Source organism: Oncorhynchus keta, chromosome 33 (genome assembly GCF_023373465.1).
Source record: "Oncorhynchus keta strain PuntledgeMale-10-30-2019 chromosome 33, Oket_V2, whole genome shotgun sequence".
Taxonomy (NCBI): Eukaryota; Metazoa; Chordata; class Actinopteri; order Salmoniformes; family Salmonidae; genus Oncorhynchus; species Oncorhynchus keta.
The window spans coordinates 5,050,570-5,122,658 of NC_068453.1; the positions used below are offsets into that span (position 1 = coordinate 5,050,570).

The 72,089-nt window shown below is 43.1% G+C and overlaps 2 protein-coding genes across 3 annotated transcripts in view; both read right to left on the bottom strand.

Moving 5' to 3' along the window:
- The window catches only part of acadvl (acyl-CoA dehydrogenase very long chain), a 39,519-nt gene extending 29,388 nt beyond the window's left edge, over positions 1–10,131 (bottom strand). Inside the window, exons 1-9 of the mRNA XM_052491722.1 lie at positions 9,830–10,131; positions 9,668–9,737; positions 6,586–6,660; positions 6,292–6,364; positions 6,126–6,190; positions 4,839–4,973; positions 2,398–2,542; positions 1,953–2,082; positions 620–745 (exon numbers count right to left, since the gene is read on the bottom strand). Coding sequence (XP_052347682.1) covers positions 620–745; positions 1,953–2,082; positions 2,398–2,542; positions 4,839–4,973; positions 6,126–6,190; positions 6,292–6,364; positions 6,586–6,660; positions 9,668–9,737; positions 9,830–9,900 — 890 coding nt within the window. The 5' untranslated portion in view covers positions 9,901–10,131. The remainder of the gene's footprint in view (positions 1–619; positions 746–1,952; positions 2,083–2,397; positions 2,543–4,838; positions 4,974–6,125; positions 6,191–6,291; positions 6,365–6,585; positions 6,661–9,667; positions 9,738–9,829) is intronic.
- A 9,159-nt stretch (positions 10,132–19,290) lies between these two features.
- Positions 19,291–57,019, bottom strand: LOC118366084 (segment polarity protein dishevelled homolog DVL-2-like). 2 transcript variants are annotated; one of them, XM_035748441.2, is made up of 15 exons: positions 56,464–57,019; positions 38,898–38,967; positions 38,457–38,602; positions 38,030–38,139; positions 37,152–37,278; positions 36,776–36,866; positions 34,420–34,489; positions 34,060–34,199; positions 33,901–33,977; positions 29,422–29,489; positions 28,998–29,165; positions 28,458–28,589; positions 25,676–25,852; positions 25,077–25,301; positions 19,291–23,527 (listed from the first exon to the last, which is right to left on the bottom strand). In XM_035748441.2, the coding sequence occupies exons 1-15, from the start codon at positions 56,622–56,624 to the stop codon at positions 22,974–22,976; spliced, it is 2,316 nt and encodes a 771-aa protein (XP_035604334.1). In that variant the 5' UTR covers positions 56,625–57,019; the 3' UTR covers positions 19,291–22,973. The 2 variants fall into 2 exon arrangements, with proteins under 2 accessions (XP_035604334.1, XP_035604333.1); XM_035748440.2 differs by having other exon boundaries at positions 28,998–29,189.
- Positions 57,020–72,089: the final 15,070 nt, after the last annotated feature.

The window sequence follows — 72,089 nt, forward strand, 5'->3', positions numbered from 1 at the left end:
CCGGGATGGATCCCGGGCTGTCACAACCGGCCATGACCTGGAGTCTCATAGGGCAGCGCACAATTGACCCCGCATCGTCCGGGTTAGGGGAAGGTTTGGCCGGGGTGGCTTCACTTGGCTCATCGTGCTCTTGCGACTCCTCGAGGCGGGTGTTTCCTCTGACACATTGGTGCACCTGGCTTCCGGGTTAAGCGAATGGGAGTTAAGGAGCGCGGTTTGGCAGGTCATGTTTCGGAGGACGCATGACTCGACCTTGGCCTCTCCCGAGCCCGTTGGGGAGTTGCAGCGATGAGACAAGATCGTAATTGAAAAATGGGGGGGTGTATACGAAAAGTGGTTGCTTAAAGCCCGAAATTAAAACGTTTTTGTTTTGTCTTTTAGTCTGCAACTTCTTTAAAATGTGGATGTGCATCTTCAGGACAAAAACGTCTTAAAATATTCACTAAAAACAAGACTATGGACAGACAGCAAATATAGAGACTGGGAAAACCGAGACAATCATGTGAAGCTTCTAACAAGAAACATACAGTACATACTCTTACATAAAATCCCCCATTTGAGACCTCCCTCTTCCAATCCCACCCTTTCTCCATCACCCATCCCTCCATCCACCACTCACTGTGTCACTCCTCCGAAGCTCCTCTCCACAATAAAGGCTGTGATTTTGTCTTTCATTTGTCCTGTCTTCTCATCCATCATGGGCATCTTGGCAAACACTGTGAAGATCTCAGCCAGACCACCATTACTGACAACACAGACACAGAGTCAGGATAAGTCAAAGAAAACAATAGCAATACTGTATACAACCACAACTCTATATTAGGACCCCCCCCCCCCTCCTCCCTCAGAACAGCCTTAATTCGTCAGGGCATGGGCTCCACAAGGTTTCGAAAGCATTCCACAGAGATGATGGCCCAATGTTCCAATGCTTCTACAGTCGTTGGCTGGATGTCTTTTGGAAAACTGTGGAGCATAAAAAAAAACCCAGCAGTGTTGCCGTTCTTTACACACTCAAACTGGTGCGCCTGGCACCTACTACCATACCCGTTCTAACGCACTTAAATATGTTGTTATCTTGCCCATTCACCCTCTGAATGGCACACATACACAATCCATGTCTCAATCGTCTCAGGTCTTGATCTTTTCTCGTCCTTCACCTAAACGGATTTAACAGGTGAAATCAACAAGGGACCATAGCTTTCAGTCTATGTCATGCAAAGAGCAACTGTTATAAAGCCAGAATGACTTACAAAACCATTTTTCCCCCTCCTATCACCCAAAGCTGACAAGAGACTACATGACTCCATTTTATCCCATCTAACTACTATCACATTTCCTTTTCTTTGTCTGTAGACTGCAATTCAGCATGTACAGTTCAATGACCCCAAGCATACTTCCAAAGTTGTGGCAAAATGGCTTAAGGACAACAAAGTCAAGGTATTGGAGTGGCCATCACAAAGCCCTGACCTCAATCCCATAGAGAATTTGTGGGATGAACTGAAAAGGCGTGTGCGAGCAAGGAGGCCTACAAACCTGACTCAGTTACACCAGCTCTGTCAGGAGGAATGGGCCAAAATTCACCCAACTTATTGTGGGAAGCTTGTGGAAGGCTACCCGAAACATTTGACCCAAGTTAAAAGGCAATGCTACCAAATACTAATTGAGTGCATGTAAACTTCTGAGCCACTGGGAATGTGATGAAAGAAATAAAATAATAAATGTTCTACTGTTATTCTGACATTTCACATTTGTAAAATAAAGTGGTGAGCCTAACGGACCTAAGACAGGGGACTTTTACTAGAATTAAATGTTATGAATTGTGAAAACTGAGTTTAAATGTATTTGGCTGTGTATGTAAACTCCCAATGTAGCTATGACTGTGTACAGGACATAAACCACACAGTGTTTGCGCCATACTAAATGATAGCACAATGTTGGTGGTCCTGCAGTACCTGATCCAGATCTTGCCCCCATTGAGGATGTAGTGTTTTCCACAGGGAGAGAGGGTAGCGAGGGTCTTTATGGACGCAGCGTCAGAGCCACTGGCGGGTTCAGTCAGACAGAAAGCAGCCAGGGTCTCACCTAGATAAAAGAAGAGGAAGAAAAAGAGAATTCAGGCCAACAGATTTGAAATGCCTTATACGTGGAATTACAGTCTAGGTATAACAATACATAGGCAGAACCAAATAAAATGACTGTAAGAGAGAGCAACAACAAAAGCCTCTTTATTTTACCTTTATTTAACTAGGAAAGTCGGTTAAGAACAAAATGTTATTTTCAATGACGGCCTACTGGGGATCAGTGGGTTAAGCGCCTTGTCAGGGGCAGGAGGTCAAATTTGTACCTTGTCAGCTCGGGGATTTGACCACTAGGCTGCCTGCCGCCTCTCTCACTCACCTGTGGCCAGCTTGGGCAGGTATTTCTCCTTCTGGGCGGGACTACCAACCAGCAGGATGCCCTTGAAACCGATGGACTGGTGGGCACCCAGAGTGATGCCAACCCCCAGGTCGTGCTGGCCCACGATCTCCACCAGCCTGGCATACTGTTCAATAAAAAAAAGGAGGTTAAAACATTAGTGTACTTAATTTACACAGTACTCTGACAGTCTGGTGTACTATTGTCAGAGGACACAAAGGTTAAAAAACAGCTGAGTCTTGAAGGTTATTTTGCTGCCATCCTTATCAAGAGCAACATACATAGCTCAGTTTATTGAGGACTTGTTTCGACATGGATATTCTACCACACAATACCAATAATGACAAAGCAAATACAGGCTTTTAGAAATGTGTACAAATGTATATATATATTTTTTTTAAGTAAATATCACATTGACATAAGTATTCAGACCATTTACTCAGTACTTTGTTGAAGAACCTTTAGCAGCAATTACAGCCTTGAGTCTTCTTCCGTATGACGCTACAAGCTTGGCACACCTGTATTTGGAGAGTTTCTCCCCATTCTTCTCTGCCAATCCTCTCAAGCTCGGTCATGTTGGATGGGGAGTATTGCTGTACAGCTATTTTCAGGTCAAGAGATGTTCGATCGGGTTCAAGTTCAGGCTAGGCCACTCAAGGACATCCAGAGACTTGTCCTGATGCCACTCCTGTGTCGTCTTGGCTGTGTGCTTATGGTTGGGGCGGTAGGGTAACCTAGTGGTTAGAGTGTTGGACTAGTAACCGGAAGGATGCAAGTTCAAATCCCCGAGCTGACAAGGTACAAATCTGTCGTTCTGCCCCTGAACAGGCAGTTAACCCACTGTCCCTAGGCATTTGAAAATAAGAATTTGTTCTTAACTGACTTGCCTAGTTAAATAAAGGTTATAGTTTTGTTTAAATGCCTAGTTAAATGAAGCTAAATAAATAAATAGGGTTGTTGTTCTGTTGGAAGGTGAAACTTTGCCCCAGTCTGTCCTGAGTGCTCTGGGGCAGGTTTTCATCAAGGATCTCTCTGTACTTCGTTCCTTTCATCTATCCCTCAATCCTGACTCGTCTCCCAGTCCCTGCCGCTGAAAAACATGCCCACAGCAAGATGCTGCCACCACCATGCTTCACCGTAGGGATGGTGCCAGGTTTCCTCCAGACGTGACGCTTGGCATTCAGGTCAGAAAGAGTTCAATCTTGGTTTCATCAGACCAGAGAATCTTGTTTCTCATGGTCTGAGAGTCTTCGGGTGCCTTTTGACAAACTCCAATCGGGCTGTCGTGCCTTTTACTGAGGAGGGGCTTCCATCTGGCCACTGTACCATAAAGGCACCTGAGAGTGGTGCAGAGATGGTTGTCCTTCTGGAAGGTTATCAGAGGAAATCCAGAGCTCTGTCAGAGTGACCATCGAGTTCGTGGTCACCTCCCTGACCAAGGTCTTTCGCTTTCTCAGTTTGGCCTGACGGCCAGCTCTATGGAGAATCTTGGTGGTTCCAAACCTCTTCCATTTAAGAATTATGGAGGCCACTGTGTTCTTGGGGACCTTCAATGCTGAAGACATGTTTTGGTACCCTTTCCCAGATCGGTGCCTCGACACAATTGGATTTTGCTCTGACATGCAACTATGGGACCCTATATAGACATACGTGTGCCTTTCCAAATCATGTCCAATCAATTGAATTTATCAGGTTGTAGAAAGATCTCAAGGATGATCAATGGACACAGGATGACCCTAAGCTTAATTTCGAGACTCAAAGCAAAAGGTCTGAATACTTACGGAAATAAGGTGTTTGTTTTTTTATTTAATAATTTAGCAAACATTTCTAAAACCCTGTTTTCGATTTGTCATTATGGGGTATTGTGTGTAGATTGCTGAGGATTAAAATATTTATTTAATCCATTTTAGAATAAGGCTGTAACATAACAAAATGTGTGGGGGGGGGGGGGATCAAGGGGTCTGAATACTTTCCAAAGGCACTGTATATGCATCATTGCACACGTGTGCTGGTATTTCTGCTGACCTGTGTATTATGTGTTGGTACAGTACTCTGAATAGACTGTGTTCTTGCTGTATAGAGGTAAAAGGGTATCCCTGCTTACCTGCGTCCTGGTTGGGGTATTGCTCTTAAGGTGTGTGTGTGTCTGTCTGTGTCCCTATGTGTTACTCCCCCAGGTAAGTGTGTGTTTTTAACTATGCTTGTTGGGAACCAGAATTCCCCACGTCAATAGTAAACAAACAACATTTTGACCAAATAGGGACATTTTGTTATCCCCACAAGGTCAAATGCTATTTCAATGGGGTTTAGTGTTAGAAACTAGGGTATGGGTTAGGGAAATATAATTTTGGGGAATTGTGTGTCCCCACAAGGTTAGTTGTACAAGACTGTGTGTGTATAGAGATAAAGGTGTATGTTCTCACCTGTGTGTTGGTAAGGCCCACGCCCCCAAGGTCCTGGGGGACCTGCAGACCAAAGGCCCCCATCTCTTTCAGGCTTTCCATGGTGCTGTCCTCCACCTTCTCCAGGGAGTCATTCTTTGCTGGGTCATTCACCTCCTACAGCATACCATATATACAGTTGAAGTCAGAAGTTTACCTACACTTTCATCTGTGAAGAGCACAGGGCGCCAGTGGCGAATTTGCCAATCTTGGTGTTCTCTGGCAAATGCCAAACGTCCTGCACGGTGTTGGGCTGTAAGCACAACCCCCACCTGTGGACGTCGGGCCCTCATACCACCCTCATGGAGTCTGTTTCTGACCGTTTGAGCAGACACGTGCACATTTGTGGCCTGCATGAGGTCATTTTGCAGGGCTCTGGCAGTGCTCCTCCTTGCCCTCCTACGGCCTCCTCCACGTCTCCTGATGTACTGGCCTGTCTCCTGGTAGCGCCTCCATGCTCTGGACACTACGCTGACAGACACAGCAAACCTTCTTGCCACAGCTCACATTGATGTTCCATCCTGGATGAGCTGCACTACCTGAGCCACTTGTGTGGGTTGTAGAATCCGTCTCATGCTACCACTAGAGTGAAAGCACTGCCAGCATTCAAAAGTGACCAAAACATCAGCCAGGAAGCATAGGAACTGAGAAGTGGTCTGTGGTCCCCACCTGCAGAACCACTCCTTTATTGGGGGTGTCTTGCTAAGTGCCTATAATTTCCACCTGTTGTCTATTCTATTTGCACAACAGCATGTGAAATGTATTGTCAATCAGTGTTGCTTCCTAAGTGGACAGTTTGATGTCACAGAAGTGTGATTGACTTGGAGTTACATTGTGTTGTTTAAGTGTTCCCTTTATTTCTTTTGAGCAAATATAAATAGGTTGTGTATATATATATATATATATATATATATATATATATATATTTATTTATTTATTTATTCTACAGCACCCACGAGCCAGCCCGAGAGACAGAGGTCAGTTACAACCTGGGCCACCTGGGCCATGTTCAGTAGTATTGAAATGGAGGAATACGGTCCAATACAGACAATAATATAACAGATCATCAAAACTATCTGAACTTGTCCAATAAGAAACATTTTGCTACGGTGTTCCCTAATGAAGGTGACCCTGATGACAAATCTAGTGGCAGTAAAGAAATTTAGCTTGAATAACTTAGAGGAAATATGTGTTGTGGTTTACTACTACTTTGTAAAATAAAATAAACATTTGGTCACAAAAACAAGAAAAAGGTGAATTGAAACTCACTTCAAAGAATTTGGAAACGGGTGGGACTAACTCCTGGAGGAACTGGGTCTGCTCCTCGTTCATCACTGGAAAACAGCAAAAAGCCCACGACCGTTAGATGTTCCAACATGTCTCCTTTACATCATCGCTAAGTGGCTGCATAACAATACATGACTAGTCCATTCACCTGAGGGGAAGGGAAAGACCTGCGAGGGGTTGATCTGGCCCTTGAACATGTTGACGGCGAAAGACTGGGACTCCTACAAGAGATACATGGGGTCATGTTGATATATCATCAACTGTCACACAAAAAAAAGCAGGAAATGCACACTGTACTTCCTAATGCATTTCAGAGGGATCAGTCATAATTGTTGATCTTGAACTTTAAAACATGGAGACCCAAACAGTAGCCACATCCAGTATGGACAACCTCAGTGAAGCAGTATTCTATAGGGAGGAAGGCTGATCTAAGAACACATACCACGCTCTGTGCCTTCTTGGCAGTGGCTGCCTTGGTTGCCGTGGTGGTGCCAACAGCCTGCTTGTCCAGTACTGCCTGTAGAGAGACAAACACAAACAAGCAATGTCATACAGAGAGAAGAGATTACAACCATAGAAATATAATCTCATCATAGTTCTATGGTTACAATATGTTAGAGAGATAGGGACTGAAAGAAGTGAATTTCCGAGGGATTATTGATAGTTAGGATCAGGATAATTGAATGGAGTGGTACAGTACTTTAGACAGGGGAAATGGGCAACAATCACGAAGGGGTTTGTGAAAGCTACAGTAGGAGACCCTGCTCCTATACACAATGATTAAATATGAAAGAAACAATATATTACTCTTAAGAATCTGAGTGTTCATTTAAAAACAAGGCAACATTAAACATGTCCCCCCACGAATGATGCCACGCCCCAGGGTGTCTTGGGTCCAATTAGTGACAACAATTTAAGCTCAAAATGGGACATATACTTGATACAAGTTCAGAATTTCAGTTGATTACTATAGTACCACCCTTGGGCCCATCAGTGTAATTTTGTAAATTACAGATATCTTATGGCAAGACACATCATTCACCCAAAAGTTGTCAAAATCAGGCCAGTGGTGTCTGGGATGTCGAGTGGGTTAGCACGACTCGTAGCTTTAAGTGTTTATCACAGAATTGTTCATGGCAGAAAATCCATCATGGTGGACCGTATGGGTCCATGAGGAAAATGTGTTCCTTGTGAGGAGAGGGACCTATTGTCGCATTCAAGACACCTGGGAACTCCGGAGAAGGAAAAAAGAAGAAACTCCAACTGGGATTTTTTTGTGAACGGTCATCCAACTCAAAATTCCAAGTCGGAAACTTGGGCCTCTTTCTAGAGCTCTGACTTTACGACCTGGAGATCACTGACATCATGATTTGACCTCTCTCCCAGTTGAAGTGAAAGCACCATATGTACCGAATTTCATGACTTTAGATCAAACGGGGTGAGGGGCGTGACCTTTTCATGTATGCATTTTCAATCACTTGTTATAGCGCCACCATCTGGTCTACCAGTGATATTTTGTAAGTGCCAGATATCTATGGCAACAATAGCCCATCACTTGTGAATGATGCCCAGCTTAAGGCAAAAACAGCCCAATGCCTTTTTTTTTTGTTGCAACTTTTACAAATCATCGCACACCTCATGTAGCCCAGCCCATAGGCCTATATGTTTTGATAAGGTTTGTATCACAACTCAAGTGGCCGAATAACTTCTTAAAATTAAGCACATTAATCCGCTTACAATGGGTGTAGAGTCTAACTGGCATACCTACCCAGAGCATGAGTTTCAAGTTAGGGGAAGATCATTTTCACCATGAGAATGCACCTTTATAATAAAAGCGTTACATGCATAATCGCAATTGGGTCACTTTTGATAATGGTGTTTTCAAGCTAATGGTACATTCACACTTCGAGCCTATCGCCGTGTGCGCATTGCTGTGCTTATAATGTGTAGAAATAGCCTAATAGCTGGTCAACTTTTTAAGCTAAGCGTTCTGATGTTGTGTCAGCCACATTGCGTAAAATATGTTTTTTGATGTTAGAATTGGTATTCATTTGGGATCTATCGCATCGAAACAACTGTCCCAGACTATGTTTGGAATATTTATTTCTCCCATAGAATAGAATAGTTGACCTTTGTACTATGGGGATAGTAGATTGACATAGGCTAGGGCTTTTGCTGTTCGTTAGGCCTACTCATCTTGTTGGCTGACGAAAAGTAAATGTGGACAGTTCTTTCAATATGCACCTGGGAATGGGATAAGGACATGTGCAGTTGCCGTCCCCGATATGTCAGTATTCACACGCTTAGCATGTGAGAAAGACCCAATCGTGTGACAGAGACCCATGTGAATGATAGGTGCTTTGGCACGCAGCCAGGAGAAGGGAATTATAATTTTTTTTTTTCAGCCCAAGGGCACAATGGCCACTAACCGCAAAAAGTATGGATTTTTTTAGGGGGCATTACGGCCACACATATAGATGATGCAGCTGGGAAATTTGAGGCATTATCAAGTGCTTGTCAAATTGTGAATGAGGGACTGATGAAGTGTGTACAGCCTGCACTAAAAACAACAACAAAGTAGAGCTCATGCCTTTGATGTGACTTTTTTCAAATCCTCATTACCTCTCATCATGCAGCCTTACAATGCATTAAAAATCAAAAGCATATAGCCCAGCATATGTATGACAACTAAAGTTACATAACTCTAAATGAAGCATATTGGAGTACTTGTTTCTTTGTTAACACTCAACACAGAAGTCACATCTGCGCACTTCCTCAAATAGTTTGGAGAAAATATCCTTTATGATAGCCACATTAGCAGCTAATTAGCGTTTCATTTTTGGGAGGTGAATACAGGGACATATATTGATTTTTTTAAAAAATCACATTGTCTGAGAGAGATTTACATGGTTATCATAACGTCACGCCAGGGTAAGCCTACAACCAACAGCCCTTATTTGAAGTGTTTCTACAATCCCCTATGGGAAAAATGTATGGTGGAAAAACAATTGGAACCATTTCCCTGTTTGACCACCAGGTTTTATGGTTATTATGACTCATACTGTGGTACTCTATTGACATGGTCATTGGTCAGACACATGTACTGTGTGACCTGGCTGTGTCCTGCTGTCCCCTGTCTATCATTGAATTGAAATAGAACTCAGCGCCACCTATAACCTAGATTTTAGTCACGTGAGTCCACGGTGAACTTTCCCCCACTTCTCGATGCTATTACATATCCTAATGGATATGGTAGGTTACCTCCACTGGAAGCAATGTCATCCTTTTATCAGTTACGCTTATCTCATTTGGATAACATTTTATTAATACAACATTATGACGCAGCATGGTTTGTTTCAACACCTGAACACATAACCCATGAGCTGTCAAGATGGCAACATAAACGCCCCTGTTTAGAATAATCACTGTTACAATGTTTGATCATTGATACAATGTGTTCAATTTTAGCACGAAAACGAGTGCGTGGCTGTGAGTGTTGTGTTTTATGACAGCGCACTGCCTACCTCCGCGGCCTGAGAAGAAGCATAGAGGCGGGCATTCTGCGTGGCTGCTGCTCCGATCTGCTTCTGAATCCTACACGAATACAAATACGAATTGAAAAAGATTGAATGTATATAAATACATCGTTTTAAAGCTGTTTTGTCAGTGAGAATGCATTTACTTACCCGGAAAAAGCAGGGGAGATACGAAGTGCTGTGCACAAAGCAGGAGTCAAACTCACTTTGCCCAAAAGCATATTGAACGACCGCCTTAACTATCTATAGAATTAGGTTAAAGAGATATGTTTGATATTGTGTCCCGAATCAGCGCTCCAAATGGACGAATTTGTCCTTCTGAGTCAAAATCTGTGACTTATTCAAGTAGGCTGCTGCCGTTGTGTAACCTAGAAAAAATTACACTGAAGAAAATGGCCAGAGCATAGAAAGAGTATTCTAGACACACCAGCTGCCTGTCTGACCGGGTCTAGACAGCGCATACGGAAGACTTGTCTAGATTCTTGGAATCTATGCACAGGACACAGCGGAAATACGGAAGTGTAGGCTGCATAGAGTGACGAGGTGGAGGAGGAGCTCCGTAGACTCTTCCTGTCCAGAGGTAATTTAGCAATTCATTGTAGCTCTGTAGAGTCTCTATTTTATCTACTTTTCTCGAGCCATTTAGCTTGTTCCATTCCTGGATTACTCATTAAACTAATACATTCCGATTTAAATCAACAAATGCGATAGTTTAAAAAAGGTTAAGGGGCATAGGCTGTGTTGGCAAAATCACTACATATCCCATCCAGTTGTCATAGTTCCAAGACCAGTCAGAAACGTCCAGGTACGCAAATGACTCCTGTGGAACTCAAAACTGAATTTGCATCCAGATTAACGCCTTGATCACGCCGACTGTGTTTCGCGCAAAATGGTACACAGCATCATCTGAATATGTGTGCAACAAAAGTTCATCATTCACCTTCTGCTACAATTTCTGCAAGGCTAATGCCGCATTCCATACTTCTGATTTACCAATATTCTGTTGGTGTAATCAAGGTGTAAACAGCAATATAATCATTGTTTTACCACAGGACAGATAAACTGAACCAGTCATGACTATTCACCAAAACAATAAATAATTGTCAAGTTTCTTTCCAGCGAATTTCTAAGTTACATGATTGTATAACTAGGAGTTTTGAAGATGAGGGTGCAGTATTTATGAGGCGTGGCAATGTGGATGAAAAATAGTTGTAGTTTTTATCCAATTAATATTTCCTATTACATGACAAGATACAACTCGAGTAAAGAGTCCTGCCTCTTTTATTTTATTTGAATCTGAAATCAAACAATTTTATTTTTGTCTAAGGAAACATTACATAACGACAAATTGAATAACCAATAATTTGAATAATCAATCATTTGATTATTAAAATATTGTGTTTTTAATTATCGGTTCTGGTTCAAGCCATACTCTTAAGTTTTGACCAATTAATAGTCGTGGCTTCCTGACAACACAGAACATGATAAATGGGTTGTTTTCATGTTTTTGATCTGATATTGTTACAGTTTTTTTTCTCATTTATGTTTTGAAGTTGGACTTTAGCACGTATAGCTAAAGTCCAACACGTATCTGCCCAAAGATACGCGTGTGAACAATAGTGATGTGCAGATCGCGAACGATTCGTTCTTTTTGAACCACTCATTTTACTGACTCAAGAGTCATTATTCTTTTTTTCTGAGTGACTGGTTCATTTTAGTCACTAATTCTTTTGACCTTCTTGCTGGCTGGAATGAATTCTACAGCAGGATTAAAGTGTATTGATGCTTGTTCCGAACATGTGGTCCAGAGGCTCTGTGTGGAGAATGTGACAATTGCAGAGCCTCCGAGGCTTGCGAAGGCCGAATCGAGCTCAGTATGGTGATGCCATGAGCCTCCCAGATTTTGTAACAATGTGGAGGGCTCCACATAGCTCTGTATTGACATGATTTGGTGATAGTAGATGGGGGCGTTACATCCTGTATAAAAGCAAATTAGCTTCCTTGACAACAGACATGGAGAACTTTACCGAAAAGGCTATTAGAACAAGTTCACAAAAAAATACATCTGAAGTTGTGTGGAAGGTGGGAGGACTGGGGGGGGATATACTTGTCCCAATGGCAACGAAACTCAAAAGGGGTGATGATATTCATTAACAATCATTTTGCTTCTAATGTGCAAATTGTCCTAACAGATCCAAGTAGATGGATTATTTTAAGTATGTTGTTGGACTATAACAGATTTGGCTCATTAATCTATACGGTCCAAATAATGATGGTCCACGCTTCTCTGAAAATACATATAATAATTTATCAACCCTACAAGCAATACAAGACTCTATTGTTATGGTGGGAGATTATAATACTGTTTTAAATACCTCAATGGACCGTAAATAATTCAATCTGGACCCTTTCTTTCTAAAATTATCTGCCGAAATTGTTGCCACCCCTATTACTAGCCTGTTCAACCTCTCTCGTGTCGTCTGAGATTCCCAAAGATTGGAAATCAGCTACGGTCATCCCCCTCTTCAAAGGAGAGGGACACTCTTGACCCAAATTGCTACAGACCTATATCTATCCTACCCTGTCTTTCTAAGGTCTTCGAAAGCCAAGTCAGACAAACAGATTACCGACTATTTCGAATCCCACCATACCTTCTCCGCTATGCAATCTGGTTTCAGAGCTGGTCATGGGTGCACCTCAGCCATGCTCAAGGTCCTAAACGATATCTTAACCGCCATCGATAAGAAACAATACTGTGCAGCCGTATTCATTGACCTGGCCAAGGCTTTCGACTCTGTCAATCACCACATCCTCATTGGCAGACTCGACAGCCTTGGTTTCTCAAATGATTGCCTCGCCTGGTCCACCAACTACTTCTCTGATAGAGTTCAGTGTGTCAAATCGGAGGGTCTGTTGTCCGGGCCTCTGGCAGTCTATGGGGGTGCCACAGGGTTCAATGCTTGGACCGTGTCATGGAAATTTCACACAAGTCAGAGCTATATCATAAAGTTCATATTTAATTATATGAGCTTCACCATAGCCCTGTGACTCTCAGATCAATTCAGTGTCTATAAATTAATTATCTGAGAGTGCTTACAAAACAATTCTTAGTATCATTTATAGCCAAGACACACCCCTCTCAACTCATGACAAATAACAGATCTTAGGAACATTACAAAGGAAGTCTTTACTTGAGAGAGGAGTATCCCATAGCCAGACAGCATTAGCTATAAATTATCGTTCAGTTTGGTCTCCTAAACGAAGTTCCTATCTCATTCTTGGTACCACTTAGGACCAAAACATTACCTCATCAAATGGCATATATCAATTGTCAATTCTAGATACTCCCATCTCAAATACACCCCCTCCTCTACAAGATCAGAAAAGACAGTGAGCCACCTAGGCCATATACTAAATCAAGATAAGGGCAACCTCAGATGGGACATGTAATAGTTACAGACACATTCCCATAAGAAGACAAGCCTGACCTCTCCCCTCTCTGGGGCCCAAGTAACTTTTTCCCACATAAGCATAGTTATGAAAATTGATAAAACATCTTATTTATCAATGTTACCTAAAGAATTCTGATTCTGCCACAACAACCGACTCTCTTCTCTGTATACATCAATGATGTTGCTCTTGCTGCTGGTGAGTCTCTGATCCACCTCTACGCAGACGACACCATTCTGTATACTTCTGGCCCTTCTTTGGACACTGTGTTAACAACCCTCCAGGCGAGCTTCAATGCCATACAACTCTCCTTCCGTGGCCTCCAATTGCTCCTAAATACAAGTAAAACTAAATGCATGCTCTTCAACCGATCGCTGCCTTAACCTGCCCAACATCACTACTCTGGACGGTTTTGACTTAGAATATGTGGACAACTACAAATACCTAGGTGTCTGGTTGGACTGTAAACTCTCCTTCCAGACTCACATAAAACATCTCCAATCCAAAGTTAAATCTAGAATTGGCTTCCTATTTTGCAACAAAGCATCCTTCACTCATGCTGCCAAACGTACCCTTGTAAAACTGACCATCCTACCAATCCTCGACTTAGGCAATGTCATTTACAAAATAGCCTCCAATACCCTACTCAATAAATTGGATGCAGTCTATCACAGTGCCATCCGTTTTGTCACCAAAGCCCCATATAATACCTACCACTGCGACCTGTACGCTCTCGTTGGCTGGCCCTCGCTACATACTCGTCGCCAAACCCACTGGCTCCAGGTCATCTACAAGACCCTGCTAGGTAAAGTCCCCCCTTATCTCAGCTCGCTGGTTACCATCGCAGCACCCAGCCATAGCATGCGCTCCAGTTGGTATATCTCTCTGGTCACCCCCAAAACCAATTTTTCCTTTGGCCGCCTCTCCTTCCAGTTCTCTGCTGCCAATGACTGGAATGAACTACAAAAATGTCTGAAACTGGAAACACTTATCTCCCTCACTAGCTTTAAATGGCTGCAATCCCGCTAACGGAATCGATATGACAACTACCAGTGAAAATAGAGGGTGCCAAATTCAAACCGCAGAAATCTCATAATTACAATTCCTAAAACATATGTGTTTTATATCATTTTAAAGGTAATCTTGTTGTTAATCCCACCAAAGTTTGCATTTCAGCAAAAGTACTACAAACGATTATGTTAGGTCTCCACCAAACCACAATAAGCACAGCCATTTTCCAGCGAAATATAGCATTCACAAAAAGCAGAAAGAGACAAAATTAATCACTAACCTTGAATTATCTTCATCGGATGACACTCATAGGACTTCATGTTACACAATACATGCATGTTTTGTTTGATAAAGTTCATATTTATATAAACAAATCTGAGTTTACATTGGCATATTAGATTCACTAGTTCAAAAACATCAAGAGATTTTGCATAGCCACATCGTTTCAACAGAAATACTCATCATAAATGTAGATGATAATACAAGTTCTGCACATGGAATTATAGATATACCTCTCCTTAATGCAACTGCTGTGTCAGATTTCAAAAAAGGTTTACAGAACAAGCAACCCATGCAATAATCTGAGACGGAGCTCAGAACATTAGCCAAATTAGCCGCCATGTTGGAGTCAACAGAAACCAGAAAATACATTCCTTACCTTTGATGAACTTCATCAGAATGCAGTCCTATGAATCCCAGGTCCACAATAAATGCTTGATTTGTTCAAAAAGTTTTAGAAACTTCAGAGTGTTTTCTATCCAATACTAAAAATAATATGCATATATTAGCAACTGAGACTGAGGAGCTGGCTGTTTACAACGGGCACCTTTTCATCCAAGCTACTACATACTGCCCCGGCAGTCATAAAACATTAAGCACCAGCTGTCAGAGCAGCTCACAGATTACTGCACCTGTACATAGCCCATCTATAATTTAGCCCAACTGTATTTATTTATTTTGCTCCTTTGCACCCCATTATTTATTTCTCTACTTTTCACATTCTTCCACTGCAAATCAACCATTGCCCTTTTTTGCCTTTACCTCCCTTATCTCACTTGCTCACATTGTATATATACTTATTTTTCAACTGTATTATTGACTGTATTGTATGTTTGTTTTATTCCATGTGTAACTCTGTGTTGTTGTATGTGTCGTGCTGCTTTGCTTTATCTTGGCCAGGTTGCAATTGTAAATGAGAACTTGTTCAACTAGCCTACCTAGTTAAATAAAGGTGAAAAAAAAATAAAAAGGAAATCACTACAAACTATCACCCTCATGCACTTAAGGAGATTATGAATATCATGGATATATTGGAACTAGTGGATATATGGAGGCTTTAATATGCTGACCTAGTGAGATATACACGGATATAATAGAACTAGTGGATATATGGAGGTTTAATATGCTGACCTAGTGAGATATACACGGTGGAGGCTTAATCAACCTTGATGTCTACTTTCTTATGTCATTGGAAATGCAATCAAAGCCTATTGGATGATAACTTGTTTTTAACTAGGACAGAATAATTTATAACTGATTTTTTTCTGACATAATATACAGTACCAGTCAAAAGTTTGGACACACCTACTTATTTAAGGGTTTTTCTTTATTTTTTACTATTTTCTTCATTGTAGAATAATAGTGAAAACATCAAAACTATGAAATAACACACATGGAATCATGTAGTAACCAAAAAAATGGTTAAACATAAAACATATATTTTATATTTGAGATTCTTTAAAGTAACCATCCTTTGCCTTGATGACACCATTGCACACTCTCTGCATTCTTTCAACCAGCTTTGTGAGGTAGTCACCTGGAATGCATTTCAATTAACAGATGTGCCTTGTTAAAAGTCAATTTGTGGAATTTCTTTCCTTCTAACTGCCTTTGAGCCAATCAGTTGTGTTGTGACAAGGTAGGGGCGGTATACAGAAGTCAGCCCTATTTGGTAAAAGACCAAGTCCATATTATGGCACGAACAGCTCAAGTAAGCAAAGGGAAATGACATGAAGGTCAGTCAATCCTGAAAATTTCAAGAACTTTGAACGTTTCTTCAAGTGCAGTTGCAAAAACCATCAAGCGCTATGATGAAACTGGCTCTGATGAGGACCACCACAGGAAAGGAAGACCCAGAGTTACCTCTGCTGCAGAGGTTATGTTCATTAGAGTTACCAGCCTCAGATATTGCAGCCCAAATAAATGCTCCACATGGTTCAAGTGACAGACACAGGCCTTCATGGTCAAATTGCTGCAAAGAAACCAGTACCAAAGGGCATCAATAATAATAAGAGACTTGCTTGAGCCAAGAAACACGAGCAATGGACATTAGACCTGTGGAAATCTGTCCTTTGGTCTGATGAGTCCAAATTTGAGATTTTGGTTCCAACCTTCGTCTCTTTGAGAGGTGTGATGGTGCTTTGCTGGTGACACTGTCAGTGATTTATTTAGACTTCAAGGCACACTTAACTAGCATGGCTACCACAGCATTCTGCAGCGATACACCATCCCATCTGGTTTGCGCTTACTGGAACTATTTTTTATTTTTCAACAGGACAATGACCTAACACACCTCCAGGCTGTGTAAGGGCTATTTGACCAAGAAGGAGAGTGATGAGTGCTGCATCAGATGACCTGGCCTCCACAATCACCCAATCTCAACCCAATTGAGATGGTTTGGGATGAGTTGGACCACAGAGTGAAGGAAAAGCAGCCAACAAGTGCTCAGCATATGTGGGAACTCCTTCAAGACTTGGAAAATCATTCCAGGTGAAGCTGGTTGAGAGAATGCCATGGGTGTGCAAAGCTGTCATCAAGGCAAAGGGTGGCTACTGAAATATATTTGGATTTGTTTAACACTTTTTTGGTAACATCAAATCAAATCAAATGTATAAGGGGATCTTCTTACATCAGCTGATATCTCAAAATGCTGTACAGAAATCCAGCCTAAAACCCCAAACAGCAAGCAATGCAGGTGTAGAAGCACGTTACTACATGATTCCATATGTGTTATTTCATAGTATTGATGTTGTCACTATTATTCTACAATGTAGAAAATAGTCAACATAAAGAAAAACCCTTGAATGAGTAGGTGTGTCCAAACTTTTAACTGATACTGTAGGTACAGCAGATCCCCTTATTGTATGGGACACTTTTAAATGTGCCTTTGGAAGTGTTAACTATTAAAATCGTATCCAACAATAATATCAAGGGGCTAGAAATTCAGGAAAAGCGAAGGTGTAACGTATATGCTTGGAGTCAGGTACAGAAGGTGAGTTTAATAATGAGCATGAGCCGATTAAAAACAGGAAAAACATACTGAACGTGAACAAAAAACAATATGCCTGAATACTGGGGGTTAAATAAAGGGAAATATTCAAGGTAAGGATGAAGTCCGTGTGTGCATAACGATGGGGAGCAGGTGGTTGCCAGGTATGCATAAATGTGGGTTGACGGGACCGGTGGTTCGTCGAGCAGCGACGTTGAGCGCCGGAGAGAGGGAACGGGAGTAGGCATGACAAAAGGTGTCATTGTACGCCAATGATTCATGTTTTCTTTTAAATCCACAGCTTCAGAGGATCTATAAACATTTTCTAACCTCTTTGGATTACAACCAAATGATGATCAGTGTATTACGTATTGGATTATTAAAATATACTACTTTTACATTACCGTGTAGTTTACCAATAAAATGGTCTGATGGTAATGTGGATATACTCGGTATACATATCACGAAATAAATCAATTATCTCACTCCAATACATTTTTCTAGAAAGTTACCAAAAATAGATAAGATCGTGCTAACATGGAAAGGTAAATTAAATACCTGTCTATTTGTGGAAATATCACTCTGATTAAAACTTTAGTCATATCTCAGTTGACATATTTTCTTTACCTAGCGACCTGTTTTTTTTAAATTATATGAGCAAATAAATATATTTTATTTGGAATGGCATGCCAAACAAAGTTAAACTGGCCTATTTATATAATGAATATGAATTCGGAGGGCAGAAATGAAGTATTAAAGCATTAGACCTCTCACTAAAGGCTTCAGTCATACAAAAGGTATACTTAAATCTGAGCTGGTTATCTAGCAGATTAGTCAGAATGTTCAAGAATAGCCTTTTCCCCTTTATTCAGATGACGACCTCTCACTGTCGGTTATTTGAAAATGAAATCCCCTCCAAAATATCACTATTGTTAAAACAAGCCATAGAAAGTTGATTGCATTCCACCAGAAAAGACAGAACAAATAATGCAAGAAATATTATGGTTAAACTCAAATATACTAATTGATAAAAAATATTTATTTGGGGAATACATTTTAACAGCCTACAAGGCAGACTTATCAGCCTCTGAGGCTGCTATTGAATCTGATCAGCCTGCCAGGAATGGAGCTCACCCACTGTAAATGTAAATATTATCCACAAAACATGAAGTGTCCCTTGCAATTATACATATCAGTTCTGCTCGATAACAACCAGCATAGATAACAAGCTAGCTTGCTAGCTAACAAGACTACTACCTAGTTAGCTCACAAGACAAGCTGCGTTGTTCCTTGCATGCAATGGGTTGTGGTCTTGGGGGTGGCACACAGTCTGGGAGACAGGTTGCTTGTTAGGCATCGTTCAGGGTTTAAATGCGCCACATTGCGAACAAACAGCCACATGACGCAGTTGTCCTGCACCTGAACAAATTAATGGATGATTGTGGTACTTTTCGTTTATCTTGTGTTCGACAAAACAACTTTTATGTAGTGATCATAAGATAAATTAGTCGTGATCGACATGAGGGAAATACACTGACAAAAACAAAACAATTTCCAAGAGTTACCTGAGTTGCAGTTCATATAAGGAAATCAGTCAATTTATATACATTCATTAGGCCATAATCTATGGATTTCACCTGACCGGGACAAGCGATATGTATCGGCTGTCTGCCATCTGCCCGGTACAGTTGAAACCGGGATTCATCTGTGAAGAGTACACTTCTCCAGTGTGTTAATGATCATTGAAGGTGAGCATTTTCCCACTGGAGTCTTCCACAACGCCGAACTACAGTCAGTTCAAGACGCAGGTGAGGTCAACAAGCATGCGCAGATGAGCTTCCCTGAGACAGTTTGTGATATAAATAAGCTTTTTGTACAGATGGAAAACATCTGGGATCTTTTATTTCAGCTCATGAAACATGGCACTAACACTTTACATGTTGCGTTTATACATTTGTTCAGTGTATATTTTGTTATTCACATGTCCTCTCCGGACTTCCGTAGAAACTAATACATCAGATGACATATTTAAGAAGTGAATCAATATAAAATCCCCAGATCAGCTGTAACTATCAGTTGAAAAACAATGCTTAAAATGTTTGAGTGAACCTGAATCTAGAAAATCAATAGTGAAGTTGCCAGAGAGTAAGAGGCAAAGCGAGGGGGATAACTGGGCCCAAAATCTGTCTTCTCCAGCAGGTGGTGTTTTTTTCTCTCACCAAGCAAGGAGTTTTTATATGTCAATGAGTGTCAAATTTGGTCAACAAAAAAATGTAATAGCTTATTTGCTGCGTGAGGCTTATTTGATCAAATAGAAGTTACGTTATGCTTAAGTTAACGAGTGTACCGATACACTACATGACCAAAAGTATGTGGACACCTGCTCGTCAAACATCTCATCATGGGCATTAATATGGAGTTGGTTCCCCCTTTGCTGCTCCAACAGCCTCCACTCTTCTGGGAAGGCTTTCCACTAGATGTTGGAACATTGCTGTGGGGACTTACTACCTTCCATTCAGCCACGACTATTAGTGAGGTCGGGCTCGGATGTTAGGTGATTAAGCCTGGCTTGCAGTTTGCGTTCCAATTAATACCAAAGGTTTTCGATGGGGTTGAGGTCAGGGCTCTGTGTAGGCCAGTCAAGTTCTTCCACACCGATCTTGACAAACCATTTCTGTATGGACCTCGCTTTGTGCATGGGGGCATTATCAAGCTGAAAAAGCCTTCCCCAAACTGTTGCCACAAAGTTAGATGCACAAAATCTAGTGAAATTAAGATTTTCCTTCACTGGAAAAAAATAAAACTATAGACCACTTTTACTCCACACACGCATACAAACCTCTCCCTCCTTTTGCCAAATTTGACCAGAATTTTATCCTTCCGATTCCTGTGTACAAGCAAAAACTAAAGCAGGAAGTACCAGTGACTCGCTCAATACATAAGTGGTCAGATGACACGGATGCTACGCTACAGGACTGGGGCCAAGCTTCCTGCCATCCAGGACCTCTGTACCAGGCGATGTCTGAGGAAGGCCCTAAAAATTGCCAAAGACTCCAGCCACCCAAGTCATAGACTGTTCTCTCTGCTACCGCACGGCAAGCGGTACCGAAGAACCAAGTCTAGGACCAAAAGGCTCCTTAACAACTTCTACCCCTAAGCCGTAAGACTGTTTAACAATTAATCAAATGGCTACCCCTGCTTTTGTTTTTACGCCGCTGCTACTCGCTGTTTATTATCTATACATTGTCACTTTTTACAAATTACCTCGACTAACCTGTACCCCCCGCACATAGACTCTGTACCTGTACCGCTTGTGTATATAGCCTCAATGTAATTTTCTTGTTACTTATTTTTAAATTCAATTTAGTAAATATTTTGACTATTTCTTCAACTGCATTGTTGGTTAAGGGCTTGTATGTAAGTAAGCCGGTTGTATTCGCCACATTTGACAAATACATTTGATTTGGGCCTGGCTCCCAAGTGGATGGACCTATGACCTCCCAGGTCCACAATCCATAGAGTAGGACTCAATTTATTTAGTTCAATTGACTGATTTCCTTACATGAACTTCAACTGAGCAAAATCTTAAAATTGTTATTTCTATTTTTGTTCAGTAAAATAACCATATTTTATTTTATTCAAGGACAGCGTCAAAAGCCAAATTAGGCTTCTTCTAAAAACAATTAAATAAGTGTCAAATTTTTTTTTTTGCAACCATCATTGAAGTTCAGTTATAAATTACAATTGAGGCTTATACACAAAATTGCTATCTACAAATAAGGGGGAAAACACTAATACAATTGCAATTTCCCCCTTACCAGCTCGGACTTTGCTACTTTGAGGAGAAATGTACTTACTATGACTGATATGTGGTTGTTCCACCTGCGCCATCTTAAGATGAATGGACTGACTAAGTCTCTCTGGATAAGAGTGTCCGCTAAATGACTCAAATGAACAAGTGACAAACAAGCAAATATGACAATGCATTACTGACTGTGCCATACTAAGAAGCATAACTATTCGTCATCAAGCACATTTAATACAATTATATAAACGTATACATAAAAAATGTGTATGTCACTCAGTTAAAAAACAAAATGTGGGTAGGAGTGTGAGATCAGAGCTATATAAACTATTTTGTATTTGCTTCTTTTTCATTCTTTGTAGCGTGGTTAAACCAGACTGAATGCAGCACTCAAACAATGGTGAGAGCATAGCATTGTCTGGTTTAGCCAGACTACATTCTTTGACCCTCACCAACTGCTATCCCAAATACTTCAGTCTGTCGGTCTGTACCAGCTTCCATCTCCCAGTCATCCACCCAGTGTTTGAAGTGAACTGAAATAAGTGCTGGTACGGTAGTCATTTTGGGTGTCAGTACTCATCATATATTTAGGCCAATATTAAAAAAAAGAGTGGCCAGTAATCAGTACCTGTGTGTACCGGCCCAATTCACACACTGCATCAAGCTGACTGACCAGTAAGGTGCAAATCACAAATGTATCAGGGGGCTCACCAGTTACTGCAGAGGACAGGAGGCCTCCACAATATCTGGGCCCTTATTCAATCATATCAGAGTCTTGTCAAATCATAATGAATACGGTTACATGGACGGCGGCACCTGATCCTAGATCAGCCTACCTACTTGCTTTGTGAATACAGGCCCTGAGCGTGAGTGCATATCAACACAAACCCAACAGCGCTTCTCATAAAAAATAAACATTCCTACTGCTGGTTATCAGTAGATCAAATGTGAATGCATGAATTCATCCATTTCAATTAACAGATGCATGTATACAACACTTTTCTTCTCCAGCTGGTAGTGTTTTAGTACCATATTCCAAGAACACCACATCAATTAACCTCCTAAGTAGGCTATAGTAGTACTATGCTCCATATCACTATGAGTGACGTGTGTGACATGTTTAGAAACATGATCACAGCTATGTGACAGTGGTCGTAATGGCGTGGCACATTGAATTATGTACAATTACTTGATGAAGTGAAATGTATTCTGTTTTCATATCATACAAATTGACATAATAATGACCTATGTTCCTGTCTGAACAACAAAGAAATGTAGGTATTCCCATTACCCTTGATGAAGCTCAATTTAAGGTTTTTATTCGGTGAATCTTGAGCTGACAGGAATTACTCATCTTTGCTTCCTCTAGATGTTTACCAGCTTGTAAGATAAGGCAGAGATAGGTAAACATCTAAAGGTAACTGATTCCTGTCAGATGAGACACCTAATAAAACCTTGGTTAACCAATAACATCACAAAGAGAGACAATGGTCTGGGCTGGGTTTAGGCTCTTAAAGCTTTCCAAGAGTTCAAATGAATCAAAGCACCTTGTGAATGTTGCTGGTACCACTCTAATGTTGCCTTATGCTGCAGCGTGCATCCTTCTGATTCTGGACACCAACTTCCCCATATACAGCCTCTGGGTCAGTCCCAGAGGGCACTACTTTTGACCAGGGCTCATTGGACTCAGGTCAAAAGTAGTGTACTATGTAGGGAATTAGGTGCCATTTGCGACTCAACCCTCTGTAGTGTCTCCACTCCTACATGACGTCCACAAAGAACTCACTGGGATTTCCCATGGCAAGGTGGAAGGACTGGCGCGAGGCGGTGAGCTCTGGGGGCACAGAGCCCAGGTCACGGGTTGGGGGTGCCCCTGGAGGTCCCCCGGGGGTGGTGCCAGGGGGCAGGCCCGGCATCGAGGGCCCTGTCTGCCCCAGGCCCTGGAGGGTGTGTGGGTGCACGTGAGGGTGATGGGGGTGCTGGGGGACCATCATAAGCATCATGGGGTTGTATGAAAGGGGTATGCCCTGTGGGAATTGGAGGTGTGGAGGGGGTGCGCGGTGGTGTGAGCGCTGGCTGACGTGGCTATAGTGGCTGTGTTCACTGGGGGTGGCCGAGCCTCCGTGTTCCCCCCTCCTCAGGCTGCTCCGTACAGAATACTCTGATTCGCTGCCGCTTCCTGAGCGAGAGTCCCTGCCGTCTCCGCCTACCGGTGACTTCTCATCCCGGCCGCTAGTACTGCCCACCCCTCCTCCGCCTTTTCCTCCCCTCCGTCTCTCTCCCTCGCTTCGGGTGGAGCCACTGCTCCGGCTCCCTGGGTGAGAGAAGACAGGACAATGTGAAAACAGGCACCCCAGAAAAGCAGAGTACATTCTAATATCACAGTCTAACCAGAATCACACAGAGGCTATCTATAGCTCTGATTCAAACAAGACATTATTTAACCCTTGCATAACCCTACAATGTTCAAGTTTCTGAGTATGGCCTGTCAGGAAAACTCTGAACTCTTTAATGATTCATTCATTCATTAACACATGTATTAATTACACTTGAACAAAAATATAAACACAACATGTAAAGTGTTGGTCTCATGAGCTGAAATAAAATATTATTTCTCTCAAATTGGGCACAAATGTGTTTACACACATTTACCCTGTTAGTGAGCATTTCTCATTTTCCAAGATAATCCATCCACCTGACAGCTGTGGCACATCAAGAAGCTGATTAAACTGCATGATCATTTCATCTGCACCTTGTACTGGGGACAATAAAAGGCCACTAAAATGTTGTGCTCAAATTTGTTTACATCCCTGTTACTGAGCATTTCTCCTTTACCAAGATAATCCATCCACCTGACAGCTGTGACATTTTAAGAAGCTGATTCAACAGCATGATCAGGTGCACCTTGTGCTGGGGACAAAAGGCCACTAAAATGTGCAGTTTTGTCACAACACAATGCCACGGATGTCTCAAGTTGAGGGAGCGTGCAACTGGCATGCTGACTGCAGGAATGTCCACGAGAGCTGTTGCCAGAGAATTGGGGATGTTTATTTCTCTAGCATAAGCCACCTTCAACATTGTTTTAGAGAATTTTACAGTACGTCCAACAGGCCTCACAACCGCAGGCCATGTGTATGGCACCGTGTGGGAGAGCGGTTTGCTGATGTCAATGTATGGTGGCATTGGGGATATGGTATTGGCAGGCATAAGCTATGGACAATGAAAACAATTGCATTTTATCGAAGGCATTTTGAATGCACAGAGATACCGTGATGAGATCCTGAGGAGCATTGTCGTGCCATTCATCACCTCATGTTTCAGCATGATAATGCACGGACCCATGTTGCAAGGATCTGTACACAATTCCTGAAAGCTGAAAATGTCTCAGTTCTTCCATGGCCTGCATACTCAACAGACATATCACCCATTGAGCATGTTTGGGATGCTCTGGATCGATGTGTACAACAGCGTGTTCCAGTTCCCGCCAATATCCAGCAACTTTGCACAGCCATTGAAGAGGAGTGGGGCCACATTCCTCAGGCCACAATCAACAGCTTGATCAACTCTATGTGAAGGAGATGTGTCGTGCTGAATGAGGCAGATGGTGGTAAAATCAGATACTGACTGGTTTTCTGATCCACGTCCCTACCATTTATTAAAAGGTATCTGTGACCAACAGATGCATATCTGTATTCCCAGTCATGTGAAATCCATAGATATGACCAAATTAATGTACTTATATGAACTGTAACTCAGTAAAATCTTTGAAGTTATTGCATGTTACATTTATATTTTTGTTCAGTACACACACACACACACACACACACACACACACACACACCCCGGTGTCCCTCCAGTCTTACCCTCACTATGCTGGCTCCCTGTGCTGCCTGGCGCGTAGCTGTAGCTGGAAAGCTCGTGGTAGGGGGGCGGCTGGCTGGAGTAGGGGTTGGAGGTGTACTGGTAGGAGGGGAACGTGTGCATCAGGGGCCAGGGTGTGGCCCCCGGGAGGGGCAGGGGGGCCAGGGTGTCCTGGTCTGAGGCCCCACTAGAACCGTCGTTGTCATTCAGGGAGAGGTTTGCCATGTCTGGGAGAGAATAGTGTAATGGCACAGTTATAACCAGTGATGTATGATGCATCATTTGACCTTCATTTTCAATAAATAGGACATTTTACCAGAGCTCTCACAAAATAAAACCGCAAAAAGTCCATGGCAAATATACATATTTACAACAAACAGCCACGAAACTGTAAAGCTAATGTAGCACAGAAGGCACGGCAACATCTTAAGGCTCGAGGGCCACATCGGGATTTCGAAATTCAAAAGGAGTGCCGCACTAAGACAATTTTCTTATCCAAAATAATCATAATACAGGGATGGCCACCTGTTGCCCATCTCTGTAGTACAGTAAAACAGGCCTATGGGCAATTAGCCACAAAGGCTTGTGCTGTTTTACTCACAGTTCTCACAGTCGCTGAAGTCACCGAAAATGTAATAGCATTGCTCTGAGAAGGTGATCTTGTTGACCGTGTGGCGGATGAAGCCAGCTTTCAGCAAGTTACTGGCATACTTCCTGGCTTCACGACGGTCCTGGAAGCCCTCAATGTGTTGGTAGAGCCACTCCACCACATCAGAACCTGCCAATCAATCATCCATTAGAACCGCACAATAGAACCCCTCTGTGTTGGTAGAGCCACTCCACCACATCAGAACCTGCCAATCAATCATCCATTAGAACCCCACACTAGAACCCCCAATGTGTTGGTAGAGCCACTCCACCACATCAGAACCTGCCAATCAATCATCCATTAGAACCCCACACTAGAACTCCCCCTGATGTGTTGGTAGAGGCACTCCACGACATCAGAACATGCAAATCAATCATCCATCAGAACCCCACCTATGATCTACTGTAGGGTTTAATCTTTGCCTGTAAATCTACCAATTTTCTTTGCGGAGAAAATTGCAACCATCCCGGTAATATCCTGGTATTCCCGTTCAGACCGGAAATGCTATTTAAAAACACATAGAAGTCTAAAAATTGACATGACTATACCACTGTAAATGGAGAAATGTGGACAGGAATCCAATGGCTTATTTAAGCAATAAGGCCCTAACTGCAGCTCTTTGTTAAGTGTTGCAGTCATTTCAGTCGCTGTAGTAGCTGACGTGTATAGTGTTGAGTCATCTGCATACAGACACACTGGCCTTACTCAAAGCCAGTGGCATGTCGTTAGTAAAAATTGAAAAATGCAAGGGGCCTAAACAGATAACATGGGGAATTCCTGCTTCTACCTGAATTATGTTTGAGAGGCTTCCATTAAAGAACACACTCTGTGTTCTGTTCGACAAGTAACTCTTGATCCACATTATAGAAGGTGCAAAGCCATAACACATTCATTTTTCAATAATGTCAAAAGCCGCACTGAAGACTAACAAGACAGCCCCCACAATCTTTTTATCATCAGTTTCTCTCAGCCAATCAGTGTGTAAGTGCCGTGCTTGTTGAGTGTCCTTCCCTATATGCGTGCTGAAAGTCTGTTGTCAATTTGTTTACTGTGAAATAACATTGTATCTGGTCAAACATTTTTTCCCATAAGTTTGTAACAGGCTGATTGGTCAGCTATTTGAGCCAGTAAAGGGGGCTTTACTATTCTTGGGTAGCGAAATGACTTTAGCTTCCCTGCAAGCCTGAGGGCACACACTTTCTAGTACGCTTAACTTGAAGATATGGCAAATAGAGGTGGAAATATCATCCACTATTATCTTCGGTAATTTTCCATCCAGATTGTCAGATAGCGGTGGCTCGTCATTGCGACAGATCCTGGGCTCGAACCCAGAGTCTCTGGTGGCACAGCTAGCACTGCCGTAGCCCACTGCGCCACCCGGGAGGCCTGGCTTGTCATTGTTGATTTCACCTCTTCCACACTGACTTTACGGAATTCAAAAGTACAATTCGTCTTTCATAATTTGGTCAGATATACTTGGATGTGTAATGTCAGCATTTGTTGCTATATTAGGCCCAGCCAGTTTAAAAAGGGACACTTTGTGATTTTGGTAATGACGCCCTATATCTACTTCCCCAGAGTCAGATGAACTCATGGATACCATTTTTATGTCTCTGCACCCTGTTTGAAGTAAGTTGCTATCTAGCACTAGCGCAACTGCTAAGTAGGGTTAGTACAATGACTGGAAGTCTATGGTATCTGCTAGCCGCCATCTGCTAGCCGTGCACTCACTTTTGTTATTTTAACATCATGGACCAATGTTGCAAATATCCATTTCCTAGAGGCACGGTTGTAATCACAATATACCAGTCATTTTGTGACCAGTGAGTAGCTGCAGTTCATATTTTGAGCTTCTACCAGTGCCATAAAGAGATTTGTGAATGTGAGATGAGACTGCCTTCAGTAACTGAGTCATGAGTAGCCTACACATGAGACAGCAATTTCTAGATGTCATGCAAGTAAGTGATGTTTTCTATTGACATTATGTGGAGTAAGCTAAATACGGCAGGCTGCTAGAATTGTGATGACTGGTCTAATGTAGGCTATGAATGATGCCAGAGAGTTTGCCAGCAGCATACCTCCCTGCATCCCACCGCTGGCTTGCCTCTGAAGCTAAGCAGGGTCGGTCCTAGTCGGTCCCTGAATGGGAGACCATATGTTGGAAGTGGTGTTGGGGGGCAAGTAGGAGGCACTCTTTCCTCTGGTCTAAACAAATATCCCAATACCCCAGGGCAGTGATTGGGGACATTGCCCTGTGTAGGGTGCCGTCTTTCAGATGGGACCGACTCTGTGGTCACTAAAGATACCATGGCACTTATTGTTAAGAGTAGGGGTGTTAACCCTGGTGTCCTGGCTGCATTTCCTATCTGACCTTCATACCACCATGGCCACCTAATCGTCCTCAGCTTCCAATTGGCTTATTCATTGCCTCACCTCCCCTGTAACTGTTCCCAAGGCTGTTGCTGTAAACGAGAACGTGTTCTCATTCAACTTACCTAGTAAAATAAGAGTTGATGTCCGGTTCATGCGTGCACATTTAGATTTTTTTGTGAAGGTGCTTGGTTGGGAAGTCCTGGGATACCGGTCATCGGTATTATTATTGTTTATATTTTTCATTAAACCCTAATACTAGTTATAACTTTTCAACAATATAATCTTTCTTTCCAATCCAAATACAATAGCACCCTAGAAGTTGGCTATACAGCACAAACAGATCTGGAAGCAGTTCTCTCACCAAGGAAGGCATTGGGGATGGTGATCTTGAGCCACATCCTGTCCCGAACCTCCAGACCAGACTCTGGGGAGGCCATGGCCTTCGCCACCGACGCCATGTCAGAGTGGAGGGACAGGTTGAAGTCATCAAAACCTGGAGAGAGATGAGAAGAGGGTAAGATTAAGAGAAACAGACTGTCAAAAAATATATTAATTATCAACAACTAAGGTAGACAGAACTTAACACTTGAGGGAGAAGAGAACATAAAATAGCATTTCCAAAACTCGGTCCTCGCGATGTAGTTTTTTTGACCTAACACTATACAGCTAGTTCAAATGATCAAAGCTTGATAATTAGTTTACTATTGCAATCAGCTGAGTAGTGCTAGGGCAAAAAACAAAATGTGCACCCCTTGGGGGCCCAGGACAGAGTTTGGGAAACCTTGACTTAAATCTTCAACAGAGATCAATGAGCAAAATGACAAAACTTGAGACTTATGAGAGAGAAAGCGAGAAAGAGACACGAGAAGACTCAAACATAGTAAATAAAAACAGACCTTACCTTTGTGGGCCAAAGACAGGCAGAGGGACTCACGCTCTGTCTCGGTCACCGAGGAGTTGGAGGTGATGGTGCTGAGAGAGGAGCTGCCGGGGTAGGGAGGATAGGCCCCTGTCAGGGCCACAGAATGGCTCACCCACACAGCCGGGTCTATGGGCCGGATCGGCTCATCTGGAAGAACAATGGGGGTGTACACTATGAGGGGTTGTAGTCTCCTCTACCATTGGGTGGATTTCTCAGCCGAGGCTCTTTTCGCATTTAGTCTTTGCTCGATTTCTCACGTCTTCCCTCTCCTCGTTCTCAAAACGAGAAGGTCAGAGGGGAAGGGACTTTGGATCTTCGACCTCGTGTGTTGTGAGGAGAGAGGATGCAAGGAATCAAGGAAAGAGGAACTGAGAAAGAGCCTAGGAGTTAACAGGTTACTCACTGCGTGGGAGGGTGAAGTAGCCCTGGGGTGACGGGTCCCAGCATTTAGCCACTGTCAGGATAATAGGTCTGGGTGGAGAGAAAAGGAGAAAGAGAAAGCGAGAGAGACATCGAGATAATTATCTTTATTTTTTTCTCTTTTGTTTTAGGGGGTGGATCAGCTTTAATATTGCAGATGGATTGTAGCTTCTATCAATGTCATTGTCTGCATAAATTTCAACCCCCATATATTTTTTTGTAAATGTATATAATATATACAGTACCAGTCAAAGTTAGGCCAAAGAGTTCAATCTTGGTTTCATCAGACCAGAAAATCTTGTTCCTCATGGTCAGAGTCCTTTAGGTGCCTTTTGGCAAACTCCAAGCGGGCTGTCATGTGCCTTTTACTGAGGAATGGCTTCAGTCTGGCCACTTAACCCTAAAGGCTTGATTGATGGAGTGCGTCAGAGATGGGAGAACCTTCCAGAAGGACAACCATCTCCACAGAGGAACTCTGGAGCTCTGTTAGACTGACCATAGGGTTCTTGGTCACCTCCCTGAACAGGCCCTTCTCCTCCGATTGCTCAGTTAGGCCGGGCAGCCAGCTCTAGGAAGTCTTGGTGGTTCCAAACTTCTTCCATTTAAGAATGATGGAGGCCACTGTGTTCTTGGGGACCTTCAACGCTGCAGACATTTTTTAGTACCCTTCCTCAGATCTGTGCCTCGACACAATCCTGTCTCGGAGCTCTACGGACAATTCCTTTGACCTCATGGGTTGGATTTCGCTCTGACATGCACCGTCAACTATGGGAACCTATATAGACAGGTGTGTGCCTTTCCAAATCATGTCCAATCAATTGAATTTATCACAGGTGCATTCCAATCAAGTTGAAGAAACATCTCAAGGATGATCAATGGAAACAGGATGCACCTAAGTGCAATTTTGAGTCTCATAGCAAAAGGGTCTGAATGTAAATAAGGCATCTGTTTTTTTATTGTTATACTTTTGCAAAACTTTCTAATAACCTGTTCTCTTAGTCAATATGGGTATTGTGCACAGATTGAATCCACTTCAGAACATGGCTGTAACGTAACAAATTGTGGAAAAAGTCAAGGGGTCTAAAATCTTGTGTATGTTTACACACAGCTTAAATACATTTTCCATTATTGGAAAGTATATTTTACATTAGTTTTTTTTTGTTTTTAATGCCTCCACTCAACCCCTCCCATCGACCTCTTTTTCTATTTGCCATATATTTTTTGACTTTGCGGTTAACCTTTCTATTCTCAGTTTCTACAGATTGTAACTTATAATCGTTTTAGCAAAAACATTTTATTTTATTATTGATCGATCGATAATTATCTTTGTAGAAGGAGCAGAAGGCATGCACACATACAGTTGAAGTCGGAAGTTTACATATACCTTAACCAAATACATTTAAACTCAGTTTCACAATTCCTGACATTTAATCCTCGTAAGAATTCACTGTTTTAGGTCAGTTAGGATCATCACTTTATTTTAAGAATGTGAAATGTCAGAATAATAGTAGAGTTATTTATTTCAGCTTTTATTTCTTTCATCACATTCCCAGTGGGTCAGAAGTTTACATACACACCATTAGTATTTGTTAGCATTGCCTTTAAACTGTTTAACTTGGGTCAAACATTTTTGGGTAGCCTTCCACAAGCTTCCCACAATAAGTTGAGTGAATTTTGGCCCATATTTTTATGAGATTAAGGTAAGGGCTTTGTGATGGCCACTCCAATACCTTGACTTTGTTGTCCATAAGCCATTTTGCCACAACTTTGGAAGTATGCTTGGGGTCAGTGTCCATTTGGAAGACCCACTTGCGACCAAGCTTTAACTTCCTGACTGATGTCTTGAGATGTTGCTTCAATATATCCAATTTGTAAGTCGCTCTGGATAAGAGCGTCTGCTAAATGACTTAAATGTAAATGTAAATTATATTAAGTGGCATTGTTTAAAGTGGCTAGTGATACCTTTATGATATCAATTTTTCCATTATTAAAGTGGCTAGAGTTGAGTTAGTATGTTGGCAGCAGCCACTCAATGTTAGTGATGGCTGTTTAACAGTCTGATGGCCTTGATAGAAGCTGTTTTTCAGTCTCTCGGCCCCTGCTTTGATGCACCTGTACTGACCTCGCCTTCTGGACGATAGCGGGGTGAACAGGCAGTGGCTCGGGTGGTTGTTGTCCTTGATGATCTTTATGGCTTCCTGTGACATCGGTTGGTGTAGGTGTCCTGGAGGGCAGGTAGTTTGCCCCCGGTGATGCATTGTGCAGACCTCACTACCCTCTGGAGAGCCTTACGGTTATGGGCGGAGCAGTTGTCGTACCAGGCGGTGATACAGCCCGACAGGATGCTCTCGATTGTGCATCTGTAAAAGTTTGTGTGCTTTTGGTGACAAGCCACATTTCTTCAGCCTCCTGAGGTTGAAGAGGCACTGCTGCACCTTCACGATGCTGACTGTGTGGGTGGACCAATTCAGTTTGTCTGTGATGTGTACGCCGAGGAACTTAACTTACTACCCGCTCCACTACTGTCCCGTCAATGTGGATAGGGGGCTGCTCCCTCTGCTGTTTCCTGAAGTCCACGATAATCTTTTTTGTTTTGTTGACATTGAGTGTGAGGTTATTTTCCTGACACCACACTCCAGGGGCCCTCACCTCCTCCCTGTAGGCCGTCTTGTCGTTGTTGGTAATCAAGCCTACCACTGTAGTGTCGTCCGCAAACTTGATGATTGAGTTGGAGGCGTGCATGGCCACGCAGTCGTGGGTGAACAGGGAGGTACAGGAGAGGGCTGAGAACACACCCTTGTGGGGTCCCAGTGTTGAGGATCAGCAGGGTGGAGATGTTTCCTATCTTCACCACCTGGGGGCGGCCCGTCAGGAAGTCCAGGGCGGGGTCGAGACCCAGGGTCTTAATGATGAGTTTGGAAGGTACTATGGTGTTAAATGCTGAGCTGTAGTCGATGAACAGCATTCTTACATAGGTATTCCTCTTGTCTAGATGGGTTAGGGCAGTGTGATTGCGTCGTTTGTGGACCTATTGGGGCGGTAAGCTAATTGGAGTGGGTCTAGGGTGTCAAGTAGGGTGGAGGTGATATGGTCCTTGACTAGTCTCTCAAAGCACTTCAGTATGACGGAAGTGAGTGCTACGGGACGGTAGTCATTTAGCTCAGATACCTTAGCTTTCTTGGGAACAGGAACAATGGTGGCCCTCTTGAAGCATGTGGGAACAGCAGACTGGGATAAGGATTGATTATGTCCGTAAACACACCAGTCAGCTGGTCTGCACATGCTCTGAGGACGCGGCTGGGGATGCCGTCTGGGCCTGCAGCCTTGCGAGGGTTAACACGTTTAATAACTCATGTTGGCTGCAGTGAAGGAGAGCCCGCAGGTTTTGGTAGCGGGCCGTGTCAGTGGCACTGTATTAATATATAATAATAATAATATATGCCATTTAGCAGACGCTTTTATCCAAAGCGACTTACAGTCATGTGTGCATACATTCTACGTACGTATTGTCCTCAAAGCGGGCAAAAAAGTGTTTTAGTCTGCCTGGGAGCAAGACATCCTGGTCCGTGACGGGGCTGATTTTCTTTATGTAATCCGTGATTGACTGTAGACCCTGCCACATACCTCCTCGTGTCTGAGCCATTGAATTGCGACTCTACTTTGTCTCTATACTGACACTTAGCTTGTTTGATTGCCTTGTGGAGGGAATAGCTACACTGTTTGTATTCGGTCATGTTTCCAGTCACCTTGCCATGATTAAAAGCAGTGGTCCGCGCTTTCAGTTTTGTGCGAATGCTGCCATCAATCCATAGTTTCTGGTTGGGGAATGTTTTAATAGATGCTGTGGGTACAACATCACCGATGCACTCGCTAAAAAACTTGCTCACCGAATCAGCATATTCATCAATGTTGTTGTTTGACGTTATGCGGGAACATGTCCACATGATCGAAGCAATCTTGAAGTGGAATCCGACTGGTCGGACCAGCGTTTAACAGACCTGAGCGTGGGTGCTTCCTGTTTTAGTCTCTGTCTATAGGCTGGGAGCAATAAAATGGAGTCGTGGTCAGCTTTTCTGAAAGGAGGGCAGCTAACCAATCGCTGCAGCTGTACATAGACCATCTGTAAATAGCCCACCCAATCTACCTACCTCATCCCCGTATTGTTTTTATTTACTTTTCTGCTCTTTTGCACACCAGTATCACTACTTGCACATCATCATCTGCTCATCTATCACTCCAGTGTTAATTTGCTAAATTGTAATTACTTCGCTACTATAGCCTATTTATTGCCTTATCTCCTCACGCCATTTGCACACACTGTATATAGACTTTCCTTTTTGTATTGTGTTATGGACTGTATGCTTAAAACGAGTTTTAATGACTAAGTGCATGTAAACTTCCGACTTCAATTGTAGAACAAGACACGGACTGAAAGTTTGCATATAGGAAAGAGATGCCTTACCCAGGTTTATGTACAATCTCTCTCAGCACACGGACAGCATCGTCATTACTCATGTTCTCAAAGTTGATGTCGTTCACCTGAGATGAAGCAACATGAGAGGATAGACCTTAAACAAAGAGCTTTCCAGCTCTAAGAGACAACTTATTGTGTGTGTGTCACCTGTAGCAGCATGTCTCCTGGTTCGATCCGCCCATCAGCAGCCACAGCCCCTCCCTTCATAATGGAGCCGATGTAGATACCCCCATCACCCCTCTCGTTGCTCTGACCCACGATACTGATGCCCAAGAAGTTGTATTTATCTGCATGGGAGAAACCGTACACATACAGTACATCAGCTAACAGTCTTTTTTTATCCTATTCCATTTGATTTCAGATAAGAAAAACGAAACCTTACAGAGAAGCTAGCACGTGAGCCTTATGTAGAGATAAGGCAATGAAAGAGCGTGAGGTGATAGGAGTGAGAAGAAAGGAATAAGATAGAAGCGAAAAGGAGGGGAGCAATTGAAGGGGGCACCTCACCCATGTTGAGTGTAACAGTGATGATGTTAAGGGACATGGTGGAGTCTGTCACACTGCTGAACGACGACGCCTGAAACACAGCAAAACAGAAACTCGTACGATTACATCACATACACCGAGCATACAACATTTTAAGGACACCTGCCCGTTCCATGACAGACTGACCAGGTGAATCCAAGTGAAAGCTATGATCCCTTATTGATGTCACTTGTTAAATCCACTTCAATCAGTGTAGATCAAGAGGAGGAGACAGGTTAAATAAGTATTTTTAAGCCTTGAGACAGTTGAGACATGGATTGTGTATGTGTGCCATTCAGAGAGTGAATGGACAAGACAAACAATTTACATGTCTTTGAACAGGGTATGGTAGTAGGTGCTAGGCGCACCGGCTTATGTTTAACTGCAGCTCTGCTGTTTTTTTCACACGCAACAGTTTCCCGTGTGTATCAACAATGTCCTTTGGGTGGTGGACCATTCAGCCAACTTGACACTGGGGGAAGCATTGGAGCCAACATGGGCCAGCATCACTGTGGAAAGCTGTCGACACAAATCGTCAGCTGGTAATTGTCATGCAAATAACTGCTGGTCACGGTAATTGACCGTTAATTATTATAAAGGGGTTCCACACATGCAAGCTGCTGAAGAAAGGTCCACATTTTAAAAGTCGAATAAATCCATTTAATAGCCTGTACACCATCAACACCTAATATGTTGTGAAATCTGTTATGGTTTTAAAATGTACAGTACCAGTCAAAAGTTGACACACCTACTCATTCCAGGGTTTTTCTTTATTTTCTACATTGTAGAATAATAGTGAAGACATCAAAACTATGAAATAACACATTTGGAATCAAGTAATAACCAAAGAAGTGTGAAATCAAAACACTTTATATTTGAGATTCTTCAAAGTAATCATCCTTTCCCTCGATGACACCTTTGCACACTCTCGGCATTCTCTCAACCAGCTTCATGGAGGTAGTCACGTGAAAAGTTAATTTGTGGAATTTCTTTCCTTCTTACTGCCTTTGAGCCAATCGGTTGTGTTGTGACAAAGTAGGGGTGGTATATAGAAGTCAGCCCTATTTGGTAAAAGACCAAGTCCATATTATGGCAAGAACAGCTCAAGTAAGCAAAGGGAAATGACAGTGCATCATTAACACATGCAGGTCAGTCAATGTGGAATATTTCAATAATGTTGAAAGTTCCTTCAAGTGCAGTCGCAAAAACCAAGTGCTATGATGAAGTTGGTTCTTATGAGGACCACCACAGGAAAGGGAGACCCAGAATTACCTCTGCTGCAGAGCATACGTTCATTAGAGTTGCCAGCCTCAGAAATTGCAGCCCAAATAAAATGCTTCACAGAGTTCAAGTAACAGACACATCAACTGTTCAGAGGAGACTGCGTGAATCAGGCCATCATGGTCAAATTGCTGCAAAGAAACCACTACTAAAGGACAACCAATGAGAGGAAGAGACCGCAAGCAATTCAACTGGTGGATATCTGTCCTTTGGTGTGATGAGTCCAAATTTGAGGTTTTTGGTTCCAACCGCTGTGTATTTGTGAGACGCAGAGGTGGTGAACGGATGATCTCCGCATGTGTGGTTCCCACCGCGAAGCATGGAGGAGGTGTGATGTTGTGGTGGTGCTTTGCTGGTGACACTGTCTGATTTATTTAGAATTCAAGGCACACTTAACCAGCATGGCTACCACAGCATTCTGCAGCAATACTCCATTCCATCTGGTTTGCACTTAGCGGGACTATCATTTATTTATTTTTCAACGGGACAATGACCCAAAACACACCTCCAGGCTGTGTAACGGCTATTTGACCAAGGAGAGTGATATAGTGCTGCATCAGATGACCTGGCCTAAACAATCACCCGACCTCAACCCAATTGAGATGAGTTGGACCGCAGAGTAAAGGAAAAGCAGCCAACAAGTGCTCAGCTTATGTGGGAACTCCTGCAAGACTGTTGGAAAAGCATTCCAGGTGAAGCTGGTTGAGAGAATGCCAAGAGTGTGCAAAGATGTCATCAAGGCAAAGGGTGGTTACTTTGACGAATCTGAAATATAAAATGTTTTGATTTGTTTAACACTTTTTTTGGTTACTACATATGTGTTGTTTCATAGTTTGTCTTCACTATAACTCTACAATGTAAAAATGTCAAAATAAAGAAAAACAATGGAATGAGTAGGTGTCCAAACCTTTGACTGGTACTGTATACTGAAACACAAACTGGCCCCAACCTACATATTTCATATCCATAACATGTAACTATTTTATAGTCTTATGTTCTCAGAATTACTGTGTGTTCCTAGATAAATATTATATATTAAAAGCAGTAGCTGCAGTACCCTCTCCAGCCTGGTGGGACGCTGCTTCCGGCGTCTGCGGTGGCGCTTCAGTAGCCTAGAGGCTGTGCTCTGTTCTGTGGTGCTGCTGAACCTGAGAGGGGAATGGAGAATGGAGGCGTTAACTCTTCCCTAAGGAAGCCTGTAATTGGCTCAGCAACTATATCTCAAACACAACTCGGTGTCGATGTGAAACAGTTTTTAAAAAATCTAGGTTCCTGGATATCACATAAGGGGTTCCCCAAGGCTCTATTTTAGGGCTTGTTTTGTTAACCATTTATATAAATGATATAGGCAAAGTGGTGATGCTGGGCCAAATAAGTTCAAGTTATTAAACAATCGTGGTTGACGGCCCATGCTCTGTGTGTGTGTGACTGACCTGCTCATGGTGTCATCGTCCGAGTCACAGAAGCTGGTGGTGTCCAGCTCGCTGCTCATGATGGTGGAGGCACTCTCGTAGCCTGCCAGGTGGCGCTCCCGACGGCTCTGACCGTTCATCCGCGGCCCTTTGGAAAGCAGAGGGGCAACAGAGATAAGGACGATCATGGGGGAAACGAGCATCGTCCAAAAATGACTCCTTTAGTACCTAGACTAGAGCATATCACTTATATGCCACTTTGCCAAAGCGACAATACAATGAACGTTTTTTTTTTACCCCTTTTTGTCCCAAATTTCATGGTATCCAATTGGTCGTTACAGTCTTGTGCCATCGCTACAACTCCCGTACGGACCAGGGAGAGGTGAAGGTCAAGAGCTGTGCGTCCTCCGAAACACAGCTCAGCCAAGCTGCACTGCTTCTTGACACAATGCCCACTTACACTGGTGTGGCTGGCTTCTGGGTTGTCGGAGGAAACACCGTACACCTGGCGACCGTGTCAGCGCGCATTGCGCCCGGCCTGCCACCGAAGTCGCTAATGCCCGATGGGACAAAAACATCCCTGCCGGCCAAACCCTCCTCTAACCCAGACAACGTTGGGCCAATTGTGCGCCGTCCCATGGGTCTCCAGGTTGCAGCAACAGGGCCTAGACTCGAACCAGGATCTCTTAGTGGCACAGCGATGCAGTGCCTTAGACTACTGCGCCACTCGGGAGGCTGTACAATTAAACTTTTTAGTCATTTAGCAGACACTCTTATCCAGAGAGACTTAGTCACATACACATCCTAAAAATGTATGTAATGCCTGCAGGAATTGAACCTACGATCTTGGCGTTTCGTGCAATTTTCTTACCAACTGGACCACTCAAACAGTTACTGACCATGCTGCTCCATGCTTTCCCTCCGTCTGGGCTTCTCCCTTCTGAATGACACCACTGACTCTGTCTCGGTACACTCATCCAGGTTCTCAACACTACCCGCCACATTGGGACTGGAGGAAGAATGAGGGGGGAGAACAAGGGGGATGAGAATGTTTTAGAATGCCATTGTCATTCATAAAAAAACAACTCCATGTCCGTTTCCACTTTTGACATATCGTAAAGGCATCCTGATGAAAGTAGTCGGCATTTTTCCTGTTCTCCCTCTGAAATGTTTTCACAATCCCAATCCACTGTACCATTCCATTCAATCATTAGATCATTCACTGGAGCTTCCACTTTTTATTGCATTTACTTAACTCCCAGCCGTGTGTGTGTGTGTGTGTGTGTGTGGGGGGGGATCAGGCTATGCTGTAGGACTTCAACCTACTGGAATGACGGGGGTCTGGAGTCTCCGATGCCCCCTGTCCTCTCCACCGGTAGGGGAGGCAGGGGGGAAGGGGGAGGAGAGGACTCCGTACAGACCTCCACCGGGGGACGAGGGGGCTCCGCAAGGGGACTGTCTGAGGATACCAGCTAGAGAAGGAGGGGGGGGCAACAGAAACAAAGTCGATAAAACGGACCTATTCACGCAAGCAAACATCATGCTTGCTCACCTACCACCAAACTAGCATGCTGTCAAAACAAACAGCAGGACCACATAAGTGAAAACAAGATCCAAGTTATTATTCTTGATAAAGAACTCAATTCTGTATTGAGCGTTGTCTGTAATCATTCACACAAGTAAGAAGTATTGAGGTTACTGCTGACCGGGTGGACAAAGTGCCATGCAACACAGTCAGTAGACGAAAGGTGAGAGTCAGCATCTTACCCATGACACAACTCTCCCATTGAAACAAGGTAGTTTGGCGGCGTCATCCGAAATCTCTTCCTTCACCACACTACGGACATAACACAGATCGAGAGATGAGTGATACACACACACACAAACTACAGACATACCACACAGACAGAGAGCGAGAGATCTCAAATATGCCATTGTTCATTTGCCCATGCTTCAGGCAGAGTGGATGTCATACGCTCACTCACTCAGACCTACAACATTATCTCAAAAACAAAAATGGATGATTTGTACATTGCTAAGTCTATAATGCAAACATTTTTGATGAAATATGGAGCCTACTTTCCTTATTATTTCAAATAGGTACTTTTAGTATCATAGTTACTACCTTACACACTTGGTTTGTGAAACCAGACCTAGATGCCACTATCGTACAACAGCATCTCTAGACACACAAACACACTCATTCTCCCTCTTCTGGTGCTTCATTACATATTCCTTTCCCTCCTGTCTGTGGGTGCGTATTATTTGGTCTGTATGGGTTTATCCACCCATCTCTCCTTTGTTGGAATGCCCGGGTGCCTGTCCATGCCTGTCACTGTGTGAGGGAAGGCATTTTTCTGTGTATGGCCTTGTGATTATCGTCCCATGTCCTCCATCACTTGAGCTAAAGATATTATGAATAACCAGACACTGAAGAGGATTTACAGTTTATGATAAGCACATGCATTTATTAATAACAATGTGGGTTAGAGATGTCCTCGATTGTTGCTGATCACCTGTAAAGGAAGGAACATGTATTAGGAGTATGAGTTTGGAGCGCTGGTAATTGGTGCGTCCCGGAAAGCTTTTGCTGTGCTTCCCGTTGTTATAACTCTTTATGTTTGTGTATTTACTGATCAAAAGTAACAATGTTTAACAATCAAAATGTTAAGGCAAAGCTGTAAAATTTTTAATGATTACCTTGTATTTCCCCGTTGATTGAAGGGGGTATCTTTTTTGCACTATTGGTTAGAGCCTGTAAGTAAGCATTTCACTGTAAAGTGAACACCTGTTGTATTCGGCGCACATGACAAAAACTTTGATTTGATCTGTTCGAGTCTAGGTTGAAGATAATCCTTTTTTGTTGTTGTTGATGAAACCAAAGATGATCTATTATACTAACAAGATAGTCGAGTGACTGCTCTTACAATGAAAATACATGTCCTCAAAAGATGGAAGGCAGTGGGAGGTAGAGAAATCAGGTGGGACCATTCTAGCCAATGAGAGGGCAGATGTGTGTGTGAACAACAGGCACAATTCCAATATAACTATTTTTTCAGTCTGAAAATTACTTTCTTCTACTCCTGGAAAATATTTTGGGGTCTTATTTTTGTGTGAAATATTTTAGAATATCGAACTTATTTCAAGCAATTCTATGTATTTTGTCATGGCTAATGCAGTGTTCCTCTGTTCATAACGCAATCAATGGGCATGTGCTCTGAACCAATGCTGGCCGTTAGACCGCACTCAACAAACTGTATAAAGGCCATAAGCAAACAAATAAATGCTCATCCAGAAGCGCTGCTCCTAGTGGCCGGGGACTTTAATGCAGGCAAAATTAAATCCGTTTTACCTCATTTGAACCAGTATGTCACATGTGCATATAGAGGGAAAAAAACCTCTAGATCACCTTTACTCCACACAGAGACGCATAAAAAGCTCTACCTCGCCCTCCATTTGGAAATCTGACCAGAATTCTATCCTCCCGATTCCTGCTTACAAGCAAAAACTGAAGCAGGAAGCACCAGTGACCCACTCAATAAGGAAGTGGTCAGATGACACGGATGCTACAAGTGCATCAACGACCTCATTACCACAGTGACCGTACGTACATATCCCAACCAGAAGCCATGGATTAAAAGCAACATCCGCATCATGCTAAAAACTAGAGCTGTCGCTTTAAAGGAGCAGGACACTAATATGGATACTTATACAAAATCCCGCTGCCCCTTTCAGCATGACAATGATCCCAAACACCGCCCGGGCAACGAAGGAGTGGCTTCGTAAGAAGCATTTCAAGGTCCTGGAGTGGCCTAGCCAGTCTCCAGATCTCAACCCCATAGAAAATCTTTGGAGGGAGTTGAAAGTCTGTTGCCCAGCAACAGCCCCAAAACATCAGTGCTCTGGAGGAGATCTGCATGGAGGAATGGGCCAAAATACCAGCAACAGTGTGTGAAAACCTAGTGAAAACTTACAGAAAACGTTTGACCTCTGTCATTGCCAACAAAGGGTATAGAACAAAGTATTGAGAAACTTTTGTTATTGACCAAATACTTATTTTTCACCATAATTTGCAAATAAATTCATTAAAGATCCTACAATGTGATCTCAGGAGTTGATAGACTGTGATCAAGCATTGCTAAGAGCTGCTGGCAAACGCAGTAAAGTTCGAATTAATGCTTACGAGCCTACTGCTGCCTACCACCGCTCAGTCAGACTGCTCTATCAAATCATAGACTTAATTATGATATAATTATCACAGAAATACGAGCCTTTGTCATTAAAATGGTCTAATCCGGAAACTAATTTAGAAAACAAAACGTTTATTCTTTCAGTGAAATATTGAACCGTTCCGTATGTTATCAAAACGGGTGGCAAACCTAAATTTAAATACTGCTGTTACATTGCACAACCTTCAATGTTATGTCATAATTATGTAAAATTCTGGCAAATAGTTCGCAACGAGCCAGGCGGCCCAAACTGTTGCATATATGCAATGAACGCAGAGAAGTATAACAATTTCCCTAGTTAATATTGCCTGCTAACATTAATTTATTTTAACTAAATATCTAGGTTTAAAAAATATATACTTCTGTGTATTGATTTAAGAAAGGCAAAATATGTTTATGGTTACGTACATTCGTGCAACAATTGTGTTCTTTTTGCGAATGCTCCTTTGTTAAATCATCACCCATTTGGCGAAGTATGCTGTGATTCGATGATAAATTAACAGGCACCGCATTGATTATATGCAACGCAGGACAAGCTAGATAACCTAGTAATATCAACAACTACATGTAGTCCTATATCCATTCTGCCCTGCCTATCTAAGGTGTTCGAAAAGCCAAGTCAACAAACAGGTCACTGACCATCTCGAATCCCACCGTACCTTCTCCGCTATGCAATCTGGTTTCCGAGCCGGTCACGGGTGCACCTCAGCCACACTCAAGGTACTAAACGACATCATAACCGCCATCGATAAAAGACAGTACTGTGCAGCCGTCTTCATCGACCTTGCCAAGGCTTTCGACTCTGTCAATCACCATATTCTTATCGGCAGACTCAGTAGCCTCGGTTTTTCGGATGACTGCCTTGCCTGGTTCACCAATTACTTTGCAGACAGAATTCAGTGTGTCAAATCGGAGGGCATGCTGTCCGGTCCTCTGGCAGTCTCTATGGGGGTGCCACAGGGTTCAATTCTCGGGCCGACTCTTTTCTCTGTATATATCAATGATGTTGCTCTTAATCCATGGCTTCTGGTTGGGCGATTCCCTGATCCACCTCTACGCAGACGACACCATTCTATATACTTTTGGCCCGTCATTGGAGTTTAGATAGCACAGTGTCCAAACGAGCTTCAATGCCATACAACACTCCTTCCGTGGCCTCCAACTGCTCTTAAACGCTAGTAAAACCAAATGCATGCTTTTCAACCGATCGCTGCCTGCACCCGCATGCCCGACTAGCATCACCACACTGGATGGTTCCGACCTTGAATATGTGGACACCTATAAGTACCTAGGTGTCTGGCTAGACTGCAAACTCTCCTTCCAGACCCATATCAAACATCTCCAATCGAAAATCAAATCAAGAGTCGGCTTTCTATTCCGCAACAAAGCCTCCTTCACTCATGCTGCCAAGCTTACCCTAGTAAAACTGACTATCCTACCGATCCTCGACTTCGGCGATGTCATCTACAAAATTGCTTCCAACACTCTACTCAGCAAACTGGATGCAGTTTATCACAGTGCCATCCGTTTTGTCACTAAAGCACCTTATACTACCCACCACTGCGATTTGTATGCTCTAGTCGGCTGGCCCTCGCTACATATTCGTCGCCAGACCCACTGGCTCCAGGTCATCTACAAGGCCATGCTAGGTAAAGCTCCGCCTTATCTCAGTTCACTGGTCACGATGGCAACACCCATCCGTAGCACGCGCTCCAGCAGGTAACTCACTGATCATCCCTAAAGCCAACACCTCATTCGGCCGCCTTTCGTTCCAGTACTCTGCTGCCTGTGACTGGAACGAATTGCAAAAATCGCTGAAGTTGGAGACTTTTATCTCCCTCACCAACTTCAAACATCTGCTATCTGAGCAGCTAACCGATCGCTGCAGCTGTACATAATCTATTGGTAAATAGCCCACCCATTTTCACCTACCTCATCCCCATACTGTTTTTATTTATTTACTTTTCTGCTCTTTTGCACACCAATATCTCTACCTGTACATGATCTGATCATTTATCACTCCGGTGTTAATCTGCAATATTGTAATTATTCGCCTACCTCCTCATGCCTTTTGCACACATTGTATATAGACTCCCCTTTTTTCTACTGTGTTATTGACTTGTTAATTGTTTACTCCATGTGTAACTCTGTGTTGTCTGTTCACACGGCTATGCTTTATCTTGGCCAGGTCGCAGTTGCAAATGAGGTTCTCAACTAGCCTACCTGGCTAAATAAAGGTGAAATTTAAAAAAAAGTAGTTAACTAGTGATTATGTGAAGATTGATTGTTTATAAGTTAAGTTTAATGCGAGCTAGCAACTTACCTTGGCTCCTTGCTGCTCTCGCGTAACGGGTGGTCAGCCTTCCACGCAGTCGCCTAGTGGCCATACCGATTAATTGGTTGACCTCTAATAGAGTTCCATTTTAATGGATTGGTCTGCCTATCCAGGTGAGAGACGCAGATTCAGTCTCAACCTTCCAAGTCTTTATTGAAGACTCATCTCTTCAGTAGGTCTTAGGATTGAGTGTCGTCTGGCCCAGTGGTGTGAAGGTGAACGGAAAGGCAATGGAGCGACGAACCGTCCTTGCGGTCTCTGCCTAGCCGGTTCCCCTCTCTCCACTGGGATTCTCTGCCTCTAACTCTATTATAGGGGCTGAGTCACTGGCTTACTGGTGCTCTTCCTTGCCGTCCCTAGGAGGGGTGCGTCACTTGAGTGGGTTGAGTCACTGACGTGATCCTTCTGTCTGGGTTGGTGCCCCCTTCGGGTTTGTGCCGTGGGGGAGATCTTCGTGGGCTATACTTGACCTTGTCTCAGGGTAGTAAGTTGATGGTTGAAGATATCCCTTTAGTGGTGTGGGGGCTGTGCTTTGGCAAAGTGGGTGCCTGGTTGTCCCTGTCCGGGGTCATCATCGGACGGGGCCACAGTGTCTCCCGACCCCTCCTGTCTCAGCCTCCAGTAGTTATGCTGCAATGGTTTGTGTGTCGGGGGGCTAAAGTCAGTGTGTTATATCTGGAGTATTTCTCCGGTCTTATCCGGTGTCCTGTGTGAATTTAAGTACGCTCTCTCTAATTCTCTCCCTCACTCAGAGGACCTGAGCCCTAGGACCATGCCTCAGGAGTACCTGGCCTGATGACTTCTTGCTGTCCCCAGTCCACTTAGTCGTGCTGCTGCTCCAGTTCCAACTGTTCTGCCTGCGGCTATGGAACCCTGACCTGTTCACTGGACATGCTACCTGTCCCAGACCTGCTGTTTTCGACTCTCTCCCTCTACCGCACCTGCGGTCTCTAACGCTGAATGATCGGCTATGAAAAGCCAACTGACATTTACTCATGAGGTGCTGACCTGTTGCATCCTCTACAACAAATGATTATTATTTGACCCTGCTTTTCATCCAAGAACATTTCTAACAGTACATGGCCAAGATGTTCAATCTCCACCCGGCACAGCCAGAAGAGGACTGGCCACCCCTCAGAGCCTGGTTCCTCTCTAGATTCCTGCCTTCCTAGGGAGTTTTTCCTAGCCACCGTGCTTCTACATCTGCATTGCTTGGTGTTTGGGGTTTTAGGCTGGTTTCTGTAAAGCACTTTGTGACATCAGCTGATGTAAAGAAGGGCTTTATAAATAAATGTGATTGAGTGAGTCCCGCACCTTGAAAGCGGGAGTGCTACCCTTTAGCTCAGTGTGGATGTTGCTTGTAAATCCATGGCTTCTGGTTGGGGCATGCATGTACAGTGACTGTGGGGACTACGTCCTGAAATGCACTTATTGATGAAGCCAGTGACTGATGTGGTGTACTCCTCAATGCCATTGGAATAATCCCGGAACGTATTCCAGTCTGTGCTCTCATAACAGTCCTGTAGCTTAGCATCTGCTTCATATGACCACTTTCTTATTGACCGAGTCACTGGTGCTTCCTGCTTTAGTTTGTGCTTGTAAGCAGGAATCAGGAGGATAGAATTAAGGTCAGATTTGCCAAATCGAGGACGGGGAGAGCTTTGTACGCGTCTGTGTGTGGAGTAAAGGTGGTCTAGAGATTTTTTCCCCCTCTGGTTGTACATTTAACATGCTGATAGAAATTAGGTAAAACTGATGAGTTTCCCTGCATTAAAGTCCCCGGCCACTAGCAGCACCACCTGGACGAGCATTTTCCTGTTTGCTTATGGCCGTATACAGCTCATTGAGTAAAAATATGCATAGGCCACCGCCCCTGGTCTTAACAGAGGCAGCTGTTCTATCCTGACGAAAAAGCTTAAAACCCGCCAGCTGTATGTTACTCATGTTGTCGTTCTGCCGACTCTGTGAATCATAAGATATTACAGTTAATGTCCCGTTGGTAGGATATACGTGCTCGTAGTTCGTCTATTTGATTATCGATTGATTGTAGATGGACTAATAGGATCGATGGTAAAGGTAGATTACCCTCTCGGCGACAGATCCTTACAAGGCACCCGGACCTGTGTCCACGATACCTCTGTCTTTTCCTCCTGTGAATGACTGGGATGAGGGCCTTGTCGGGTGTCTTGAGTAAATCTTTCCCATCCGACTTGTTGAAGAATAATTCCTCCAGTACAGGGTGAGTAATCACTGCCCTGATATTAAGAAGCTATTTTCGGTCATAAGACACAGTGGCAGAAGCATCTACAAGTTAAATAATGCAAAAAAACATTCAAAATAGCACAATTCGTTATTGGGTCGTAAAACAGCAGCCATCTCTTTTGGCGCCATTATCATAAATGATTTATCATTATTATACAGATCGTTGAGTGCGGTCTTAGGGCTAGCATGGGTTCAGAGCACATGCCATTGATTGAGTTATGAACAGAGGAACACAGCATTAGCCATGGCAAAATACATTGACCATTTCCAGCAATTCTTCCAAACAGCAAAATGTTCTTTCAGCTCAATGAAAGTGTTGAATTGCATAAAATAGCTAAATTCTCTACGCCGCCAAGATACTTTTCTAACTAATGGACTGTTAGTTTACACTTCCTCTTACAATGAACTGTGGGAAGGTCACAGTAATGAAATACTCTACCAAATCTATTAAAATGTAAAATGCTGATTACTTCTACTAGCCATTATCATTCACATGATGACAGAGAAGGCACCACAGGTTCCAGAGTGGCGTGCCAAAATTCGTACGCATCTTCTGGGGCCTGGAGTTTTTCCTGAAAATCATGACCTGGTCAGGTAAAACTCAGCCCTACTCGTAAAGCTTTAACAGGGTCTAACGTAACATTTCCCCCTCACTGGACTGGACATGGTGTAGTTTTACCTGCTTCCTCTCTATATGCAGCTATTAATAGGCAATATTTTGTTATTATATTTGTTATTTGTTAGCATTAAAAGGCTATTTAATATAATTTAGCAATGTAAGTCATTACTCTACTCTTTAGAATTGCATTGTATTAATTTTTGTTTCTAAAGTATGTCATTGAGAATTTTTTAAAATTACATCTCAAAATATCACGCTGCCCCTTTAAGACAATTGCATTCGAAATGACATCTACCTGGCTACAGCAGGCTAACCAAGACAAATGCTAATGTGTTTTTGTAGGTTTCTTTTTGCAGACTCAACAGTCACCAGCATATTGATAGAATGTTCACTATTGGGAGTTAACTTTCGTAAAATCACTTTCCCTAAAATAAATAAGCTCAGCAAGTAGATTGATGGACTTATTTTTGCTCGGGACAGCTTGAAATTAATACAATGCTGTGTGAACGTAGCTTTGCTCGAGAAGTTGTGATTTGCTGGAGCATATTGGTGCTTGAATGAACAGCCAATCATATTGTATAAATAGCACGCTTGTCTACATGTTGTCTTCAATGGTTTTTAATGGTAGTCTGTGACGACAGTGCAGGTACATTTTGAACTGGAATACAAAAATGTGCTGACAAGTAGGCTATCTGGCCAGGTTGGTGCTACTGCTTTGAAAGTGGTGTGCAGATTGAAAAGCAGGCCTAATGGGGCAAATGCCGTCGTCTTGCCACATGTTCCGGCGGCTCTGCCTGAATATAAGACGCATGTTTTTTTTGGTAACATCATGGGAGAGGGTCATGGGCCAAGAAAGTTTCAAAACCCTTGCTCTGTGTGTTAGTATTCATATTGTACAGTTACGGACTATTATCTTCACTTGCAAATAAAACGCCTCACTCTGGTCAAGATCTGCTGTTGTCTCACTTCAAATACAACTGCGTTGTATTGAGGTAAATACAAATACCATGCATAATGTTCTGCAACTTTACTGAATGGCTTTGACACATTTTTGAAGGGAATTAAGTAGGGCTGGGCGATATCTAATTTATTTGAATTCATGTTTTTGCGCAATATTCCAAAATACTCATGGTTTTATTATTTTTATGAGTATTTACGGCCGCTTGTTCTAGTGTTGTATTTTTAGTCTCACATCTTTCGCTCCTTCGGTGCTGTGTGCACCTCCACATTTACACCAGAGATCTATATGCTGTATAAAGAAGAAATGCACATCTCCGCCCTAACAAAGGAAGTTGTTGTCCCAAATGCAGGAATGCACGCGACAAGATTAGGTCCAAAATAAGCCCATAGAAACACATTGGGCTTATTTTGGACAGATTTTAGCTCGAGTGGAACCTCTCGCTTCGTATTTTCCTCTATGGTTTACACACATCGAGCCCCTCCCCCTGCCTCTCACGCCAACAAAATTCAGAGATTACCAATTTCCTCTCTGACAAGCAGTTTCAACTCACTATCTGCATTCAGTCCAACAGGTCATATGGACAAACACATTGAGACATTATTTTACTGTTTTTAACAAAACCCTTTGTCTCAACTAAAATTGCGTGCAGAGCAGACAACTAAAACTAGAGTATAAATGAATATTGAATCTGGAAAATTAATGCTCAATTTGTTGCGCACGGCATTGGGGTACTGCTAGCAGCATTTTAGCCAAAGACTTATACTAGTTGTCTTGTCTTTTATAAATGTGCAATAAGCATAAAAATTATATATGGAAATGGAAACTCGTTCTCTTTCTGAGAAATAAGCTGGGCCACTTGATTTCAAAATCTGAACAAAGAGGACAGCCTAAGATGCTTTTCAAACAGTTAGAAACAGACAGATTGTTGAGACCTGTGTTAACTTTCTATAGCTTAATGCCTACTACAAGAAGTGAGTCAATATTAGTGAATGTGCATTGTTTTAGTTAAATTTGTAACAAAAACAGACATTTTCATAGACTTGAAAGCCAGATCAGTGATTAAGGCAAAAAAGAAAAGAGGGTTCGTCAAATTCGTCATTGGAACCACTCGATATGATTGGTCATATAAAAACCTTGGGACCCAAATGCATAATGAGTGCTCTCATACCCCCTTGGTGGTCTGAAGCAATGACGCTGGGTACCTCTAAGTCCGGCGGCATAAGCTCGCAACTTTTAAAGGAGGAACCACTAATATGGTGGTGAGAAACGGTGCTTTTCTTAGGCTGCGTTTACACAGGCAGCCTAATTGTTTGTAAAAGACTTGATTGTTCAAAAAACAAATAATTGGGGATAAGATCAGAATAGGGACGCCTGTGTAAACGCAGCCTTAGAGACTAGAGAAAGTTGTGTAGTTGTACATGGTAACAGGCCAGCTAGCTACAGGACATGGTAGAGCAGACATATTGAAAGCCTACATTCTCTCCATTACGGTCTTCCCACCCATTTGTCTCATAGCCTAATGAATGTCAGCAATCCATAAGTTAAAAGTACAGTCAGTATAGCTCGCTGTATTATCCAGGAGATAATTAGCCTGTTGTAGATGGGAGGGAATTTAACTTACCAGCGACGCCAGCACTCAAACTAATTGCATAACAAGATTTGTCTGAGGTAGAAAATAGCTTTTCTATGTTAGTTTTTTGTGTGTGTGTGTGTGTCAGGGTTTCCTTTAGGAAAATGTGGAGCCGGACAAATTTAACGGACCCATATGCATTGGGTACGTAACCCATTAGGGCATCCACTCACGGTGTACAGCATGACAAAAATCACATATAGATTATGGTAATTTCTTAACAGAACATGCAATCCTGTAATGAAGAATTTTAAAGCAATTTGCAGAAAACCCTAAACAGCACACTTGATGAGTGGTTCCATATGGGATAAAAATGAAAATCTCTGTTAGAAACTTAGTGGGAATCTAAAGATGCAACAACTAGAATGGGTTGCTAATATGACTAGGATTGTGCCTTTGGCTTCTGGACAACGGAAGAAAGTTGATATGAAAACCAATAGAACTGGAGAGAAATTGCAAAATCGGGAACATGCTGACCAAACCAGACCTAAAATAAATGTACACTTACACTACCGTTCAAAAGTTAGGGGACACTTAGAAACCTATAGTCCAAGAAGAATGATGGTCAAATGAGTTTGTCAAATGGTATTTGCATCAATGCAAAATTATTTTTTTAAACCCATACAGTGGGGGCAAAAAAAGTATTTAGTCAGCCACCAATTGTGCAAGTTCTCTCACTTAAAAAGATTAGGCCTGTCATTTTCATCATAGGTACACTTCAACTATGACAGACAAAATGAGAAGAAAGAAAATCCAGAAAAAGCACACTGTAGGATTTAATGAATTTGCAAATTATGGTGGAAAATAAGTATTTGGTCACCTACAAACAAGCAAGATTTCTGGCTCTCACAGACCTGTAACTTCTTCTTTAAGAGGCTCCTCCACTCGTTACCTGTATTAATGGCACCTGTTTGAACTCATTATCAGTATAAAAGACACCTGTCCACAACCTCAAACAGTCACACTCCAAACTCCACTATGGCCAAGACCAAAGAGCTGTCAAAGGACACCAGAAACAACATTGTAGACCTGCACCAGGCTGGGAAGACTGAATCTGTAATAGGTAAGCAGCTTGGTTTGAAGAAATCAACTGTGTGAGCAATTATTAGGAAATGTAAGACCACTGATAATATCCCTCGATCTGGGGCTCCACGCAAGATCACACCCCGTGGGGTCAAAATGATCACAAGATCACAAGAGCAAAAATCCCAGAACCACACGGGGGGGGACCTTGTGAATGACCTGCAGAGAGCTGGGACCAAAGTAACAAAGCCTCCCATCAGTAACACACTACGCCGCCAGGGACTCAAATCCTGCAGTGCCAGACATGTCCAGGCCAGTCTGAAGTTTGCAAGAGAGCATTTTGATGATCCGGAAGAAGATTGGGAGAATGTCATATGGTCAGATGAAACCAAAATATAACTTTTTGGTAAAAACTAATCTCATCGTGTTCGGAGGACAAAGAACGCTGAGTTGCATCCAAAGAACACCATACCTACTGTGAAGCATGGGGGTGGAAACATCATGCGTTGGGGCTGTTTTTCTACAAATGGACCAGGACGACTGATCCATGTAAAGGAAAGAATGAATGGGGCCATGTATCGTGAGATTTTGAGTGAAAACCTCCTTCCATCAGCAAGGGCATTGAAGATGAAACGTGGCTGGGTCTTTCAGCATGACAATGATCCCAAACACACCGCCCGGGCAACGAAGGAGTGGCTTCGTAAGAAGCATTTCAAGGTCCTGGAGTGGCCTAGCCAGTCTCCTTTCCACCATAATTGGCAAATAATTCATTAAAAATCCTACAATGTGATTTTCTGGATTTTATTTTCTCATTTTGTCTGTCACAGTTGAAGTGTACCTATGATGAACATTACAGGCTTCTCTCTCATCTTTTTAAGTGGGAGAACTTGCACAATTGGTGGCTGACTAAATACTTTTTTGCCCCACTGTATATATATATATATATATATATATATATATATATATATATATATTCAGTCAAAAAACAAACAAGTGCCATTTAAGGCTGATTTATTGAAACCATAAAGTATGTGGATACCTCTTCAAATGAGTGGATTTGGCTATTTCAGCCACACCAGTTGCCGACAAGTGTATAAAATTCGAGCACAGCCATGCAATCTCCATAGACACACATTGGCAGGAGAATGGCCTTACTGAAGAGCACAGTGACTTTCAACGTGGCACCATCATAGGATTCCACCTTTCCAACAAGTCAGCTCGTCAAATTTCTTCCCTGCTAGAGATGCCCCGGTCAAATGTAAGTGCTGTTATTGTGAAGTGGAAACGTCTAGGGGCTCAGCCGCAACAAGGGCTCAGCCGCGAAATGGTAGGCCACACAAGCTCACAGAATGGGACTGCCGAGGGCTGAAGCACGTAAAAATAGTCTGTCCACGGTTTCAACACTCACTACTGAGTTCCAAACAGCCTCTGGAAGCAACGTCAGCACAAGAACTGTTCGTCGGGAGCTTCATGAAATGGGTTATGGCCCGAGCAACCGCACAAAAGCATAAGATCAAAATACGCAATGCCAAGCGTCGGCTGGAGTGGGGTAAAACTCGTTGCCATTGAACTCTGGAGCAGTGGAAACAGGTTCTCTGGAGTGATGATTCACGCTTCACCGTCTGGCAGTCCGACAGATCAAATCTAGCTTTGGCGGATGCCAAGTGAACACTATCGGCTCGAATGCATAGTGCCACCTGTAAAGTTTGGTGGAGGAATAATGGTCTGGGGCTGTTTCTCATGATTTGGTCTAGGCCCCTTAGTTCCAGTGAAGGGAAATCTTAACACTACGGCATACAATTACATTCTAGACGATTCTGTGCTTCCAACTTTGTGGCAACAGTTTGGGGAAGGCCCTTTCCAGTTTCAGCATGACAATACCCCCGTGCACAAAGCGAGGTCCATTCAGAAATGGCTTGTCATGATCGGTGTGGAAAAACTCATATGGCCTGCACAGAGCCCTGACCTCAACCACAAACACCTTTGGGATGAATTGGAACGGCAGTATTTGAAAATTTTTCATCATCTCTGGCAAAAAAAAGTGTACTTCCTACCTTCGACATGGACTTCTTTTTTGTTTGAAGCGCTGACATAGTTTTTATACATTTTCTTGGCGACACTGTCTCAGCAGCATAAATATTTGATCCAACTAGAGTAGAAAATTGGCTAATATTACTTAGCAGAGCAGTACACATATCAAGGTACACATCCTGTGCTTTTAACATATTGCGCTTAGGCACAGACACAGTTTGGCTACATTGTAAGTGCAAAGCGGCCACTAGTTGCATATGGGGCTCAGCTAGGACTTTTGTAACGGAATGAAAACATTGAACAATGTGATTTAACTAATTGACGTTGGGAAAATAGATGGCAAAAATACATAATGGCGTGAAAGGTGCACTATGCAGATGTCACTGACATTTCCTAATTGCTAAAATTCTAATAGTTCACCTACTTTTGTTTGTGACAAAACAAGCAAGTATACTGTAGAGAATCATTGTACCATCTAAACCGCTGTGAAATATCTTTTCCATAACCAAAAATATTGTATTTTCACCTGGTGTGCAAAACCAAAAGTAAGACACAAAAATGAGAAGTATAGAAATAGTACACATAGAAATGCGAGTTATAGAGCTGTTCTGTGAATTTGGTTAGGTTTCCCAAATAAGATACATTTTGCAGCTTTTAAAATGCCTGTAAACAGCTTGGGGAATTTTTTCAATTCAATCACGTTATATTAGACATAGTCACATGCCTGTGCTCATCATGGTTCTTACAGGAAAAGTGGAAAAAAAAGTGATAAAATGTGCCTCTGGTGCATTCAGGTCAAATGATGTGTAACACCCTGAGTGGACATGAAACAATGATACAAATATAACAGGACAACAAAATACATATAATTTTCTTTTGGTGCAACTAGTGCTTTCTAACTGCACTGAACCAAAAGAGTCACTGTGGATGGAAGGAAAACTTTTTCCAGTGGGCAAAAACCATTCATCTTGAAGCATCTACCTACCTACCTACCTACCTACCTACCTACCTACCTACCTATACAAACACAGCTCAAAAAAATAAAGTGAACACTTAAACAACACAATGTAACTCCAAGTCAAACACATTTCTGTGAAATCAAACTGTCCACTTAGGAAGCAACACTGATTGACAATACATTTCACATGCTGTTTTGCAAATGGAATAGACATCAGGTGGAAATTATAGGCATTTAGCAAGACACCCCGAATAAAGGAATGGTTCTGCAGGTAGTGACAAGGCCACTTCTCAGTTCCTATGCTTCCTGGCTGATGTTTTGGTCACTTTTGAATGCTGGCGGTGCTTTCACTCTAGTGGTAGCATGAGATGGAGTCTACAACCCACATAAGTGGCTCAGGTAGTGCAGCTCATCCAGGATGGTACATCAATGCGAGCTGGGGCAAGAAGGTTTGCTGTGTCTGTCAGCGTAGTGTCCAGAGTATGCAGGCATTACAAGGAGACAGGCCAGTACATCAGGAGACGTGGAGGAGGCCGTAGGAGGGCAACAACCCAGCAGCAGGACCGCTACCTCCGGCCTTTGTGCAAGGAGGAGCAGGAGGAGCACTGCCAGAGCCCTGCAAAATGACCTCCAGCAGGCCACAAATGTGCATGTGTCTGCTCAAACGGTCAGAAACAGACTCCATGAGGGTGGTATGAGGGCCCAACGTCCACAGCCCAACACCGTGCAGGACGTTTGGCATTTTCCAGAGAACACCAAGATTAGAAAATTCGCCACTGGCGCCCTGTGTTCTTCACAGATGAAAGCAGGTTCATACTGAGCACGTGACAGAGTCTGGAGACGCTGTGGAGAACGTTCTGCTGCCTGCAACATCCTCCAGCATGACCGGGTTGGCGGTGGGTCAGTCATGGTGTGGGGTGGCATTTCTTTGGGGGGCCGCACAGCCCTCCATGTGCTCGCCAGAGGTAGCCTGACTGCCATTAGGTACCGAGATGAGATCCTCAGACCCTTTGTGAGACCATATGCTGGTGCGGTTGGCCCTGGGTTCCTCCTAATGCAAGACAATGCTAGACCTCATGTGGCTGGCTGGAGTGTGTCAGCAGTTCCTGCAAGAGGAAGGCATTGATGCTATGGACTGGCCCGCCCGTTCCCCAGATCCGAATCCAATTGAGCACATCTGGGACATCATGTCTCGCTCCATCCACCAACGCCACGTTGCACCACAGACTGTCCAGGAGTTAGCGGATGCTTTAGTCCAGGTCTGGGAGGAGATCCCTCAGGAGACCATCCGCCACCTCATCAGGAGCATGCCCAGGCATTGTAGGGAGGTCATACAGGCACGTGGAGGCCACACACACTACTGAGCCTCAGTTTTAAGGACATTACATCAAAGTTGGATCAGCCTGTAGTGTGGTTTTCCACTTTAATTTTGAGTGTGACTCCAAATCCAGACCTCCATGGGTTGAGAAATTTGGTTTCCATTGATCATTTGTGTGATTTTGTTGTCAGCACATTCAACTATGTAAAGAAAAAACTACTTAATAAGAATATTTCATTCATTCAGATCTAGGATGTGTTATTTTAGTGTTCCCTTTTTTTTGAGCAGTATGTATGTATGTATGTATATGTATATATATGTATATATATATGTATATGTATGTGTATGTATATGTATGTGTATGTATGTATATGTATGTATATATGTGTGTGTAAAAAAAAATAACAAAATGGACTTCATCTACTTCAAAACAGACTAGTGCAAAACATTACTTATCATTGAAAATGAAAAATGACCCAATTGATCATGATATTTTTCTGATAAAAAGTGGGGGTGCTAAAACATGCACCCTGATTTTGAACGTGGGGATGCAGCTCCTCCATCGCTCAGGCGCCTGTGTGTGTGTTTTCAATGGTTGAAGTTGCTAAATCATGGCGGTCATGCTTTAAATGGCTGGAACTGTGAATGTGTAAATCTAACCTCGGGCAGAGCAGGAAAGGCTCATTTGTTAAAGAGAATAGTCGACAGTCTGTGGCAGAGTGTTTTCTCCTGACTCTACTTAAGGGTTGAGAAGGAATGGGGTTTAGGTGAGGAGGAAGTGCAGCTGCTGTGAAGAGGGGAGAGTTCTGGCACTTAGCCCAAACACAGAGACTGCATTCCCAAATGGCACCATATTCACTATAGTGCACTACTTTTTTTGCACTACCCATAGGGCACTGGCCAAAAGTAGTGCACTATATAGGGAATAGGGTGCCATTTGTGATGTATTCAAACACAGAGGGATAGAAACACCGAAGACCCCCAGAGATGTATAGGCTACAGAACATCCTCTGTTTAAACAGTGCTGTTGAATAGGGAGTTGTGCATTTGTTTAATTTGCCTCTCACAAGAAAATATATTATTGGGACAGTAAAAACATGTAGAATATCTAAATATAGGCCCATGTTCCATTAGCTGATCATGATATGCCTCCAGTCTAACTATTGGTTATTACTATATAATTAGGCCTACGTATATTTAATATATGATTATACTTTCAAGGACAGAAATAAGGATTCAGGGGTGAATGAAGGAGGCTGTTGAATAGCCACATGTGGGAATAAAATACTTTCATTTTAGGTTCTCTCTAAAGTGCACCAACTCACTGAATCCTAACTTGTTTGGATAGCTCTTACAATCAGTTACTTTGTGTCTCACTAAGAGAGCCATACTTGTTACATTGTTGCCATAAGTTTGCAACATTGTTGCAACTCAGTCATAGCCAACTAAACTCCACGATTTAAGATAGAGTTGAGCCCCCACTAGTGTGGGAAGACTGGGGTTCTAAATGCAGGCTGTTCATTGAGTGCTGAAATTCCTCGTTTTTTCTTTACAAAAACGTCGTTTTATATGTCATTTCGGTGCTCCAATCCGCCACCAGTTGTTCACGTGGAGTTGACGGCTCCTCAGTGGTGCCTTTTCAGAATGCTCATTTACATTCCGAAGGATGATGCTGGCCCTGGCATTATTAGAGACTAAAAAACGACCTTGTGCACCAAGTCAGCAGTTTATCGCAGTAAAAACAACATCTCCAGCAATAGTTCCTGGTCAACTGACATGGGACAGACCTACGTCAGGAAGCAATATCTGAATAGCAGTGTGCCATTTCCTTGTCGAATAATTCAATTCATGCCTCGTGACAGAAATTACTTCTGTCCAACATCAATTAGCCTAGGCCATTTAAGACAACCCGGAGCTGGAGTAGCAAACCAGCTTCAAAGCATCATCACATTAACAACCGTCCTTACCCGAAATCCTGATCCATAGATTTGAAGAAAAATTTATAATTCGGCTTGTTCAAAACTTGTTTGAAATCCAAAAGTGTTATGTCTTCCGAAGTAATAGGGATCTTCACCAGATACGGCGTCTCCTCCTCGTCTATGTGGTAGATTATTTTGGTTTCCGCCATTTCACCAGCCTTTTTCGGTCCCTCAGAACTTTACACACCAAGTAGAACAGTACGAGTGGACGAGGTCTGACCGTAAAGTTACCCTCTCAGCAAACTATTCTACTTCTGAAATCGCGACCATTTAAATGCTTCGCTTGGTTGGTTGGTTACTTGCAGCTGTCCTTGCATACATTAATTATTCGGTCGCTTTCCAGTTTGTGTTAGATAGGGAATTAAACTCAGGTACGCTGAAATTCGTACAGTTTCCTACAACTTTTTAGGTATGAACTGGGTAGGGAAAGAGTGGGCACAAAGCTATCCCTGCACTGCCAGTAGCCAACGCGGCGTGTGACGTTATAGGCTACATAGGCGTATCTTTACGCCCCTACATCCCCTTCCCTGCTCGGGACATCCAACTGAAATCGCAGCAGATAGCCTAGTAGTATATAGGCCTACTCATGATAGGACTTTCACATGGTACAATACAATTGTCTTGTACCCGATGTAAAAACAATTATTCCATATTATTAAAGTTTATCCAATGCTCTGATATATAGGATTTGACCCAGCCTGCTTTCACAGATGCATACAATGACAAAATATAATGTTTTAAGACTGATTGGCATCTGTCAATTAGGTCTATCAAAGACAAATCACATTAACTCTGTGTAATAAGAAATATATACACTGCTCAAAAAAATAAAGGGAACACTTAAACAACACAATGTAACTAACTCCAAGTCAATCACACTTCTGTGAAATCAAACTGTCCACTTCGGAAGCAACACTGATAGACAATACGTTTCACATGCTGTTGTGCAAATGGAATAGACAACAGGTGGAAATTATAGGCAATTAGCAAGACACCCCCCAATAAAGGAGTGGTTCTGCAGGTGGTGACCAAAGACCACTTCTCAGTTCCTATGCATCCTGGCACAGTCAAACTAAACAGTGCAAAAATGTGGAATGTTTCCTTACATGCCAGAATGTCAAATAATACATTTACTCTGCCAGTAGTCCATTCCTTCTCACTCATCTACACTCAACACGCCATCCATCAGTTTCAAACAGAAGACCTGCTTCTGCACTCTTACCGAACCCAATAAACACCTTCTTCAAATTTGCATTGTTGGATTAGGGCTGGACAACTGCATTTGTCCCCCCCCAACAAAAAAACATGCTATTCTACACATTTTGCCATGAGGCTGAGAAAATGTTGCAGTTTTAAAGCAAATTTCCTGCAATTCTACACATTTTGCTATCATAACCTATTTAGGGGCCCCGGAACATGCCCTGCGTACCCATTCAGTAATCCTGCCCTGATAGCAAGCAACTGAAAGGTGCATACACGCCACCTACTGTACTGGATTGTAAGGCCGGTCACGGCCACCCTATTTATCTTATCGAGCCCTGTGTTTCCACCTACTATTCTGGAGTGTGAATTCCTTACACGTTGTGACACAAAATGGAAGGGGAAAAGGACAGGAAAATATAATAAAATTGCCCTACCATCTAACCCTACAACCATTAAAACCTCACCACCATTTGTTACGAATTTTATGTACACTGCTCAAAAAAATAAAGGGAACACTTAAACAACACAATGTACAGTGGGGCAACAATTTATTTAGTCAGCCACCAATTGTGCAAGTTCTCCCACTTAAAAAGATGAGAGGCCTGTAATTTTCATCATAGGTACACTTCAACTATGACAGACAAAATGAGGGGGAAAAATCCAGAAAATCAAATTGTAGGATTTTTTAATGAATTTATTTGTAAATTATGGTGGAAAATAAACAATTGGGCCGCTTGTCTAAAACGCAGCCACAGTGTGAATCGTCACCTGATAATTTCGCATATCTGGCTTGTTCAAATCGGAAGAACAGTTACTGTGGCAGTCTCGTGTGCATTTTTGACAGTAGCAAAGGTATAGTTACTGCCCGACTAGATGCGTATGCATTGCATCAACCAATGGTTGCGTGCCACGTCAGACAAACATATGTTTTATTTTTTATTTTTTTTATTTCACCTTTATTTAACCAGGTAGGCTAGTTGAGAACAGGTTCTCATTTGCAACTGCGACCTGGCCAAGATAAAGCATAGCAGTGTGAACAGACAACACAGAGTTACACATGGAGTAAACAATTAACAAGTCAATAACACAGAGAAAAAAAGGGGAGTCTATATACAATGTGTGCAAAAGGCATGAGGAGGTAGGTGAATAATTACAATATTGCAGATTAACACTGGAGTGATAAATGATCATGTACAGGTAGAGATATTGGTGTGCAAAAGAGCAGAAAAGTAAATAAATAAAAACTGTGGGGATGAGGTAGGTGAAAATGGGTGTGCTATTTACCAATAGATTATGTACAGCTGCAGCGATCGGTTAGCTGCTCAGCTAGCTGATGTTTGAAGTTGGTGAGGGAGATAAAAGTCTCCAACTTCAGCGATTTTTGCAATTCGTTCCAGTCACAGGCAGCAGAGTACTGGAACGAAAGGCGGCCGAATGAGGTGTTGGCTTTCGGGATGATCAATGAGATACACCTGCTGGAGCGCGTGCTACGGATGGGTGTTGCCATCGTGACCAGTGAGCTGAGATAAGGCGGAGCTTTACCTAGCATGGCCTTGTAGATGACCTGGAGCCAGTGGGTCTGGCGACGAATATGTAGCGAGGGCCAGCCGACTAGAGCATACAAGTCGCAGTGGTGGGTAGTATAAGGTGCTTTAGTGACAAAACGGATGCCACTGTGATAAACTGCATCCAGTTTGCTGAGTAGAGTGTTGGAAGCAATTTTGTAGATGACGTCGCCGAAGTCGAGGATCGGTAGGATAGTCAGTTTTACTAGGGTAAGCTTGGCAGCGTGAGTGAAGGAGGCTTTGTTGCGGAATAGAAAGCCGATTCTTGATTTGATTTTCGATTGGAGATGTTTGATATGGGTCTGGAAGGAGAGTTTGCAGTCTAGCCAGACACCTAGGTACTTATAGGTGTCCACATATTCAAGGTCGGAACCATCCAGTGTAGTGATGCTAGTCGGGCATGCGGGTGCAGGCAGCGATCGGTTGAAAAGCATGCATTTGGTTTTACTAGCGTTTAAGAGCAGTTGGAGGCCACGGAAGGAGTGTTGTATGGCATTGAAGCTCGATTGGAGGTTAGATAGCACAGTGTCCAATGACGGGCCGAAAGTGTATACAATGGTGTCGTCTGCGTAGAGGTGGATCAGGGAATCGCCCGCAGCAAGAGCAACATCATTGATATATACAGAGAAAAGAGTCGGCCCGAGAATTGAACCCTGTGGCACCCCCATAGAGACTGCCAGAGGACCGGACAACATGCCCTCCGATTTGACACACTGAATTCTATCTGCAAAGTAATTGGTGAACCAGGCAAGGCAGTCATCCGAAAAACCGAGGCTGAGTCTGCCGATAAGAATATGGTGATTGACAGAGTCGAAAGCCTTGGCAAGGTCGATGAAGACGGCTGCACAGTACTGTCTTTTATCGATGGCGGTTATGATGTCGTTTAGTACCTTGAGTGTGCCTGAGGTGCACCCGTGACCGGCTCGGAAACCAGATTGCATAGCGGAGAATTCGAGATGGTCAGTGACCTGTTTGTTGACTTGGCTTTCGAAGACCTTAGATAGGCAGGGCAGGATGGATGGATATAGGTCTGTAACAGTTTGGGTCCAGGGTGTCTCCCCCTTTGAAGAGGGGGATGACTGCGGCAGCTTTCCAATCCTTGGGGATCTCAGACGATATGAAAGAGAGGTTCAACAGGCTGGTAATAGGATAGGATAAGTAATCCTTCTCACCCCCCCCCCCTAAAAGATTTAGATGCACTATTGTAAAGTGGCTGTTCCACTGGATGTCATAAGGTGAATGCACCAATTTGTAAGTCGCTCTGGATAAGAGCGTCTGCTAAATGACTTAAATGTAAATGTAATAGGGGTTGCGACAATGACGGCGGATAGTTTCAGAAATAGAGGGTCCAGATTGTCAAGCCCAGCTGATTTATACGGGTCCAGGTTTTGCAGCTCTTTCAGAACATCTGCTATCTGGATTTGGGTAAAGGAGAACCTGGAGAGGCTTGGGCGAGGAGCTGCGGGGGGGCCGGAGCTGTTGGCCGAGGTAGGAGTAGCCAGGCGGAAGGCATGGCCAGCCGTTGAGAAATGCTTGTTGAAGTTTTCGATAATCATGGATTTGTCGGTGGTGACCATGTTCCCTAGCCTCAGTGCAGTGGGCAGCTGGGAGGAGGTGCTCTTGTTCTCCATGGATTTCACAGTGTCCCAGAACTTTTGGAGTTGGAGCTACAGGATGCAAACTTCTGCCTGAAGAAGCTGGCCTTAGCTTTCCTGACTGACTGCGTGTATTGGTTCCTGACTTCCCTGAACAGTTGCATATCGCGGGGACTGTTCGATGCTATTGCAGTCCGCCACAGGATGTTTTTGTGCTGGTCGAGGGCAGTCAGGTCTGGAGTGAACCAAGGGCTGTATCTGTTCTTAGTTCTGCATTTTTTGAACGGAGCATGCTTATCTAAAATGGTGAGGAAGTTACTCTTAAAGAATGACCAGGCATCCTCAACTGACGGGATGAGGTCAATGTCCTTCCAGGATACCCGGGCCAGGTCGATTAGAAAGGCCTGCTCACAGAAGTGTTTTAGGGAGCGTTTGACAGTGATGAGGGGTGGTCGTTTGACTGCGGCACCGTAGCGGATACAGGCAATGAGGCAGTGGTCGCTGAGATCCTGGTTGAAGACAGCGGAGGTGTATTTGGAGGGCCAGTTGGTCAGGATGACGTCTATGAGATTGAGGGCATCTAGCTTAGATTGTAGGACTGCCGGGGTGTTAAGCATATCCCAGTTTAGGTCACCTAACAGAACAAACTCTGAAGCTAGATGGGGGCAATCAATTCACAAATGGTGTCCAGGGCACAGCTGGGAGCAGAGGGGGGTCGGTAGCAGGCGGCAACAGTGAGAGACTTATTTCTGGAGAGAGTAATTTTCAGAATTAGTAGTTCGAACTGTTTGGGTATAGACCTGGAAAGTAAGCCTGCAAAGTAATGTCAATCTCTGCAGTAGACTGCAACTCCTCCCCCTTTAGAAGTTCTATCTTGACAGAAGATGTTATAGTTGGGTATGGAAATCTCTGAATTTTTGGTGGCCTTCCTGAGCCAGGATTCAGACACGGCAAGGACATCAGGGTTAGCAGAGTGTGCTAAAGCAGTGAGTAAAACAAACTTAGGGAGGAGGCTTCTGATGTTGACATGCATGAAACCAAAGCTTTTTCGATCACAGAAGTCAACAAATGAGGGTGCCTGGGGACATGCAGGGCCTGGGTTTACCTCCACATCACCCGCGGAACAGAGAAGGAGTAGTATGAGGGTGCGGTTAAGGGCTATCAAAACTGGTCGCCTAGAGCGTTGGGGACAGAGAATTAGAGGAGCAGGTTTCTGGGCATGGTAGAATATATTCAGGGCATAATGCGCAGACAGGGGTATGGTGGGGTGCGGGTATGGCGGAGGTAAGCCCAGGCACTGGGTGATGATGAGAGAGGTTTTATCTCTGGACATGCTGGTTGTAATGGGTGAGGTCACCGCATATGTGGGAGGTGGGACAAAGGAGGTATCAGGGGTATGAGGAGTGGGACTAGGGGCTCCATAGTGAACTAAAACAATGATAACTAACCTGAGCAACAGTATACAAGGCATATTTACATTTGAGAGAGACATACAGCGAGGCATACAGTAATCACAGGTGTTGAATTGGGAAAGCTAGCTAAAACAGTGGGTGAGACAACAGCTAATCAGCTAGCATAACAACAGCAGGTAAAATGGCGCTGACTAGGCAACGGGGCCGACAGATAAAACAAACAAGCAGAATGGAGTACTGTGATTAATGGACAGTCCAGCGTGCGTCAGCTATGTAGCCAAGTGATCAGAGTCCAGGGGGCAGCGGTGGATGGGGCAGGGGGGCTGGACTGGCGAGTGTTATCCAGGTTAAAAAATAACAATGACTAAGTAGCTTGTAGCTAGCTAGCTGGTTAGCTTCTGGAGGTTCTTGAGTGTGTTCTAAAAATAAAGATAATAGCGATTCCGTATCACATTGGGTGAGGCAGGTTTCCGGGAGGTATAAACAATTTTTTTTAAGAATCGGGAAGAGATAGAAAGTACATATGGGCCACTGCGTTTTTGGGACGCGGCGATGCAGACGGTTAGCAGGCCTGTGCTAACAAGCTAACAGATTAGCAGGCCGGGGTAAACAAGGTAGTAGTTAGCGGACCTGGGCTAAACAAGCTAGCAGTTAGCATGCCGGGGTAAACAAGGTAGTAGTTAGCGGACCTGGGCTAAACAAGCTAAACAAGCTAGCAGTTAGCAACAAGGAGATAGCGAGGGCTAGAGAGTTAGCCTTTGGAGGACGTTGCGATGGGGTGAGTCTGTTTATTCCTCTTCATGCAGTGATATCGATAGACCGGTCGTAGGTCCAGGTATTGTAGCCCAGGAGTATGCTAGGAGCTCTGGCCGGGCTAGCTTCAAGCTACGTGGGTGGAAACGCTAGCCAGGAGTAATCAACCAGGGTTGCTGTTTAGCTCGATAGCTAGTTGTGAAGATCCAGCTGAAGAATGTTCCGTTTGTGGTGGGAATCCGGGGGTAAAAAAATTAAATAGGTCCGTTATGCTCTGGTTAGCGTCGCGTTGTTCGAACTGGCGAGAGCTTTCCGAGCTAAAGGTTAGCTGATGACCGGTTAGCTGAAGACCACTAGCATAGCTGGCTAGTTTCAGTTGAAGGGTTCCGGTTTCGAAGTAAATATAAATACTTTAGGAAAAGTAGCTACATTGGCGGGTTGCAGAAGAGTATGTGTTTGGCTGATATATTGACCCTGTTCCTCATAAGATCCTTTATAACAAGCCCAACATTGCAAGCCCAATTTTCCTAGGAATGCCCTGTAACTTGATTAATCAGGAACCTTGGGACTTGTGATAACCTGATTCACATTAAGCCAAGACTAGCGATAGGTCTGGCTTTGCAAACTCAGGAAACCAATGCAGGCCAAAGAAATCTAGGAATGTTAGGATTTGCAGAAACATGTGAAAAGAGTTTCCATACTTTCCATGTGCAACATTCTTGTTTGTCGAGTCTAAGGAATATGCCCTCTGATAATTTGTACATCTGAGTTGGGCTAGAATTGGACTGAATCTGCCCTCAATTATAATGAAAAAGAATGACATAACTGCCCTGACCATCTTGAACTCATTAGATACCCCCGTAAAACACTGCAAAGGATATTATCCTAAAGCTCTTAAGTCGGCGTTCTTAGCAAATAAGGCAGTATTTCTGATTACTCTAGCTCAAGGGGAGGGGGCAAAGTATGTCCCGCTGGCCACTTCAATTACCCCTTTTTTTCCCCCAATTCCATGGTATACAAGTGGTAGTTACAGACTTGTCCAATGGCTGCAACTCCCTTATGGACTCGGGAGAGGTGAAGGTCAAGAGCCGTGCGTGACACGGCCAGCAGTGACACAGCCTGGGATCGAACCCGGGTCTGTAGTGACACCTTAGACCGCTGCGCCACTTGGGAGGTCCCCCAAAAAATGTGAACCTCTTGAATTTCAAAATCCCGATGTGGCCCTTGAGCAAAAATGTTTTCCCACCCCTGCTCTAGCTAGTATGCAGTGCATAATGATAAAGACAGAAACACATTGTCAAACTAAACCGAACAAAAATATAAAACACAACATGTAAAGTGTTGGTCCCATGTATCATAATCTGAAATCACAGATACCAAACATTTTCCATATTTCTCTCAAATGTTGTGCACCCATTTGTTTACATCCCTGTTAGTGAGAATTTCTTCTTTGCCAAGATAATCCATCCGCCTGACAGGTGTGGCAAATCAAGAAGCTGAATAAACAGCATGATCATTACACAGGTGCACATTGTGCTGGGGACAATGAAGGGCCACTCTGACAACACAATTCCACAGCTGTCTCCAGTTTTGAGGGAGGGTGCAATTGGCATGTTGACTGCAGGAATTTCCACCAGAGCTGTTGCCAGAGAATTATGTATTTTTCGAGAATTTGGTAGTACGTCCAACCAGCCTCACAACCGCAGACCACATTTAACCCTGCTGGCCTAGGACCATGCCGGCCCGGGATTTGCACAAACAAACCGTTTCTACACAAACGGTCAGAAACCGCCTCAGGGAAGCTAATCTGTGTGATCGTCGTCCTCACCAAGGTCTTGATCTGACTGTAGTCTGGTCTCGTAACCAACTTCAGTTTGCAAATCCTCACCTTCGATGGCCACTGGCATGCTGGAGAAGTGTGCTCTTCATGGATGAATCACCGTTTCAACTGTACTGGGCTGATGGTATGACGTCTTGTGGGCGAGCGGTTTGCTGATGTCAATGTTGTGAACAGAGTGCCCCATGGTGGTGGTGGGGTTATGGTATGGGCAGTCATAAACTACTTTGAATGCACTGAGATACCCTGACGAGATCCTGAGGCCCATTGTCGTGAAATTCATCCAATGCCATCACCTCATTTTTCAACATCATAATGCATGGCCCCATGTCGCAAGGATCTGTATTCAATTCCTGTATGCTAAAATAGTCCCAGTTCTTCCATGGCCTGCATACTCACCAGACATGTTACCCATTGAGCATGTTTGGGATAATCGGGATCGACGTGTATGACAGCGTGTTCCAGTTTCCACCAATATTCCAGCAACTTTGCACAGCCATTGAAGAGGAGTGGGACAACATTCCACAGGCTACAATCAACAGCCTGATCAACTCTATGCGAAGGAGATGTGTTATGCCGCATAAGGCAAATGGTGGTCACACCAGATACTGACTGGTTTTCTGATTCTCTGTGACCATCAGATGCATATCTGTATTATCAATAGTGGTTATGATTAGCATGGTGGAACCAACCTGATCGCTGCATTTACCTTTCTATTTCACTTCAGATATCATGATGTGTAGAGAAATAGAATGGTAAACGAAGTGACCAAAATGACCACTACTTGTATCTGCTTGGCTGGGTTATTAACCTACTAGTTTATGAAACCCGTTATTTTTTAATACAACTTTTCACATAACACGCATTGCAGTAAATCTGGTCAAGCCAATTCTAGGTCATCACTAGTTACCACAGCCAAAGTCATAAACACCACCCATTTCCAAAAATTCTTAACCAGACTGCTAACCTCCCTCATGCCTAACCTTTAAGACCAAAATATTTTTGTTTTCATGAATTTCTAGCATATAGCCACTTTTGACTTTGTGGCTGTGGTAACCCTAATTCTATGCTTTACAAGATCTAGACTGACTAGCTCCAGATTGGATTGATTCAGGCAAGTGACACCATTGCGGTTTGTTGCGCCTTGTTCACTGTATTAGTCAGACTCAGACATTGAGTTAGCTACCACCATATCTGACTCCATTATTTATTTTAGCTAGCTACTTAGATTTGCACCTGGAGCTTTTCAAAAAAGGTGGCATGATTTGTTGACAATGGTTATCCAAACTTAATTGACTCGTTGTGAAGCACTGAGGTTCTCCATTTTAGACTAATTATGACCAAAATTATCCTATTTGCACTTTGTAGTCAATTTTGACACTAGAATAAATGTTTGACACATATGCAGTTATCAAAGGGATTAGTTGCTTTTTAGGGGGAGTCATTCTTGAAATTCACATACCCACCATGCCCTTACCATGAGTTCCAATCTTAGAATGATCCTTGTCAACCAAAGGCTTGGCTTCATCCTTCTCTTTACCTAGATCTTCAATCAGACCCTCTTTCTCTGTGGTAAACTCTGCTCCAAAGTCTCCAATAGGCTCAGGAATGAACTCTGGGTCTGGGATGGGCTCCAGCTCTGAGAACAGACTATAGTTAGCACAGAGCCTACATTCAATTAACACATCCAAACCAGGACAGTCATTACCTCCTTGGGACCGATTAGTCCTTTCTGCCTGAAGAGGCCATCATGTAGAGCTAACAAAACCTTGCTTGTTGTCTGTCAGGTCTGACCATCGGGCCCAAGGGACGACCAGCATTTTGGGATTGGGCATAATAAGGTCCAGGAAAGAAATGTAATAGCTAGTGTTGCAAGAATTGGTAGCATATATGAATATGAAAAGTGTGCCTTTAGAGTGCAGTACTTTTGACCACCGCTTACATAAGGTATAACAACATAATGTCATTTCAGACAGCCAAAGTACCACCTCAAGTCCATTCCAGTCGACGGGGCCTCCTGTCCCATGTACTGGAGGGGACGCCAGGGATATGGACACCATCCCTCCCCGTGGAGTTAAAGGTGCACTCTTCTGTTTGGTTGGGAAGACCATCATGGGTCCCAAAGTGGTATCCTGTCCCATACTAAAAGGACAACATTTTCATTAAATGCATGCATGGTCAACGTCTCACGAATACATTTTCAGTCAAGACACCATGGCTCTTTCAATGAGTTTTTCTTCCATTCCTAAAACCCATCTCCTTGCCTCCTTCTCAACCATATTGGCCACCTGAAATGTATGAAAGAAGATGTACTCATGGACTAAGAACACTGCATCTTGTAACAAATGCTATGGTTATCCCAGTGGAGAAGTCACAGCCCAGTAACAGTATCTAAGGAGGGCTCAGCTTGACAATGGGTCAATTGGAAGTAAGTCAGAACATGCCTTGTTGCTAGGCTCTGCATGGTCTATGAAAAGGTCTGCCATAAGGTGGGAAATGATGTACAACTGGAAAAAAACAGGACGAAAAACTAAATAAAAAAACTTTTTATTTTATTTTTCTTGGGACATTACAAAATCACACAAACAAAAATGATCACAGATTAAACAATAATCTACTCACAAAGACAACACACGATTGTATATTTAGGCACATTCGCTCAGACTTACATGGTGACACTAAAGAGGCCAATTGAAATCGGGCCACACAGTGTATGACTACTCAACACAGTGTACTTACAAATCTGAATAACCATTGTAGGCCTTGTCATCCTGGGTTCTACGCATGAACCCCGACTGGTCGGCAGGCAGCTGGGAGTCCATCAAGCACCTGGAGGGGAAAGATTAGGGTCAGAATACATTCAACGTATTGTTTCCTCTTCCTTGCTACCCAACAAAGAACCCTTTGGTGGAATGGTTCTACCTGAAAAAAGTTTATACAGGGACAGCCGGAGAACAATCATTTTAGGTAGTGTTAGCAGTTGATGGTATTCTTCAATAACACAGACCCCAAAGCAAATCAGGGGGAGAAAAATAGGTTTATTCAAAGAGAACAAATCATAGTTGTTATGCGGGGAAGTAGATGGTAATTCTTCCCTGTTCTCAGTGATTCTCCACAGAACAAAGTGACAGGATGTTGACCAATTGGAATTCCTTGCAATAAAACTGGGCCAATGGCCAAATAATAAGTGTCCTGTTTCAGGCTCAATGTATAGACAATTCAGACCAATGAGAACTTGCCACATGTAACTGAGTCCTGGACTGAAATTCCTTCTGTGTCTCTGTCCATTTAAATCATTATTTCCCTATTACAGAAAAAATAACTATTTCCATTATTCATTAATTCCCTCTTGACCTTTAGTCCTCTGTGTTGTGTATTTATCTTAAAATATTCTTACACAAGCCACTTTAAGTTAGTAGGAGATTTTCCCAATGAAGATGTATCTGGGCACAGTGTTCCTGTCAGGGTCCAGTGTGGCCACGCAGCTGCTCACAAAGACCCTAAGCCTGGTGTGGTGCGCAACCCTGACCAACGCCTCCATGTTGATTTGGATCCCCCAGGAAGTAGACTCCAGACCAATGTTCCCTCTAATTTATTTTACAGCACTGAGCAAATTTAAAGGACTGCTGAGTGCAAACTTGAACAGTGAATGTTTACTGTGAATTCCAGAGGCTGTACTGTACCCACATAGGAAGTTACAGTTAACAGTGGCTATGTAGGCTTCTGTGGCTATTTGATCATAATGTAGGTCTACCAGATTGGGCTACCATCAAAAACAATGGAGAAAATGCATCCTATAAACATTTTTACATGTAAATAGCTGTTCTATCATTCAGCCTACAGTAGCAGCCAATGTGTGGTGTTTAATGTAGGCCTACATTCAAACATGCAGGGCTTGACATTAACCTGGTTATACACTTGTCCTTCAGACAAGATGGCTGAACATGTTGTGTTTGATGCAAGAAGCCACTTTACAAAATGAAATGCATTATTCTCATACCATTATTACAGCGAATCAGACAAATCACGCCACCCTCTGCCTATTGGCTACTTAGTTTTTTCAAGCCAGTCTCAAAATATAACACTACCCCCTTAAGACAAAAAAAAGCACAGTGGCTAGGAAAAACTCCCTAGAAAGGCCAAAACCTAGGAAGAAACCTAGAGAGGAACCAGGCTATGAGGGGTGGCCAGTCCTCTTCTGGCTGTGCCGGGTGGAGATCATAACAGAACATGGCCAAGATGTTCAAATGTTCATAAATTACCTGCATGGTCAAATAATAGTAATCACAGTGCACAGTGAACGCACTAACTAGTAAAGGATATGAACAAGATGTGCACACATGGCCACATGCACTCACAACTGCTTATGTTGTAAACACAATCCAGTTAAAAGTAAAATGGCACAGATCCATGGCAATGGTCTATTTGCATATAGGCCTACTGCAGCTCTGATTGTTTATGCCACACCGGTCTGTGTAGAGTATGGGCTGAGTAGTGCGTGTCAATGCAATAGAGTCCTACTCCGAAGAGATCAGCTTACAACAAAATCTCCTGCATAGTCACCTCCAGAGTGGCACAGCTGTCTAAGTCACAGCATTGCCGTTCTATAAGCATCACTACAGACCCAGGGACGATCCCAGGCTGTGTTACAGCCGGCTGCAACCGGGAGATCCATGAGGCAGCGCACAATTGGCCCAGCGTTGTCTGGGTTAAGCGAGCAGTGTGTCAAGAAGCCGGGCCGTGTTTCAGAGGACGCATGCCTCTCCCGAGTCCATAAGGGAGTTGCAGCGATGGGACAAGACTGTAAATACCAATCGGATATCACGATATTGGGGGGGGGAAAGGGGTAAAAAAAAGTACCAAAATAAATTAAACAAAAAATACAATTATTGCAGTTCGTTTTGTTTCTGTATGTTGCATTAAAAGTAGCTAATATTGCATTGATTCAATCACAATTGCCACAGTAAAGTGAAACGTTAATAGGGAAAACTCTAGAACAAGCATTTGAGTTAAGAATTAACATACCAGACGAGGATGACCACGCGCTGCTGCCGAGGTCTACGATTAGTCACTACCCCAAAACGCAACATGAGGTTGAAGAAGACAAAGTAACCTCAATGCTACGGTTGAGTAGGGCCAATCAAGGACATGTCTCCCTTACACTTCTTTGGTTACTACATGATTCCGTATGTGTTATTTCATCGTTTTGATGTCTTCACTATTATTCTACAATGTAGAAAAGAATACAAATAAAGAAAAACCCTTGATTGAGTAGGTGTGTCCAAACTTTTGACTGCTACAGTATGTGAAGATCTATGATGCACATGACTGGGAAATGATCACTGCCCAATGGCGATTTTAGCATGTAAATCTTGGTGGGGCAAAGTTAAAAAAAATATATAAAAAGTTTATATTTGCATGCCAGCAAAGCCACTAAACAACACATTAAATGCACGATAACAGTGACAAACTGTTAGGCCTATATAAAGCTGTCCCAACAGCATAGCTTTCTCTTCAGCACCATGGAGTGAATCCTTACCACAGCTACACCGGGCTATCAGCAGAGCCTTGTCTGGCAGCAAAACAGTTAATTAAGCCTCATTTACTTCCTTAAAAAAAACATAGCTGACTTGCTTAAATAAATGTGGTTTCTACTGACAATTGAGATGTACAAGCTGTGGCACATGGGGAAGACAAGCGTATAAGAGGGAATCCGTAATTTAGATAAAGACATTAATGAGCGAGCTAAGAAAAATGTAGTCAATATAACTATTTGTTCAGCACTGTTGAAATGTACAGCGACAGAATTCAGAACATGGGCTTTTCTTACAGTATTCTCCCTGTACACCAAGTCAGAACCGTAGGATAAATAAAGGGGGCACATAAACAGACAATGAAAGCTCTTACAATATTCGATGATGACATTTCTCTAAAACAATAGGGTGAGGCACATAGGCTACTAACAGCTTAGTACACAACATACGCTTCGCATTACTTTCTTAGCTACAGTATACATATCTCCCTTGCATATGACAATTTATGCAGCAGCACACAATAGATTATTGGACTCACCTCGTTGTGCTGTGTTCGCTTGAACAGGAAAGTGGGCCGGCGGTCCTTCTTGTGGGCAAATTTTTGTCATCAAACTTCATCACCAAAGACTGGCATTCTCTGGATTTATGATGCTTTCAAAGACAACTGGGAACTCTGAAAAAAACAATGTTGAATCATGACGTTAGTGATCTTCAGGTCGGAGCTCTAGAAAGAGGTCCGAGTTCTCGACTTGGAATCCCCCCCCCCCCAGAGTTCCCAGTTGTCTTGAACTTGCTGAAATCTGAGATTTCCCAGTTCCGAGTTTCCAGTTGTTTTGAACGTGGTAGAAGTCATGCTGGATTGACAGCATGGCCAATATATTCAACCTTTTCTGGCCCATGGTGTAGCATGGGAATGTTTATCCTTTTAAGCTTGGAAAAGAGACCCTTAAAATAGCAGACTTGGACCAAACACCCTCTCCACTGAATAGCAGGTTAGTGATTGCTTCGCAATGTTTGGAGTTAGCTACTGATTCGTTCCAAACCACTCAATGTTGAATCTGCAATTTCAAACTTGTTGCGTAATGTTGATGTCCAATGGCCGATGAGCACCGATATGTTTTATATATAATTTATCTTCATATGACAAGGATTTGCAAGTAGATTGCCGACTTGATGCATGATGACTGCTTGTCTAGCTACGATTTTGAAAGTATGATGTTGACATGATCAATACAATCAAAGCTATAACGTGATTTTACCTAGTTTTATCTGTGGCCAATGACCTTGAGCCTTCTTGGATGGGTAATTCTTATGTAAATCTATGGCAGCACCCAAGGGGCTCGAGGTCTCACTGTAGACTTTGCGGTGAAGTAGTGTCCCCGTGAGCCAATCAAGGTGCAACTAGAGAACATTACCAAACCCTTATGTGGCATATTTTCCACTGGCTGTCCCACCACCACAGAAAGCGCTGAGCTAGCCTGAAACACCTGCATTTTGGAGCTGCCTTACGAAAGCACAAAAAAGACCATGTTTGTATGCAGCTTTATTAACTCACATTTACCCGTGTACCCAGACCATCATTCATACAAACTTGTCCCCTGCGCTCCATAAAATCTTTAACCACTAAACTATTGTCATCTGTGATAGTGCTGCCTCACAAGCGGTTACGCACATTTACATCTCCACACTTTATCTCCTTATCACCTGAACTGGAT

Excerpts from the sequence above, each read along its gene's own strand:
- LOC118366084 (XM_035748440.2), bottom strand. The coding sequence starts at position 56,624 with ATGGCGGAAACCAAAATAATCTACCACATAGACGAGGAGGAGACGCCG. Across the intron at positions 38,140-38,456 it reads TCCAGACCCCCGTCATTCCA|TCCCAATGTGGCGGGTAGTG; the intron begins GTAGGTTGAAGT and ends TTCTTCCTCCAG. Across the intron at positions 29,190-29,421 it reads CTACTTCACCCTCCCACGCA|TGTACACCCCCATTGTTCTT; the intron begins GTGAGTAACCTG and ends AACCCCTCATAG.